Source organism: Medicago sativa, chromosome 6 (genome assembly GCF_051527215.1).
Source record: "Medicago sativa cultivar Bolivia chromosome 6, Bolivia_mono, whole genome shotgun sequence".
NCBI lineage: Eukaryota > Viridiplantae > Streptophyta > Magnoliopsida > Fabales > Fabaceae > Medicago > Medicago sativa.
The window spans coordinates 60,361,410-60,433,498 of NC_140754.1; the positions used below are offsets into that span (position 1 = coordinate 60,361,410).

The window sequence follows — 72,089 nt, forward strand, 5'->3', positions numbered from 1 at the left end:
CTTTTACTATAAATAAAAACCTTGTATCAGATGAAAAAGTGTGTAGAAAAACAGGTTTTAGAAGCCAACATAAAAACTATGGTTTAAAGAGAATTCTCATGGCAACAAACACTAGGCGTTCACGTACGATCACAGAGAAGAAGTTTGAGAAGAGAAGAAGAGAAATCGAAGAGAAAATTGAATCGGTAAAAAAGAAGAAGAAGATCAAGAACCGATTTATTTTCGGTTTCGAAGCTTACCAGAAGAATCAAAAGCTCTCTTGAGGATCTTTGTTCGAATCTCCGTTCAAATCCAGGTATAACTCAAAGAACCTTCTCGTTTTTCATTCTAATCTTCATCGAAGGTTCACAATCGAAAATAAACGGTGAAACAAAGTAGATCAACAAGTCCTAAGACTTGTTCGTTCGAAAAGTTTGAGAAAGATTGAAAAAGTTTGAAGACCGAAACCCTAAGATGTAGATCTACAAGGATTCACCGTTTATTTTGCAAAACTAAGTGCAAATTCGTAATCAGCATGAAAATTAGGGTGGATTAGGGTTTGTTGCATTTGGATCGGTGGAAGTTTTAATCTCGTCGGAATCTGGAAGTGACGGTGGTATGGATGAAGATTCCGGCCAATCTTCATCTTCTCCGACCAGTTTCTTTCAGAAACCGGTGAGAGGAAGAGAGGATTTAGAGAGAGAAGGGGAGAGTTAGAGAGAGAATGAGAAGAGAGGAATGAGCTTTAAACCAGTCCTCATGGTTTTAAAGGGGCGTGGACCAGACCGGTTCGCCTGAACCAGTCTGGTTCACTCCTGGACCTTGTTTGCCACCGTCTGATCTAGGGTTTAGGAAGCTGGATCAATCCAACGCCCCTGATGCGTTTGGATGATCCAGGATCCATGCAGGTTTGGGCTGGGCTTGCTTTCTTCGTTTGTTTTGAATTTCTTGCTATTTTACACACTGTTTTGCTGAGTCTTACCCCTGCATGTTTAAAAACTTTGTTAAAAATTCTAGAAAAATTCCTATAATTTTTCTTATATTTTTTGATCAATCTTGATATATTGCATGGCAAGTTTGATCAAGAAATATTGGAAAATTATTTTGCCTTGGTTTATTCCCTTTCTTTTTAAATTTTGTTGAAAACTTTGATCAAAAAACTTGTAAAAATTTGGTGAGTTTTATTGCAATAATATTGATTGATTTAGGATTGTTTCTTGTGAATTTTGAATGCTGAAAATTGATAGAAAAATACATGGAGAATTTGCTAGGATTTTTGTGTTGTTTTGTCCAATTTTATGAAACTTTTTGCATATTCTAATTCCAATCTTTTGGCTCATAATAATTGGTGATTGTTGAGTAATTTGGGAGACCTTGTTTGTTGTTTGAATTGGAATATTTGATGCTGTTTGTGATATATGATAGTTGGTTTCTTATATGGCAAGTTACTTGAATTTTAATATATGAATTAGTGCAAAATAGGCTTAAGAATATACCATAACTCTTTGGCTTGTGATTTTCTTATAACTCTCATATTAAGGCTGAACCTAAAACTCTTTTGAAAGATGTTATAATGTGGGGTTTATGAGTCTTTTGCTTGCTTGGGATCTTGGTATTTTGTTAAGTGTGTTTTGACACCTTTTCTTGCCATCTTACCATGTTGTTATGCCTTTCTCCTTGCCTATTTTTCTATCATTCTATGCTTACTATTACTAACCACTTTGTTCATTGTTTCATAAGCATCCCTCATCATCTTCATCTCATTTTCCATTTCTTTGTTATTGCACTTTACTTTTGGCTTTAATTCATTTTATGTGAGATTAAGTCCTCACAAGGAAAGTAGTTTGTATTTAGGCCAATGATGTAAAGGACAATGGACTCTAATAATGTACACCGACACAAGCACCAACACATGCACACACATCACATAGATGCTTTAGATGTATGTTTAGGGTATGCATGCCTTAGATGTATGTTTAGGGAATGTATGTTTAGATGTATGTCTAGGAACTTTAAAACTTAGCCAAAAATCTTTTTTTCCAAGGAAATATGAACAATATCACCCAGATCATTTTCTAAATAAACCTTGGGATCAAATCCCATTGAATTTTCCTTTTCTTTTCTTAAATAAAATCTTAATGAATTTTAATCATACTTAGACCTTTTTGCAAAACTAACTAATTCAACCTCACAATTTCACAATCTCATGCCCTTGAGGCCTCTCTCTCTCATTCTTCAAAATTCCAATTTTCAAACTAAAATCAACCCACAAAAACAAAAACATTTTTTTGGAAGAGAACTACGGTGGATTTGATCCCTTAAAAGGGTACGTAGGCAAGGAAACAATATTCCTTCAATTCAATTAAAACAAAAATTCAAACATCTTCTTCTCCCTCCAATTCTTCACTTAGTAAACTCTTAGGTGTAAATATCATTTTTCAAATAGCATTTAAAAATAAAGCGTGCGCGTAGAAAGTAAAGACGGTTCCTATAGGATACTATAGTCGTTATGGGTGCCTAACACCTTCCCGTAGCGAAAACAACTCCCGGACCTCGATTCTCAAGGGTTTTGCTTATTTTTCCCTTCCCAAGAAAAAATGAGATATCAAAGGTTAAAAAGGTTCAAACGTAATCAATGTTTGACACCCGAAAACCAAGATAAAACAGTCAAGGGTGTGTGAAGATACATTGTGATAGCCAAAGTGCCATTCATTTGGCAAATCATCAGGTATATCATGAAAGAACAAAACACATTGACATTCGTTTGCACTTTGATAGAGACATGATTGAGACAAAGGAGATCATGGTGGAGAAAGTGGCATCAGAAGAAAATCCAGCAGACATGTTCACCAAATCATTACCAAGATCAAGATTCAAGCATTGCTTGGACTTGATTAACTTCATTGAAGAGTGGATGAAGGTTGGAGAGAGCAGCAAGGTGATTGATGGTTAAATTGGCATCATCACTGATTTGAAGTCAAGGTGGAGAATTGTGAGAGTTAACTTAAAATCTGGTTCAGAAGCTATGTTCCACAATTCAGAAGCAACGTGCCACGATTGGAAGCAACGTGCCACGATTGGTTGAAAGCAAATCCTGAGTAAAGCACTGGAAAAATCGTGCCACGATGGAATCGTAATGTGGCACGATGGGACGCTGAAGGAAATAAAAGAAACGTATTTTCAGTGCAGATTTGTTCCATATTTTAAGGGTTACTTTTACTATAAATAAAAACCTTGTATCAGATGAAAAAGTGTGTAGAAAAACAGGGTTTAGAAGCCAACATAAAAACTAGGGTTTATAGAGAATTCTCTTGGCAACAAACACTAGGGTTGGGATTGTTTTGATTCACCTTGAACAAAGCACTATTAGGATTGAGTCTCTTGGTCACGGGAAGAGGCTGGGACTTTGGGTAGAATTAGGTTTGAAGACTGATTCTTGTAACCCTCTGATATCTCTTTGTATGCTCATATCATTAAAGTGGAACGGAGAGCTGCTCTCTCCCCCAGAGCAGGTCATCATTAGACCGAACTGGGTAAACAGATTCTTGTGTTCTCCTTCTTCCTTTATCTCTTGCTGTTTATTTTGTTTGAATTATTTTTTTGTCACCCGCTTGATTTGATTACTTGGTATTAATTTGCTCCACGCATCTAGTTTATTACCGGTGTGGTTTTGCATAACGAATTCACAACACTAAGGAAAAGTAATGAATATCAATGAAGGTTATGTGGAGCCTCTAATTGCTTAAAAATATATCATCATCACGTTAGGGTAGCAATAGCTCTTTGGATTACAACTTAGTACAACCTACTAGTGCAAGATTCATAATTTTGATTACAATACAATATGGTAGTACAAGACTAAGACTCTTTTGATTACAATTTGGATTTTCTTTTGCTTCCTCTCATAATCAATATTGTCCTTTTGTCATTGACCTGTACTTTGAAAGTTTGAATCCACTTGCTAAAATGTTTCTAGGTTATTGTTCCACTTGTAATTATAAAGTCTCTTGTTTGTTGACTTGTGGGTTTAATAACCACACAAGTCAAATGTATTTTGTTTAGCAAAACACAACAAGAAGCTTCAATCTCCATTTATGTCTATCTAAACAATAAATCAATAATATGGTAAAAATTGATGGAAATTAAAGCTTCTTGTGTCTTTCTCTCTTTACGTGAATAAGTTTGGACTTTACCTCCACTTTGTTGGAAATAGTTTTCTTGAAAAATAAAAACTAAATACAATAGTTATACAGAAGAGAAAACCGAAGAAGAAAAAATGGTTTGCAATTACCGCTACACGAGAGAGATAAAAAGCGTGTTTCTATATTTCTACCTTTTTTATTTTATTTTTTTAACATAAATAAATAAATGAGGTGTCAAATTTGTTAGCGGTTGTTCGTAAAAGGTTTATGTGTTACACTGCGTTTGCATACTCTCGGCTGGTAAACTGATTTCGGAAAATCCAAGTCAGTTAGTTGGAGCAAAATCGAAATTCAGTTCCGCTTATTTCGCCATACTTTGTTTACTCTCTTCCTATTTAAAGACTTTTCATCCTTCTCTCCATGCCAAGTTCCAAAAACACCTTCATTCATTTGTTAAACCCAAACTCAAATTCGTTCATAACATTTAATTACGAAAGGCTCTTTCGTGTCTAACTGGTCTACCCAAACTGCATACTCTTTCAACCTTAAATTTCTACACCTAAGTAAGCCTATTCTGGAGGTGGAGTTTGTTAGGTCTTGGGTGGAATTTAAGGTTTGTAGGAGTATGCAATTTGGCTAGATCGCCCCAAACTTTGTGAGATTGGGAGAGTTTTTGATAATGATAATGGCTTGGTGCCTCACATATAAGGTTTTCACAATTTCACTTTTCACTTTTTCACTGACAAATTTATCTCCTCTGATATCTTAACGATCAAGGTTTGTGTTTTCCTGCAGATTTTATTAATGCAAGACGTTTGTAAATCATCTTAGTACTTGTTGCCTTCTGATCTAGAGGATCAAGGTTTGTTTTCATTTTTTTTTTTCCTTCAACTTTTTGCATCTATAGCCGATGGCGGAGCCACACAAGGACTAGGGTATGCCATGGCCTACCCATTTATTTCGTAAAAAGACTATAATACCCCTGTGGTAATTTTATTATCACTATCATGCCACTCACTAACTATCCCAATCTCATTACTTATTTTCCTCAGCTCGCAGGTGAAAAACAATTACAAGAGTTGAATAGTAGATTTAGTGAGCAAGCAATGAATTTGTTGACTTTAAGTTGTTCTTTCTCTCCTGAGGATGGATATAAGGCTTTTGATGTTGACACTATATGTACTCTTGTTCAAAAATATTATCCCATGGATTTTAGTGATCATGAGAAGATTAAATTGCCATTTGATCTTCGACAATTCCTTTTTGATGCTCGTCAATCATCAACTTCAAGAATTTATCAACTATTCAAGAGTTGTGCTCATGTTTGGCTGTCACCGGACAAAACAAAAAATATTTCTTGATTGATAAGTTGTTGCGCCTTATTATGACTCTTCCAATTTCTACAGCCACAACTGAAAGATCTTTTTCAACAATGAAAATTATCAAGTCTAAGTTGAGAAACAAGATGGGACCTGAGTTTTTAGCAGATAGTATGTCAGTTTATATTGAAAGGGAAATTAGTGCATCTATTAGTTCCGAGTCAATTTTTTATGATTTCAAGTCACTCTGGGAATTAGGAGGATGGATCTCCTAATTCTCTCTCTCCCTGACTATGTCACCGGAAACCGTTTCTTTCCGACAACCTAACAATCTCCGGCCTAACTCCGGCGATCCCTCTTTTTACATCTTCACTACTTCTCTTCACCTCCTCACGGCGGTTAGCTCCTCTTTTCTCCTCCTTCCTTCGTACCTTAGCTACTTGAAGCAGTTCTCCATCCCGAGGATCTTTTCCGGCAAAGCTTCCCATGGCTTGTCCGTGGACGTTCATGGCGGCGTTTGACTCACCGATGCTTAAACAATCCGACGCAACGGTGAATCCACCGGTTTCCAACAAGTCATTTGCTCAAGCCCTCTCCAGCGGGGTTTCTGACATAGCCAACGGTGGAACTCTCCGATTACCTCCGAAGGTGGTTATGGGAAACTCGGTTCATGTTCGTATCTCTAAGGCTGCGTACGAATCTGGCCTAGCTTCTTGCAGAACTCACCTCCATGGAAGATTAACTCTTCACAAAGGGGATTCACCTATGACTACACAGACTCTGAAGACGAAGCTCACCAAGCTTTGGCCGCAGTTGCAAAATTGGAATCTGACTCCATTAGGAAAGGGGTTCTTTGAATTCAATTTCAGTTCAATTGAAGAAATGCAAAGTATCTGGGCTCTTGGAACGATCAATCTCAAGCCAGGCTTCATGCGCTTTTACAGGTGGACGAAGGATTTTGCTCCAAATGCTCAAGCCCAAACTCATGTACAAATTTGGGTAAGATTTCTGAACCTCCCTCAAGAGTATTGGGGAAAACAAACTCTATATGAAATTGCATCTGGGTTAGGTAATCCAATTACAATCGATGAAGCTACGCAGCAAAGGCGTTTTGGAGTCTTTGCTAGGGTTCTAGTTGATGTCGATTTAGCTGATAAAATGTTTGAGTCAGTGGTTTTAGAAAGAGAAGATAGTGCTCTATCAATTTCAATCCAATATGAAAAGCATCCCATGTTCTGCTCTCATTGTAAAATGATTGGGCATATCATCCAAAACTGCTCTAAGCTGAATACCAGTTCCAAAAAGGATGGCCCTGACATGAGGAAGACCCAAAATACCACAAACAAATCCACCCCAACAACTGGTTTTCAAAACACAGATTCACAATAAACTGAGTTCAATGGGCAGCACTCTATTCCTGCAAGTAATAGTATGTTGGAGGGTCATACCGGTACTATTAGCACTGGTCATAAATCAACTGCTCAGGTGCCTTTACAGGTTTCTGAACCGGTCAAGGCCCCAGCCACGGGCCTTACATCTGTCACCACCCATGAAACCATGCCTGATAACACTGTTTTCCAGGATGACACTTTTGACTCAGCCGATGATTTTGAAGAGGGTGAGTGTTCTGATTTGAATGAAACTGTGTTTGTTCAACACAGACCACTTGGAGACAATCTTCAGCTTCGTAACTCTTTTGGGTTGCTAGAATCTGGATCTGAGCAGATGGAGCAGGTTATAGGGCAAGTTAACGCAGGTGAAAAGGAATTGAACTCTGCTGTATTGGATAGGCAAATTGATAAAAATCCAGATGTGGAGGATAATTCCTTGGAGATGGTTGTTTTGACTCATAACACAAACATAGAGCACCCTAGTAAATTGGTAAAGGGGATCTCTCAACCTGTTGTTATGAACTCAAACAACTCTCTTGAGCAGGTTAGTACAATTGGGAGGAGTGCAGTTCCCAAAGCTACTGCTGTTTCACCTGGCTTAGCTAGGGGCCCTCTTTTTGATGGTACTTCTGTATTGCAGCCCATCCTTTCTCCCATTACTTCTCAGGAGGAACTTTTGAGGCAAGATAAAAGTACGATGCAAGGTATTGCTGGCACTAGCAATGTTTCTGCTGTATGCTTAAGAGATGGTCAGATTATGAGCAAGTTTTGGGGGGATGTAGACACTGTTGTGTCATTTGGTACTACTAGAGACCCTACTGTTGATGATTCTATAACAATGCAACCGATCACTTCTCCTATTACTACATATGATGAAATCTTAGGGCAAGACAAGAGAAAGTTACAATTCACCACTGGCCCTAAAAATACCAATGCTGCTTGTTTGATAGATGGGAAGGTGTTGAAAAAGCTTTGGGGTGATGTAGATACTGACAGCACACTAGAACCTGAAGACATGGAGGTTTTTCCTCCTGATGCAGATATGTTTTTAGCCACTCCTTTAGAGATGGGCAAGTTTATAAAACCTGGCAGGAAGTCTAGAAAACATAAGAGTCCTAATGGAAAAGGTTCTGGTGGCATTACAAGTAGTGAGCACATCCAAACTCGATCCAAAAAGGGTGTAATTAAAAGCAATCCCAAATATGTTTGAGTCTTGGGATGTTTCATTTTACCATTTGCCTTTTGATTAGATTGCATTTGTCTTGATTGTTTCCCCTCCCTCCTGGTTGGTTTGGGAGGGTTCTGTTTGTTTTGTGTTTTGGATTTTTGTATAGGTTCAGGCATCACCTGACTTTTATATTGAATTTTTAGCTTTATCAAAAAAAAAAAAAAGAAAGCGTAAAGTGCGTCTTTAGGTATGTAGTAATCGACTTTATATATTATGTAGTTTAAATTTTGAATGATCGGTTTTTGGTTTATTACGACTTAAATGTGTTGTATGCAATTTATATATTATATTTTAGTTTATTTTGATGGCGGGATGGCGGCCACCCCAAACTTTTTTGTCCAGCTCCACCACTGTCTATAGCGCGACAAAGATCTTGTTAGTTTTATATATTAGCCTTCTGTTACTTAAATCTTCATAAAATAGATCAAGCTTCTTAGCTTTTGTTATCTTAACTTGTCAGATTTAATTTTTTTGTCACATGAATGAAGTGAATCAGCGACGTCAAAGAAAACAATGAGTGCTAACTCATCAAATCATTAAAAAATCTAATTGTTTTTATTGTTGTTATTATAGATTCTGCACTGTTACAGTCTGTTTTGTCGTTTCTGCATTTTTGTTTCTTGCATTATTCTGTTACTACTGATTTATTTGTTCTCTGGTTTACTTCATTATTCTCATTACTAATTTATGTGTCATATAGTTTTAAATCAAATCTGGTTTTTTATGCATCTATGGTCTGGGTTGTTATATTGTTGGCTCTTTTGGGTTGATTTGTGCAGGGGAAATTTTTTAGGGTTGCTACACAGAGCCTTAAGATGCAGCAAGAAGCTATTGAAGCAGGAGATATCATCACAAGCTTTGTCAATTCAAATGATCAGTTGAACAAAATCTCTCTGAGGTAGTAGAATAAGTTATATATGTTCCAAGCTTGGCGCATTTGACTTACATGCTCGGCCACTTGAGGGGAAGTGTTGATATTTAAATAAATAGTATATAATTATATTTACTTTGTGAATATATTCTAGCTTATTCTCTAGGTTACGTAGCCTATAATATTATGTACAATATTCCTTTTATAAATAAGCTTATAATCTCCTATATATTAGACCTTGCATAGTGCTACTCAGTTATACAGTTTCATCATTTGCTCTCTTTTCTCTCCTATTCAACAGTACTTGCATGTTTTGCAATTTTCATCTAAACAAACTACGGGGTGCAATGATCGGCTCTGCATTTTTCTGCAGAGTTGTGTTGATGAACTAGCGAAACTTTTAGGAGTACTAACTGTAGATGCCGTCCAATAGATCATGATGCAACACAATTAATTTTTAGTGGCATGTTTTGTTTGTCACTTGATGCGATAATATGTATTTTAAGAGGAATGACTAACAACATGCTTGTAAGTAATATGTACGTATTTTAAGAAAAAGAAAGGACGCGACATCATTTTTTTTTGATTGAAAATTTGTAAACGGAATCACAAGTTAACAAGAGTGTGTATTGTTTAACTATTGTTGAATTTAGGGAAATTCAAATAACTCTAGCAAGCAAGATTTGAACGATTCAAGCTATGAATATGACTTATTGTAAATTTTTCTATTTCTAATGAAGGTCTAATATATAGACACAAGCAATGAATAAAATACTAATGACATGTCGATATCGCAGGATCGAAAAAATTGGAATATCAATGAAGGTTTTGTAGAGCTTCTAATTGCTTAAAAATATATCATGTAAACATCATGTTAGGATAAGAATAGCTCTTTGGATTACAACTTAGTACAACCTAGTAGTGCAAGATTCTTTTGATTACAACTTAGTAAAAGACCAATCAATACAATATGGTAGTATAAGACTAAGACTCTTTTGATTACAGTTTGGAATTTCTTCTATTAATTTAGTACAATTTACTAAAATGCTTCCTCTTCATAATCAATGTTGTCCTTTTGTCATTGACCTGCACAGGGCATAATATCAGTGCCTTCTCTGTATTTTGAATCCACTTGCTAATAATGTTTCTAAGTTGTTGTTCCACATGTAATTATAATGTCCCTAGTTTGTTGACATGTAGAAAAAGTTTAAAATTTATTTGCTTCCTAATTACACATAACCATTACTTATGATGCAGCCTATTTTATGGACCACTTTTCTCATAGTACTAATTAATATCCACATGGTATCTTTATTTGTGGTCTCAATTTGACCAACACAAGTTTCACAACATGAATCACTCATAACATCAAGGGTTTAAATAACCACACAAGTCAAATGAATTTTGTTTAGAGAAAGACAACAACAAGCTTCAATCTCCGTTTATGTCTACCTAAACAATAAATGAATAATATGGTAAACTAGAAATTGGGGACCGAGTGTAAATTATGGGCTGCTATCGATAGTGGACTCATGTTCTGAAATTTCAACGGCTATCGATAGTCAACGTTTGTAATCAATGGCTTTAAACTACGCGTGGTGCCATGTTACGACATTAGAGAAGGCATTATTAGGAGCGACGACGAAAGAGTATACCGTTTCGTGAATCAGTTTGGAGTTTACCTCCACTTTGTTGGTTGCAGTTGCAGATTAGGGAATGGGAATCGGTTCGTGTGAAGCTAACGCAGAGACGAGAAGCTGGGTTTGGGTTGATGCTATGAAGTAGGAAGAAATTTATGGTAATAGTTTTCTTGAAAAAGAAAAACAAAATACAATAGTTAATAGTAAAAAGCGTGCTTCTGTATTTCAACCTTTTTTTATTATTTTTTTAACATAAACTAGCGTCCAGTCGGGCACTCTCGTGCCCGTCTGTCCGCTTTTTCTACTGCGCGAACGTATATATTTTTTACTGTGTTTTTTTGTATAAAATAAATTAATATATAGTTTATCATTCGACCCACTTCATTGTTATGAGATTCTCTTAGAGATGCCGAATCTAAAAGCCGGTAAGTAAGTTGTAATAGATAGTATGAAGGTTGATTGATTAAAATTAATTAATTCATTGTAAATTCATATACGAAAATGTATTTTGAAGAAAATTAAGAAGCACTAATGTTAACGCACTAACCATATGTGATGTGACTGATACGTCAACTACTTGGTATAGCCTCGTTGTCATGTGTTCCTTGAACACGTGACAACGCATAATTTAAATTTGTCAAATCTTGAAATGGCATCATGGGCTCTTTGTTTGTGGCTCTTGTTTCCTGCACTTGTTTCCCTTTGTCTTTCGGTTGTCTGTAATTTGATCGCCTTCTAGACAATTCTTGCTGTCTCTGCTTGGTGCTCATATTTTGCCTCTGAACACTACTAAAAAAACAAAAATTAGAGAGAGAAATTTAGAGAGGGAAAACGTGAAACCCCTTTCTAATTTCATCACTAAATTTTGCGACCAAGGAATTCTTGCATTTCTTTCCCCTTGCTGTTCCCTTGATCGTTGACCTCAATTAATTACCATATTGTTATGTTGTTTGTCTTGTCAAATTGTGTAACTGAAAGAAGCATTTAAAAACGGAATCAATATATTTAAAGAGAGGAGGCATATTCTTTCAAGCTGCACAACAGCGCAGACACAAATACCTACGCTGATGGAATCAATATAGTGAATGTATATAATTGACTATATCCCATTATAAAACCCACACCATCAATTTGATGACTAATATGACATTTTAGCATAAAATTGGATAAATACATGTACTTCTCTAACATTAAGTTACTTAATATCTATTTGTCTTCCCCTTTACTCTCTGAAAAACAAAGAAAAGAAAGAAATAAGAGATTGAAGGCAATATAAATTACATACATTTTTTCACACTTAAAAAAAAGGAAAAAAGAATGGAAGTCGGATGTATCTCACCATAATTTATGGATGATCATTGTTAGAAATCATTTTCACCATCTTCCAATCGCTCACTTCCATTGACAAAATAAAAATGATCAGCGTCGTTATGCCAAGGGTTAGCCACCAGCCCACCACGGTCTCTCTCTCTCTTCAATGGTGTTGTCGTTGAAAACCCGAAGCTGTTCCCTATTCACAATGAAGTTGACTATGAATAGTAATCAATGTTCATAAGGTTCAATATATACGCGGAAATGATTAAATGAACAACCCTTGCAAAGCAAGAAATAAATGAGAAGGCAATATGAACATGAAGTGGGGTAAAATGTAGCTAATTGATAAAAGAAAGTTTTATTTCTGAAAGCAATAATAAATTAAATCAACGTGGCTTTTTACAACAAAAAATAAATGTGATTAAGAGATGTAATGATCATTGCACTTCAGAAAGGCCATATGGCCCCTATAATTAGTTGACTAATTTAAATGTATATTTGCGCACACCATGTTACTCAATGAAATATGGTTAGGAATGACTACTAAATGTATTAGCATGTATAAAGCATCAACATATACACAGAGGTACAGTAACATGTGAACGCCGATAATTATTTGAGAAATAACACAATTAAATGTAATCATATGTATCTATATCATGTCGGTGTCAAATATGGGGACGTTTCGGACACCAAACACACCTATGATTATAAGTGTTGATGCTACATAAATTAGCATTGCAATTCACCAAATGACAATTACATTCACTTCAATTGACATGAAGGACGACCCAATAAATTTTCAATGCCCCATGTGATCCCAGTACCTTGACCTCTTCAATAATGGTATGTGTCTGCTACCATAGACTAAGGTTGTGTTTGGTATCACAAATAAGCCAGCTTATAACTTACTATACTAGTTTATAAACTTGTTTTAATAGGATGAGACATGTTTGGTAAAAAACTTTTTATATAAAAGAAATTAACACACCCTAATAAAATAAATATGAACATAAAAAAAATGTAACCCAAACAAAATTATTTACATATTGAAAGAAGAGCTGTATATACCTTAACTGAAATAGAGAAGAAAGAACAAGAAACTTTTCTCGTCTCTATGTTAGCATAGCACGTCCACCGCCTTTTCCCGGTTAAAAACTTGCCCCCCACTGTGCCGACTACTTTGTGACTTCTTCACTGCTACCGAAATGTCTCAATTTCCCTATCAAAAAAGTGGAGGATAAAAAACGTGGCCTTGATGCCCCACTCCTTTCCTATTTCTGCATCTTTTCTCTGTCTCTACAAAACCAAGTGTAATAAAGATCACTTGGTAAGGATGAAAATGGAATGATAAAAATCCAGATCAAAGGTCCACATCCTTTGTTATAGTGTATAGATAAAGCCATATATTACGATGACTAAATATGAAAAACTAATTCTTTCAAAAACATAAACTATGAAAAACATACTTGAAGGGAACCATAAATATCCATCGTAAATTAGAAAATATAAATTTGTCAAATCTAAAAAAGGTAATATCATGAAGAATAAAAACTGCTAATTTTCTACATTGAATTATAACTGGTCATATTGTTAGGAAACATGGCATCCATGGATGAAGGAGAGAAAAGCTTATAAAATTGTTCTATTGATAGTAAAATGTGATATTACAAAATGAGGAAGTTATCCCACTAATGGGGTTGTTACAAGTATATATACTACTACAAACTAGTATCTCTAATAGTCCCCCTCAAGTTGGAAGGTGTTCAAAACACTTCCAACTTGAAATGAGAAAAGACAAGGAAAGATGCCGGGAACACATCGGCTAAGAATATAGTCACCAAACAAGTGCTTATCCAACAAGAAGCAACCACAACTCAAGGTTGAACAAATTGAAGGAAGAAGCATCAAATCAACGCTTAACCACCATCCGGTAGAAGCAATCATCAACAAAGCCAATTAAGGCACAACGCTTAACCATCAAGAGTTCTCAATAACTCAAGAAAGAAGCACAAGAAGAAGAAAACGACGCTTAACCATCCTTGGACAGAAGCACAACAACGCTTAACCATTCATGACAGAAGCTTATCAACATAGCTTAACCATCATGAACAGAAGCATTAGCAAGAAAAACAAGGATATCCAAAATCAATGATGATATCCAAAATAAAAATAAGTGCAAGGAAGGGCCGAAATCTTCAATGGAAGGGGGTCATATGTTGAACAAACTTCACACCAAAGGTACAATGAAGCAACAAGACCAAGGTTCCAAGAGATATAAAAAAGAGATGCCCTCCAATGCCGAGCCGAGACAATAACCAAATGCAACCTGTAAAAGGACTGCCCAAATAACCATTCCAACACAAGTGAACCAAAAATGGTTAACAATATATGGAACCTGGCCAAAAAACTTCACACACGATCCAGGAATAAAGACAGAAGACAATCAATCAAAGAAGAATGCAACCAAAACTGAAAAATATGCCACTTGAAGAAGATCTCTCAATCAACAAACAACCTGATATATAATTGCTGGACAAATAAGCCACATGCCACCGTATATGATATGCATGCACTTGCACCAATTCTTCCAACAGTAGGCAAGAAAAAAATTCGTAGGTTGTAACCAGGATATGCAACAAAATTGTGACTAACATAGAGAGACTCCCATCCTTTTAAAACAACCATCAATATGTAGTTGTAGTAGTGGCATGCCGTGGAACTAAAAAAAAAAAACTGCACAAGTTGGCTTAGTCTTGGACTCATCTTCAATGCACTCATAAAATCCCAAGAACTCCAATCAACTTGTAATAAAACTAGATGAGTAGGCAATTCATTATAGGCTTCCAACTAAGAGACCAACTTTGTCTTCACAATATCCACAATTGTATACAAACAAGAAAAGGAACAAAGTGCAGCACTAAAACATGGAACTTGACACCAAACATCAGTAACCAATTTTTCACAAAAAACCATATGTTATAATTCCACAAAAAATCACCATCATGTGCTTTCTATGTATGATTTCAGAAGATGTAGCATGCATCAAACACTATTACACCACTAATCAAGACTAGAGTAAGCAATATCTCACACTTGAAGAGCCAATTCTGATCAATCTCTCAACAATTTAGGAGTAAGAAGTTGATCAAGAATTGAACTCTAAGTGATCAGTAACATAGCCATGAATGAAGCCTCCATTAAGTGCATTATGAGCAGTGCAAAACCAATTCAAGAGGCAACAAGAATACCATACCAGAATGTTAGAATACACTAGAAAAATAAATCACATGAGATGGATTGCAAGAAATTCCATAGTTGAAGTCTAGGTGTACAAGGATGTCAAGAAATTCATAAACTCGTTGCAGTTACACATATCCAACGCAAAGTTGAACCAAAATAGAGGAATGTTCACATAACAACTCTTCAGGAACTTCACCAATTTTATCACCAATCTATTTTTTAGTGAAGACTTTTAACAAACACCTTATGATCACAATAGTCAAAGACCGAAAAAATCAAAGCACAACCTAACATCTAAAGGCACATAAAGAACAAGTCAAAACTGAATTTAGGATCCCAGTGGTAGGTTCTGAAACATAATTCGAAACACCGGATGAAGATCAAATTAAACTAAAATCAAACAGAAATTAGGAGAAAAGGAAATTGGAATTCTTAAACCCTAGAATTTGGGATTAAGAAGACAATAAGAACAAAATCACCATGAAAACGGAATCGCAAATTAGAATTGATTCAACAGACAAATACGATCAAATTGGAATTGCAAAACCTGAAATTGGATCCCAATCAAGAAATGGAAGCATAATTGAACAAGGATTACGAAATGGAGTAACACAAGAGAATCAAAACAAAAGCAAACGGTGATTTCAGAACTGTGAAACCCTAGAAATTGGGGAAAATTGAGGACGAGATCGAACCGAATTACGAACAGAATCATGAGATGGAAATGATCGAAATAAAAAGAAAAGATTGAAAAACAAGAACAAACGTGAAAGAAATCGAATTGAATAGAAGAACAAAAGAATCGATGTTTTCTCGAGAATTAGACAAAGGAAATTGAAGAAAATGAAGTGAAAAAAGGGAAAAATCAGAACGAGGAAGAAAAGGAAAACAACACGAGAAAAACAAACTTTCTCGAGGAAATGCAGCGGAAAAATTGTTGAAGGTTGATACCATTCATGCTCTGATACCATGTTAGGAAACATGGCATCCATGGATGAAGGAGAGAAAAGCTTATAAAATTGTTCTATTGATAGTAAAATGTGATATTACAAAATGAGGAAGTTATCCCACTAATGGGGTTGTTACAAGTATATATACTACTACAAACTAGTATCTCTAATACATATTATAACTCAATGACGAGTATAGTCTTCTAAACTCGTGATATATGATTGTTATGATAGTCTCTATTGCATGAAAGAAGCATATAATCACAAAGAAGGTTTTTTGGGACAATTATCTTTCTCAAACTATAAGTAGTTTTTGCAAATACCCTTATGATCCACATATTATGCAAAAGACAATATAAAATGAAGTGATTTAATTGAATGTCATTATATTGATTTTAAAACACACGGGGAATAAAGTTGCTATGCAAGTACAGGATACATGACATTCAGTTTTATAAATTCAACTGATCATAATTTCATAAATCCTATTAGCATATGGAAAAGAATAGAAGTAAAAGAAGATATGTGAGAAGTTAGTTATTATTTTTGTTAACGTAAGAGGAAGAGAAGAGTTCAAAAAGGTGAATTGAATTCAAAATCTGATTACCGATGGTCTCTCAACCTGCACCCCATCCTCCTAATCTCTATTCCAAGAATCCAAGTTCCCAATTTCCCATATACTAATAAGCAAACTTGATTACCACTATGAAACAAACATATCAATTTAATTCAATGCAAGTTAGAGTTAGAAAATAATAATTTGTTCTTTCAAAAAAGTTATAACACTCACTCTTCTTCATTGCATTACATGCAACAATTTCGGTGCTTGCACACTATTCATCCGCAAAAACATAGCACGTCTACGTCTGCAACAACTTTGAAACTTCAATAAAACTATATATGGTGGACAGATAAATCCAGGGCCAGCCCAACATGCCAAGAGGCTTAAAGCAAATTTTTTAATGAGGCCTCTTGGAATTAAAAAAAAAAAAGTAACACAATGCTTATTAAAAGTATAATAGATCAAGCTTTGTTCATTCTAAGAGATTTGAACTTAGGACCAGAAGGAAATTTGAGGCCTTAAAATTGACCAATTAAACTAGATAAATATTGATTATTAATATGTCATATTATATATTTATAGCTAAATTAACTAATTTTGAGGCCTTTTTTTAACCCAAAATCTTGAGCCTAAAGCCCTTGCTTGGGTGGCTTGACCATAGTCACAGAATTCGCTCTCCACCCATGAGAACCGCGAACCAATTCGTCCGTACCGGTTCACGGTACCGGTTCGTACAAATTCGTGGTTTAGTTTTTGTAAAAGGTGAACCAGTCGCGGTGGTAAAGCTTCAAGCCACAGAGAAAATAGTGAAGATGAAGCGGTTCTCTCTATTCCATATAACAGGTATAGAAGAGTCGTATCAAGTACTAGATGAGAGAAAAGAATTAAAGACAAATGCTTTGGTAAAGAAAAAATCAACTCTCCAATGTCCAGTCCACGTGACCTATATTGGAAAAGTAAAATAAAATTGAAAAGTATATACTGTAGCCCTTTCTTTTCAATATTATGCTTTAGTTTGTAATTCAATGTAAAATTAAAGATAAATTGTTTTATTACAAAATTATTAGAGAAAAATTTGTTGATAGTATAATTATTAGTATATCATATGTATATTATACGAACCCGAGCCTACCGACTCTGTGTATCCCCTAACGTACCAGATTCTTGATAGATGGCGAACCGCGTACCGCGTATTCGTACCGCGTACCGAGCGAATCGCGAACCTGGTGACTATGGGCTTGACCCTTGGGCCGGCCCTGGATATATCTAACGTGGGGAGTTTTAATTGAAGGAGCAGTTGCATTTTGATTTTTGAAATATGGTAACTGACTTCCACTTCCAGCATTTATGTTTTTTGGAATATTTGCAAAATATGAGGGGTAAAACGGGTAAGAAATAGGCTACACCAAAACCAAGTATTGCCTATGTTAATAGTTAAGTTATAGATAAATTAATAAATGAGGTGTCAAATTTGTAGAGGTTATTCGTAAAACCTTACGTGTTATATTGTTACGTGTGTTTGCATACAAGAGTTTCTCCTTGAATAGTTCTCTCGGTTGTTAAACTGATTTCAGAAAATTCGGCGTTCTCTTAGAATCTGAGTACTTCAGGGTTCCAAATTCCAAGTCAGTTCCGCTTACTCTGCCATACTTTTTTCACTCTCTTCCTATTTAAAAACCTCCCATCCTTCTCTCTATTCCAACCAACAACACCTTCATTCATTTGTTACAACCCAAACTCAAATTCTCAAATAAGTTCATAACAACATTTAATTACGAAAGGCTCTTTCGTGTCTAACTGGTCTACCCAAACTGCATACTCTTCCCACTTTAAATTTCTACACCTAGCTAAGCCTACTCTGGAGGTGGAGTCTGTTAGGTCTTAGGTGGAATTTAAAGTAGGGAGGGGTATGCAATTTGGCTAGATCTCGCCAAACTTTGACTGCGATGTATTTAGAATTTGACTGCGATGTAACTTAGGGTTTTGCCTCCACCAATCATGATTGCTGCTCTTCGTATAGGACATGCACTAACCGCTGCAATCAAGGTATCTTATATTTTGCATTTTCACAGTTGACTTTTAGTGTTCAAAACAGTTATCACTGATGCAATACATTGTTTGCAGAGTACATGATTCATTTGCGAAGAATATCAGGATACAATAATTTTTGGGTTCCTAGGGTGGATCATGGTGGAATCGCTATACAGATTCTATTTCCAGGTTGAGAAGATTATATTCTTTGGTAGTTCCTTTATAAATTATCATCTATTATGCATTTTATCGTGGCAACTATTGTCACTTTAAATACAACTATAACTGAGCTGCTAGCACCAATTTAGAAGAAGCAAAAGTTCCTACATTTGTCAAACATTAGTGTTTTCTTCTTTTTCCTACATTTATAAGTACCCTGATATGTTGTTGTTTGATCATTTTTAGAAATTTTTTATTCCTTGTTCTGAACATTTTTTTCTTTGAAATTCATTGCTACTTTGACTGTTTTAGCTATGATTCTAGGCTATTGTTTTCTGTCTGCAAACTAGCCTTTTAGCATTGGCCTTTCTCTTTTCTTCCTCGAAGAGTAGTGTTTTCTGCTTCTTTATTATCTTTTGTAACGAAGGACTTATTAGTTTTATATGATTTTTGGTTATAAGTTCTGGTCTTTTGCAGGAGTAATTAAGTTCATGAATTTTTGTTATTTGTATTTAACTTTATGAATAAATGAATTTTAGTTATTTTTACATATGATTTTAACAACAATTGAAAGACATGACTATCTTAGTACAAGGTTGTTTTATATATGTGGTTATCAGTTCTATGTGGTTTATGATATGGAATATTTACTCTTTGTGCTGCTCTGCCATTGATGGCTAAGGACAATATGGGTGGTAATGACTACATTATGAGGCACATGACAATGTAGAAAAAATAGGCTAATAAAATTTTCATGAGCGTTTCTTTTTTAAATTTCCACTGTGGGTATTATTGTGAGGATAAAATTGCTCCAAATATAACAAATGCCACTTTTCATTATCCAACACATGGCACCTTGTTTCCAACATATTTAGTTAAACCCAAGTTGTATGTAAAGGTGAAAATCCAAGTCACAAAAAGTAATATAGGCCAAAAGACATCCTCGCTGAGTAATTCGAGGTGTCCTCTCAGGGACTCGGAGGCAGCATATATATCTGAAAAAAAGAACATAGTTAAGTGTCCTTTAAAAACATAAATTCCATTGTTCTCTTCTGCTGAAGGAGGGAACGACGCTATCAGCATTTGAAGCACCGTCACTGTGCTTCCTAACTAGATGGTCAATTCCTTTTTGTTAAGAAACAAGGTTATAGTGCTTCAATACTGCTAGCGTGGTTCCCTCCATCGACAGAAGAGAAGGATGCAATTGATGTTTGTAAAGGACACTTAAATTTGTTCCTTTTTTTCAGTTATGCTCCCTCCAAGTACCTGAGAGAACACCTCACAACGAAGATGTATTTTGTCCAACATTAATTTTCTTGACTTGGTTCATCACCTTCACATATAACCTGGGCTTATTTTTGCGACTTGGTTCACCATAGTCGGTTTAGGCTTCAAAATACATTGAGCTGATCTTGGGTTTAGGAACTACAATACTTAATAAAAATGATCAATAAAAACAAAGGGATGGAATAGAATGGAAAGGCTATGTGATCCCGAATGATTTAATCACAAAAGAAATAATACTTGTGCTCTGTTTTTTTTTAGTATAATATGATGCTAATTTTAAGTAGAAATGGAAAGGATGGAATGGTAAAGAGGTTTATGAGGTTCATGTTTTGTAAATATGAATACTAATTTTAAATGGAAAATCATGTAAATAAAAGATCTTAACTTCATGTTTTTGTTTATAAATTTACTTTTGATTGTTTTACCACTTCTGATTAGTATAATTGATTCTTTTCCCTCAAGCACCTCTGATGATTTTGATTTGTCAGGCGATGAAACATTGGTGTTCTTTATAAAAACTTGAAATGTTTAAACATGCAATCAATTTCCCCATTCATTTATATATCCAATGGTAAGAAAAATGTCTACAATCACTTGATTGTTACTTCCATTTCTTCTGACATCATATTTTCCCATTTCAAAAAGTATGCTTGAAATCCTTATAGTTGATCTATGATCCATTTAGTTTTCGTAGCGTTTGTTTCGTTGAGCAACCTCCATCTGCGTAGCGATTTATGCTGGAATCTTCTCTTGATTCTTTTCCACCTGTGTGAGTTTGATGTTTTGATGTTGGAGCAGATTCACCAAATTTGTCAAGATTTCCTTCGTCTCTGGTGGCGGAGGAAGCAAAATGTCATCCGCGCGCGGTGGAGGTAGAGGAACATCCTCTGTGCGCGAAGGAGGTGGAGGAAGGAGTGTTACGTTCATCGCTGCAGAAGGACGAGCATCGATCGTACCATCGATATTGGCGTTGTTGTCATTTCCTTATTGATTCATCGGTTTGAGAATTGGAATCGTTTGATCTTGGAGGATTTGAATCGTAGGACCTGATTCTTGTGCGTTGGTGGAGCCACTTGTGGTGGCTCTTCTACGAGTTTCGGCCATTACTTCAGTGGATTGAGTATTATTGTCAATCGTTGTGGTCGAGGAACGTGTAACTGAAAACAGTTATGGCGGAGGAGTGCGTAACAGAAAACAGTTACGGTGGAGATCGTTAGACTATGGCGGTTAGCGAGTGATCACCTCCTTATACCGCCAAATTATCTGTCCGATGAGGGTGGATAAGAGGTAACGGTGGTAGAAAATGCTCCGGTATGGTGGCGATGAGTGTTCGCGGTGGGACGAAAGGTGCCTGCAAGCACGTTAGCACTCCAACGTTCAAGTCAATAGTCGAACCGAGAAAGAGTGTGTAGAAAGTATTGTGAAAAGCAAATCATAACTTGAGGGTGAAGCTAAGTCATCCTTATTTAGGGGCGCGTGAATATAACTGTCTCCGGATTTTGCGAAGTATGATTAAGGAGCGGTTAGAGGACACATGTATTATGATCCTCGTGCGGAGGCATGCTTGGAGGTCCTAGACTAATCTAGCCTTGGCCATCTAATTGCAATAAGGAGAGTTTGTGGGTCCCACAAGGTTCGAGGATAAATCTCCTTAGTTGCACGTGAGGAATGCTTTTTCTCCAATTAATATTGGTATCCATCCAATGAATTAACAAACTCTCCTATATTCAATTGGTAAACTGATTGCGCCACATTTAGAAGCTAAATTAAAGAAAACTCAAAGACCAATTATATCAATAAATCCTCTCATGGAGGAACTAAACTGAATTGAATTATGGTCATTCACTCCTAATCACCACTCACTCACTCCTCTCATTCACAATCGTTGCTTGCTTTTATTCAAACCTAATTAACAACAATGTGGTCATCATCGTTGTTATGGTCATTTTTCTTTAATTGGTGATAAATATTGAGGAAAACCGAATTATATTTTTCTTTAATTGGTGATAAATAGTGTTATTATTGCTACCTGTCAATTTTTTTGTAACAATATCAAACTGAATAGTGATTAGTGTTTTTTTTTTTACATTTTATTCCTGTTTAGTTGATATTATGGTGTATACTTAATCTTGATGTAGTATTCTACATGCAAAATGGTATCTCTGTATTGTATGTTTGTATTGTATTATTCTGTAAATTTCAATAGTCAAAATATTTAGCTAAGCCAATGGCAAAAACATGTTCTAGTCAAAAGCTAAGGATGAAGACAATAATAAACGGAGGGTGACCCGAAATAGACAGAAAGCAAAAATCAATGCACATCCCAATGTACCGGATACAACTGGTATTAGAAAGTCGGCAAGATCTTCCAGAACTCAGAAGCCCGAGCAATTAAGAAGGAAACAATGATACCTGCTGTTTTTTTTTTCTCACTGTTTCGGGTCACCCTCCCATAGATAAGAACTAGTAGGTAGCATTCTGTCATTAGTTATCATGATGAAGAGGCATAGTAAGCAAAGGTTTTGATTAATCAAACGGATATTCACCCTTATCTCAAAGTTGTAGTTTAATAGTATGTGCTTTGATGCTGTTACTATTTGATTTCGACATGTTATTATAGATGGAGTACAATAGAAATAAATGCCAAATTTCATGGTTTTCATTTATATTATTCTTTTTTCTTTTTTGATGCTTTCTAAATTCAGGTATAATGTGGTTTTTTATATCTGTTTGTGTGTGATCGCAATCAAGATACTTGGTGTATGTGGCTTTCTCCAACACAATTATCGGCAATTTTCGGTACTTGTAATGGACCATCAGTGTAACAAAGTTTTCCATCTCTTTCTCCCTTTATATATTAATGTTGAAATTTTATCTATATTTTTAATCTTAAATATTGAATATAATCTCCCCTTTGCCCCTTGTTTTACCTCTTAATAACTTCTGTCAATTTACTTTGTCTTATCCCTTTGTCTCGCACTCCCGTGTGTTAGTTATGCTAATTAGAGAGAAATGAGATGTTGCACAGGGATGTACAACATGTTGTGGTTAAATTGGTATATATCTAAAGGGTTTTTGAAGTATGCTAGAAACTTCTCTTTGTAGTATGTGATATGTTTACATAATTTCGATTGCTACATACATGTCATATTCTGTATCAGTTTCTTCTTCACTATCCTTGTTGTGAAAGCCTTGTCCTCACTAGAGCAGTTACTTATTCAATCACCCTTTCTTGAACACATTTAAAGTTTGAAGCATGTATGTAATTTAAATCCTGTCTTTTGCAGCTTACTACTACAACTGAATTTTGAAGTATTGGATACATTTTCGGAAAAATGCTCAGTGGCAAGCCATTGTTTCCTGTGAAAAATATGGTGCACTAGTTTGCATTGTATTTCTCTGAATCTATTTTTAATCTAATTGAGAGGTGGCTGTGTCTTCTCTTTTGTTAAGATAAAGTTTCAATTGTATGGTGTAATGCATTGGTTTGAGTGAACTTGATATAGAGCTCTTTTGTGTGCTTCACTTCTTTTTACACGCGTCTCTTTAATTTGCTTGATTTCAAGCAGTTTTCCAAAGTAACGTCTGACTGAGGAATTTCTCTATTCTCTTGCAGGAATATTTGAGATTTCAGGATGGATTGAACTTGATGATCCTTGGCACGATTTAAGAGCTGAAATATGGAACAGTGGGTGAATTTTAGCAGCAAGGGGCAGCAAGACAATATGTATATTGCCATTTGTCCATTTGTGCAATAATACTCGTCATTATTGTATTTCAATTTTATATTACCAATTTCTCCACTCTTTGGTTAATCTAAAGTTTGTAAATTAGGGTATTATGTGTTATGAAGCTATTTTGTGTGCTTCACATATTTTTACATACACCTCTTTAATTGGTGTTTTTGAAATCCATTCTCAAGCTTGGTGCTTGACATGATAGGGTGCATATTAACATTCTATGAATTAGTCCTCTAGAATGTCATGGTTGAGCAAAGGAAACTGTATGTTTAAAACAATTGTGCCTAATTTTAGTACAACAACAAAATGTTTCCCTCAATAATACCCCGTCGCTTTCTCTCTCAATAATTTCATAATTATTACTCAATAAAAGTCTTCAACATTTGGTTCCATCTTTAAAATTTTCACATTGATTGATTGTTGATGTTTATTTTTTCTTTTCTCGAAATTCAAACTACTTCATTCAATTAACAGTAGAGTTACAACGGACAGAAGTTCATCTACGGGAAAGGCATAACCCATCCAAGACTTACACCCAACTTGAATAACATGACCAAAAAGTCTATGAACAATGACATTCAAATATATACTTATAAAATTAATAGACACTACAAAAAGCATTCAAGCCTCTAATGCATTCAATCACCACAAGGGCATCTGATTGGATAGTAGCTTCCTTCAGATTTTGATCTGCTGCTAGTTACAAGCACCAACGGATAGCTTAGACTTTGGCTAGAGTGGGATCTGTAGTCAACCTCTGTTTTCTGCAAGCTGAGAAATAAATGTTTCCTGACGAGTATTTAAACACACAGCCAAAGGTAGTAAAACCATCCGAAAAACAACCTGCATCAACCTAAATAGTCAGAGCACGGTGAACAACAACAGGGTCGGGTGCAGCATGATCCGGCCTTTGCTTTTTCTGGCAAGGACCGGTACGATTAAATTCTATAACAAAATTCAGTGCAGCTATATCAGAAGGAGAGCGGGGTGAGTTGCTTGGACACATTTTGGTTCCAATAAAACCACAATTTCCACAAAATAGAGCAAAACAATTGAGTCCCTAAAGTATCTTTCCTCTTGAGCCAGCACAATAACCAATTGTTCAAAGAAGAGTTTTGAGGAAAATGGAGCCCAAGGCTAAATGAAAACCTAGTTAGCTTTGCAACATTACACTCCATAAATAAGTGTTCGGATGTTTCTACCTCAGGGAAGCAAAAAGGGCAAACAAATTCAAGTTTCTCTCCTTTTTTACATAGGTTACCTCGAGTGGGGATGATATTTACGCCAACCTCCAAACGAAGTTTTTAACTCTTTTTGGGAGATTAATTTGCCAGAACTCCTAATTGATGATAAGCTGAGCGAACTGAATACGTACCATCCTTCTCACCAGTCCACAAAAAAGAATCCCCTGGAAGCTTAAAGGAGAGAGGGATACTAACAATTATTTGTGTTTCAAACTGACTAAAGACAGAGAAAATCAAGTATCTGTTTCATTGTTTAGTGTCCGGATCAATAAGAATACTCACAAAATCAAATTTCTATTCTATTGTTCCATTGTTTAGTACTACTAAGTTTTAGTAGTACATGCTCATTTTCTGTCTACTATGCATTGTAGAGGCATGACTAACAACATGCTTGGTAATGTGTTTTTTAAGTAAAAGAAATGACGTGGCATAATTTGTTTGATTGAAACTTCATAAGTAGATGCATAAGTGAACTACAATTTCTTTTTTGACTTGAAGAAGTTAACTATTTGTAGCAATTCAGTAGGATATATGAATGACTCAACTATGGATATGATTTAGGAAAAGAAAGGGAAAGAGAGGCCTTTGAGGCCTGATATCAGAATTAGGTTTTCCGTTGATAAGGATAGAAAATTTGACCGTCGACACACATCTCATAATAGTATGGACCAGAGCTAAACAACCTTCTTGCTTGCTTCACATTCTAACAAAAATATGCATTTCCAAGTGTCTGATGCATCAATAATACCCGCATATTTAAGATTGTTGAACTTGAAGATTTCAAGAGAAAGATCATCTTCAATAAACAAAATGCATTTCCCTCTTCAAGTGTCTGATTGCAACTAAAAAAAAGTTAGCAATCCCACACACACACATAAGCCAAGCCATAACAAGTAACTCCTTTTTTATAATAATGTAGAGAATAAAATATATTATATTTACCAATTTAAAGTTTTAAGATAGGAAAAGTTCAATAGGCCAGACCATAACAAGTAATTTCTATCTCCAAAATATCCCTTGAGGGGTCCTCTCAAGGCCAGACCATAATAGATAGTGTTCAATAACAAGTGCTGGAAATTCAGTGAAAGAGAGCAGGAAAATAAGGTCAGAGAATATCCGAGAAGAAAGGAATTATGCAGTGAATTTGACGGTGATAAAAGGAATATTGCAACAGCTTATAGGCCAAACCAGCAACCATAGCAGAATGCACGTGTGTTCACTACAATTGTGAACATAACAAGGCATGTGCTAAAATTTAAATCATAATGGTCCAGGTATGTTGCAATATGCAAATATTGTGGACACAATGGTGATAAAATATAAGCATCAGGAGCATAGAAAACGGTGTGGCATGTCTAGAATATGTACAGTTAGATCCTTAGCGTATATACAAAAAACACAATCAGGCTATCCGCCAAAACAATAAACAAAAGTTACATTTCATAAACATTTTGTGATAAAAGAAAGGACCAATGTATATGTATAATGGAATTCACATATAAATAGTTACTCATCTAGTATTAAAGTGGTAACTTTTTAGGCGTTGTATGCATGGAGTTTGATTCATGATAGCATTGAAATAGCTAATTTGATTTCAGATCGTTTAATAACAACCTTGAGCACAAAGGAACAAGCTACTGTAAGGTTCATTGTTTTGTTCAAGATTTTAGAGAAAGTTGGATATGTAGCTTATTGTTGGCGCTTCTACGGGATTTCTCAAGAGTCCATCCGTTATAACGATCACCTGATAACTGTAATAGATAAGAAAGTGAAATGTGTATGCACAATGGATATTAGGACAAAAGTAAAGTCATATTGTAACCTAGTTTGAAGATTAAAAATAAAAAAGACATCCTTATGCTAAAAACAAAGAGTTTAATTTATATATACACGTTATTTCAAAAAAAATAATTATATATACATGTAAGAAAGTAAGCCTTACACATGCATCAAATGATATATTGTCACATTAGTAAATGATGTGTGATAAGTCATGTGTTTTTAACCCATTAAATAATGTGACAACGCATTATTGTATGCATGTCTAAAACTTTTTTGCACATATATTTAAATGAAACTCAAGAAAAAAAATATTTAAACCTAGTGTGACATGTAATAAATATTTTTTGCACTACCAAAAAAAAAATATTTTGCGAAGAAACTTTTCATTAATTGACCAAATCCTTGATAAAAAATAATTGACGGAATCATATTAATTTAGTTCCGCTTTTAGCTCCACCAAAATTGGATCGAACAAACTAAAACCCACACGTAGAACTACAACATTCCGTTTTATAAACATACCTTATTTTGGGTATTCAACTCATTCACTCCAATTCCAACCCACATCACCACAACGTTGATGTTCTATTCTTATTCAATAACAAACATATTTCAATTTTGGCAAGATTTGAGATTCAATTTTGGCAAGATTTGAGATTCTCTTGTGAAGGCCAAACAATATTCTACAGTTGTTTCCCTTTCTCAACAAATGAAACTAAGGACAGTTTTTCCAGACGCTGCAACTTATGGATGTTAAGGCATGGAACTTCGTCAAATGATTGTGAGAGGCCTACTATAATATGGTAAAAAGTTATGATGCTTCTCTTGGTACAGATTGCTGTTTTGTATTTATATTTTGACTTCAAGACATTGTTTTTATTTTACCTTTGCCTCGCCTAATGAAAAATAAACTTGTGTTTCATCTTGAGTATAATTGTTACAGATTGCTAATGGGATAATAAGGTATGATGCTTCTCTTGTTACAGATTGCTATTTTGTGTTTATATTTCGACTCTGACATTATTTGGTTTTTGCCACACTTAATGAGTGGAAGTTGTAGAATATAATAATTATTGTTGTATTGGGATTTTACCAATTGCATGACACTTTTTTTTTTTGTACGGCAAGATATATTAAAAACCAAGACGAAAAGAGATCAATCAAAGACAACAAATATCTTATTCTCAATGGTTAATAAATATCTTTTACTCTAGTGTACAAAAAAAGAACTTAAATAGAAAAGGAAAATATGCTTGAAATCTGATTGGATAATGGACACAACCACGAGTGAATAGATAGAAATATCCCAATTTGATATAGAGAAAACTTAGAAAGAAGTTATTTATATTATTGACTGAGAAATGTTATTAGTTTCAGAGATCCTAAATTCAAGCTTACATCTTCAGAAGTTGGCTTAAGACGATTTTGTGCCAAACAAGTAAAAAGTAAAGAAGTGATTGTTATTATTTTTAAGAAATACTAAAAATGTCATTGACAAAATGGAAAATTGTAGGCATTGCCCAACTGGTGGGATCTTGGAACTGGAGAGGAAGATTGTGAGAGAATCTCTTATGTCTGATTATGACAAAAACATTGGCTGAGAGCTGAGGTTTGCAGAATGGAGGTGAACAACTGCAACATCAACACAAAAGATGCATTCACAAGTAAGTGTCCATGTTCTATCTTTAATGGATCAAAATGTATTGCTCTTCAGTACAAAAAAAATTACAAACACCGTCAATAAATTCCTCCATTTGTTTTCCTTATTGTCATTTTTGTTAATTTTTTTTCTATTGTACCATTTATCTTATGGGAGTTCTTCACCAAAACTACAAACTAACTGCAACACATTTGAGAGCACTAGTACAAAAAACACTTATTAGCTCAAGGATTTTAAGTGGGTAGCTATCCACCTGACTTAAAAACATAGTAAGAGGGAAGAATTTTAACTTCAATATATATTAAATTGTTTAACCCCATTTAAAATCTATTTTATTTTGAAATTAAAATAAAACAAACATATATCAAAGTTAGAAACCTCATCAAATCAAGAGATCCAAAATACGCTCTCACCAATCTCCACCCCCTCGTGAAACCCTTTCCCCCAAATTCTCACCATCAACCCTTTTTCATCGCCATCAACCCAGCTCATGATACCCAAATCATTGTCAACCTTCTCTGCGGAACCCTGGTGAAACCCTTTCTCACCGTGAAACATTCATCATCAACCCTCACCCTTGTGAAACCCTCAATGAAACCCTTCAATCTCTGCGAATCCCGAATCCTTCACGCTCACCGTTCGTTCTTTGCTAAACTGGCCATCGAAACTCTTCTCTTTCGCTGTTGAAAGGTGTGTTTGTTTCAAGTTTACCAAATTTATTCCTAGGAATAACATTCCTTGGAACATAAAGATGGGAATTTTATTCCAAGGTATATAGAAAAAAGATGTTTGTTTAACATTATAATATTCCCGGGAACCATAAAAATAGGGATTATAATAGGTAATTACATATGACATTATTCCCATCTTCATGGGAACTTTATTCCCACCCTTTTCTTTGGGAAAATTTTTCTATTCCCAGGAACGTTTTATACACAGGAATAAAATTTAGTAAACTTGTAACAAACATAGACATGCATATTTATATCTTTTTATTCCCGGGAATCTACAAATATAACTTGAAACAAACGCACCCTCAGGTTCACACTTTCTCCTCCCTTTTACATCTTTTTATGCATATTTTTTTCGATTTTATATGCCTGTGTGCTTTTCGATTTTTTTTTCACCTTTCAATTTTGCACCTTTTCTTAATTGGGTGTTCCTATTTTTGTTTAAAATAATTGTTAATGCTGAAATTGGGTAAAAAAATGTTGAAAATAATGTTTATTGGGTTATGTTAGTCATCAAATAATGTTGGTTTTTTTGTTCATGTCAGTCATCAAATTAAGGAACAAGCTGAAATTGTTGAAAAATAATGTCGATTTTGATCTTGTTTTATCTTGATTTTGTACAATTTTATCAGCTGCTCTAGCTTCCAGTTTTTAAGATTGAATAGTTTTGTAGTTCTGTTTATGATATGTTAATTTGGAGCTTTTTATAGTTTGGTAAAAACTGGAAAAATCATTCTCATACATTTTAAAACAACATGAAAACGTTGTTCCAAAACATGTTAGTGATACAAGAGATTTTTGTCGGAGGATTTGCTTGGGGAACCAAAAGAGTCGCACAAGTGGCATTTTTATCTACTTGGCTGTATCAGAGGCTGTTGTTTTCACTCACAGCCACTGGAAAATAAAATGGACACGCCTTTGTAATTTGTCTTAGTCTTTTCTTGTAATTTGTCCTTAGTCTTTTATCTTGTTAGTTAGTAGTATTATACTTTATTCTCTTGCTTACTATTTGGTTATATCGGGTTTGACATGTGCTATTTTAAACACGTATAAATTCAATGGTTGCCGACAGCAGAAGAGAACCAACAGTTCGTAATACGACAACATCAGCCGATGGCACGCTGAGAGAATTTCTCTTATTGGTGGATGTACGTTGACATTTTGGATGGCTGGCCTAACAAAGCCACCCTTAGAAGTGTCTAGGGAATTTCATGTGGATTTGACGGAAGCTGCCTAAGGGGTATTCATTCAAATTTTCCTATATTTTGATTTTCTTTTCTCTTTTCACTCCTCTTTATTCATATAACAATTATAAGGAAGAGGATAAGAATCATATATTAAGGTTTTCAAAATACTCAATCTTAATTTTAGCTGTTAATTCATTCAAGTTGCAGTAGCATCTATATCTAAACTATGTTTTCTTGGTTACTTATTTTCATGTTAGATTGCTTTCTCTTCATAACAATGAGCATGCTCATTCATTTAATCTGTATCATATGAAAAAGGTGATGTTTAATGACAACATGTTTAGTAGTCATGCCCCATTCTTTCATACAATGCTGATTTATAAAATGAAAATAGAAGTAGAATCTAAAACATGTTCTCTTTTTGTACAGGTTCAAGTAATGTTTTGGGCAATAGTGAGGCTATTAGCAAGGAGGAAAAATTGAAGGTCAGGACTTAGCAAATTATAGGTTCTAAAGCTAGAGAATTGATTTCTTCTAGTAAGCTTGTCCATGTTATGTGAACTAGCTTATTTTGTTATTTGAACAATATTTTTCTTATTTTTGGTTTGTTTTACATGATGAGAGATTCTGGTCTAGAATTAATTTGTAATTTGACATGTAGTGGTAGGCACACATAAGTGTTAGTAAATTAATTTGAAACAATGTTTAGCTTTTGTTTAATTTTATGATATTGTAACTTTGAATTTGTTTGATACAGGTCTGTAATGAAATTTTATCATATGATATTTCATATTTGCTGCTAAGTGTATGAAATTTTTGGTTATTATATTAAATTCTGCACCATAATTGTGGTAAAAAAAAAATAGAGAGAGATTTTAAATGGGTTGAACAGATTTAAATTATGTTTATTAAATCGGATCAAAGAACAGACTTAAAATCTAGAATTTTTTATGCCCTTAGTCCACCCTTTTTAAGTGGTTTCATCCGATTTAAATTAAAAGATTTTAGATGGGTTCAACCGATTTAAATTAAACGATTTTAAATCGGGTAAAGGGGGCTGACTTAAAATCAAATCCACATTTTAAATCGGCCACCTATAAATCGGATTTTCACCCGATTTAAAAAGTCATATTCACCCGATTTAAAAAGTGTTTTCTGCACTAGTGGAGATAAGAGAGAGATACACATTGATACAAAACGTAACGAATCAGGTGACATTTCTAACCCTCGGTTTTTTTTTATCTCTTTTGTTGTCTTTATCACATATTCTGTGGTTCTATGTAAATTCAACCATTTGTTTTCCTTATTGTTATTTTTGTTAATTTTTTTTCTAATGTACCATTTCTCTTATGGCAGCATGTTTTGGGAGTTCTGTATATTCTTGAACACAATAAAATAGGCCTTCTTCACAAAAACTACAAACTAATTAACCGCCGCACATATCAGAGAAGATAGAAGTGAGAAGGGAGAGATACACATGGATACTAAACGCGATGAGTTGGGAAGCAGACATGCTGGCAGCAAGAAGGCAAACCATGCTCATGGACAATGGTGGCGGTGACATTTCTAACCCTAAATATTTTATCTCTTTTGTTGTCTTTATCATGCAATCTTTGGCTCTAAGTTCTGACTTTTTCTATTTGACAAATTTGACAAATTCCTTTTTTTTTTTTTTTATTATTGTTGCCTTCGCTATTGTATTGTTTTTTTAGTCATATTAGTAGAAAAGATGTAGTAGAAGAAAGAAATATAGATGCAAAAAAGATATGCTTATAGTAAAGACAGAGAAATAAAAATGAAAGCAAACACTCAAAAATAATAAAACGAAAGCCCAAACCATTTGTCATATATACGAGGATGTTGTACAGTTGCATAATTTTTTGGAAGGAGATGTTGTGTAGTTGCTTCAATTTGTAATATTTTCCATAATAAATTTACTAATTAAAAATATATATATTATATGTTATTTTGATTACAAAATAACAAAAGACATAGCAGTTTAGAAAGGGTGAAAAATATTAATGTACCATGAGCTAAGTTTTTCTGTCAGTAGCTTTTAAATCTTCTTTATATCAAAAAAATCTTCAACTATAGTACTTGCAAATACGCATTGGCCAAAAAAATACTTCAAACCTTTCACACAAAAAAAACAAATACTAATAATAATCATAATTATAATAATAGTATAATTTAACAAATGGTAATTAGGGAATTAAGTTATATTAGAGATATACTTGAATTTTTATGACAAAAGCGTTATTTTTTAGAAGGAAAAAAATAATAATGCTTTTGGTAGGTAACTCTTAGAGAATTATTTACTCAATAGATATAATTGAATTTTATGACAAAGTTAAAATTAAGATTCACAATACAACATTATAAGATTAGAGTAGAATAATCTTATAATCCAAAACAATGTAAGGAAATACAAAAAACTTGTGAGAATGAAAGGCAACAATGTTATAATCTAAAATTTCTTATTGGATTGTGAAATTGCTTATTTTTTAAACACTTTTTTCGGACTTAATGTTAGAAAGACTTGGTAACTAAAGAAATAAATAAATTTTACTAAGTTGTAAAATGAAAGTTCAAACTCTATCATGCTTGATAAGTTGTTGGGTAATTAGTAAGAAACATGAAGCACAAGTCTAAGCTTCTTTGATGCATGTTTGACATGACCTAATAAAATCAAAGCTAACTTACAAAAGAAATTGAAAATTGGGTTAAATACATCTTATATCATCATCATCAAATGATAGAATTGACGTAAGTACCATATTCATTAAGAGGACTATTCAGAGTTTGGAAGATTTGACCATATCACTACTCGCAAGATCTGTTGGACAGTGAAGTGTACTCAACAACCAAATTTGGAAAGTCATATCCTAATTCCCTTACAATTTTAATCCCAATTACCCATCCAGCAATCCCAAAGAAAAACCAGATGTTTGAAAAACCATATATTTGTAAGAAAGAAGAGATATGAAACAAATTTAGAGAATTGATTGAATAAAGATTCATATATCTTGGTATTATGATTCCAATCGGAGACAATACACCCAAACGGAATAGATTGATTATTCCATGGTTTTGTTACATTAAACAAAATCATACATCAAAACTGATACATACAAAATAAAAAAATAAAAAAAACATAAATTTTTTATTTATTTTAAATAAGAGAATAGAAACCTAAAAACATATGATTTTCACTGATGTAGAGGTAGAACTACAACAAAAACCCGTTCCAACTAAGGGAAGATTAGCTTAGTTGAAACGGGTTCTTGTCGTAGTTCTATGTCTACCTAGGTGAAAATCGTAAGTTTCTAGATTTATATTCTCTTATTATTTAAAATAAATAAACAATTGGTGTTATTTTTATTTTTTTGTTTTTTATGTACCTGTTTTGATGTATAATTTTGTTTAATGTTACATAATCTTGAAATAATTAATCGAGTCGGTTTGGGAATTTTGTTTCCGATTGGAATCGTTTATGCCAAGATATATGAATATTTATTCATTCGATTCTGTAACTTGGTTTCATATCTATACTAATATCTGGTTTTTTTATTTGGGGATTATTGGATGGGTAATTGGGATCAAAGCTGTAGGGGAAGTAGGAGGGACTCTTTTCACTGGTCATGGCATTATTGGTAGCGTGATCATTTGTTTTTCTGCCATACAGGTAATAAAGTTGTTTATTGCCCTTGTGTTTGCTCTTTTCTCTTTTGGTATTGCACTAACATATGTATCTGGTTTGAATTTGTTAAACATTATTTTCACTCATCTCTATGTATCTGGTTTGAATTTGTTAAACATTATTTTCACTCATCTCATATGGAAAACAAACTAAACATTATGTGTGTCCATATAACAACTTTATCGAGAAATAGAAAACGGGTAAACTATGTACGTCAACGACATGCCTATAATTTAAGGCAGTGTTGGAATTTAAGGAATGGTAACATAATCAAGATATGAAATTATTTTTAATTTTCAATTCAAAACTGGAATAGAATAGAAATTTACCATGAAATAATGACCAAATATGAAAAACTCATGTCACTTGATTAAAAAATTGATTTCTGGAGAACACTTATATTCAAAGGAGCCAATAATGCCTAATAAAAATATTCTTAAGAATTGACTAAAAAATTGCTTAACAATTAAGTAAAACTGCATAATAGCAAACATTTATCGTCTATAAATAAATAGAAAGATGACAAAATTGAGGTATATATGAATTAAAATTAAAAAAACATGTAAATCGTGCAAGTTATCAATGTTTTCCAAGTCTTCAAACACTTTAATCAGCGCCATCACCTTCAGGCAAAAAGAAAATCATGCCATGTGAAATAAGATTGAGTATGCAAACTGATTTTTCTTTTTGACACGAAAATAGAGATGATTTTATCAAATAATGATACTTTGACACACTATTTTCCTAACACTGATTCAATGCTTCATTTTTCTCTTTATCTCTCTTTCTCTGCATAATTTTTAAGTTCCCTTTGATAAGTAGATAATCGCTTAATCACTTCCACTGATACTCACTTCCACTTTCACCTTTGTGATCGTCACCGAAAACGCTTTCACCTTTGCAATCCTTCACCAAAAACAATGATATCTATCAGCTATCATTGTTTTGGTTGTTTAAGAGTTTGTTAAACATGCTAATTTGATTATATTTTGTAGTAGAATGATATTAATTATGATAATCCTAAGTTTAGCCTATTGTTATTTTTTTTCTATTTTAATTAAGTGTTGTGGAATGTTTGAATTTGAATTTAAGACATGTTTTGATGTGCTCTATATGTTTTTTAAAATTCAGGGTTGTGGAATGTTTGAATTTGAATTTAAGACCTGTTTTGATTTGCCCTCTATTTTTTTTTTTTCTGAAATATTATAGTAATTATGTAGTGTGATCCACATGCAAAAAACACGATTAGTAGCAAACTAAGCTTGGACGGTGTAAAAATACTTTCAAGTATTATGGTTTGTAAGTGTGCTAATCTGACTTTTAAGCTTGGATAATGTACTAAGATAGAAAGGAATGATTCTGAATATTCTTAGAGGGAATGATTTAGTAAAACTCTTTAGTTAGTGTTAAATAACCCTTACTGCATTGTTAGTACAGTTTGTAACTGAACCGGTAATTCGATCAAGGTTCCATAACCTTAACAGTGGAAGTGTTTGCAGGAATAAAGGACTGGCATAAAGCATGTTTGCAGGAATTCAATCACAGGTTCCATAACCTCAAGCACATTTGTCCTTTTTTGTTCGCTGTAATTTGATGTAGCTTTGAACAGTATCTACCTTCGTTCTGCATTATGATCATCATTCTAAATTTATTGAAGTTACAAAGGTGCATTTGTGTTTTGCTTCCTACCATTTTATATATGTATCATTTGGTTTAGATTACTTTTAAGCAAACTAAAAACTAATTTGTATATTACATGTGTAGTAAGTACCATGGGGAAGCGGAGAAAGTTTAATACTATTCGGAATAATGGCCAATCACAAGATAAAGGGCACTGAATGACTGCAGAGGGAAGTTCAAGTAAAGGTAAACACAATTTTGGTGTTTTGAATACTAGTAGTACTTAGAGATAATTTTGCCTATTCATTTTTATTAAAGATATAAACCTGTAATGTCTGAACTAGCCCTTGTTGTATAAACAAAACCGCAATTTATAAACCTATAATGTATGGAGAAGTTCTCATTATCTGCGATTACAGTGTGTTTTTTTTTTTTTTTTTTTAAAATAAAACAGAGACTAATTTATAAACCTGTTGTATATCTCAGTAGCCTTCATTTTATCTGGTATCACATATAGGTGAAAAGAGAACAAGGGGTTATGAACACATGCTAGATGTGTGGGACTTGCCTCCTCGAGAGTTTATATTGGTTGATGTAGATCCGTTGGGAAATCCTATTGGTTGGGAAGGCAAAACACTACTAAGTGCAATAGGAAGTTTGGTAAGGAGACACCAATGTGCTCCAATCAAACATTATAGTTAAAAATGAAGATTCTTAAAACTGGAGGAATGATATTTTCTCAAAAGTTAAAGGGCATGAAAAAAGAGGACGTGTGCGTTGTCTTGGCAAGGTTTCTCGACATCCAAGCTCTAGCTCCAATGCAAACGCTAGAGTTAAAAAGTTAAGAGAGTTTGCTTGGAAATCTTGTTTCTATTCTTCAAGTCCGATTTTCTGAGGATCCACAAATTAACTGAGGTGTTGCAAGCTGTATCTGAAGAGGTTTGATTTTTTTAGTGTGTCTTATCATGTAATATTAATATCTATAGTGAGGTTTGAACTTGTAGTGAGATCTGATTTTTTTTGTCATCAATTGAGTATGTGAACATGTTAATGAGATGCTAGAGTATAATAGAGAATACTATTTTGTTGTCCTGAGTTTGAGGTATATAACTTTTCTCAATTATGTTATCTTGTTGAATTGACTTAAGACTAGTTACACAATGACTAGATTAAAAAGACTGGTTACATGTTAATTTGATATTGCTTTCTATGAAGTTATTCATAAGTAAAACTTCTTAAACTGAATTGTATATTTTCAAAGAGTGGCTTCTATAAAAATTTGGTAAAACTGTCATATTATTTTGAAGGGTGTGAATATCATATCATTTAAGGATGCTATACTCCATCATCTATAAGCTATAAAAAATAAGGGTATAATTGGTGTTTTTGCCGGTAGTTAGATCCATTGAATTCTTAATCTGAAATCGATAGTTAATATGTGTATAAATATAGTTATGTTATGTGGCCTCTTGAATTCAATATCTCCATTGGCAGAATTCTTAGGTAGCCATCAAATGCCAGCCCTATTTGTGTTTTTTCATTTGGCCCTATTGTGTCCGTTTGGAATTCAAAGAAGCAAGAAGGAATCCCCCAATCATCAGCTAAAGCTCAGTGTGTTTCCGCTGCAACAAATAAAACAAATTGGCCTATGAAGTTTTATCAGATGAAAGGTTGAAGAGATGAGGTCAATGCTCGGAGTATTTTCAAGAAAATTATCTAGGAGCAGTGTTGGAGATTGATATTTTTCTGTTTTAATAATTACTTATGTTGCTGTCACTTTCTGTCATTAGATTATTGCTTGTTTAAGTTAGTGTTATAATTAGATTGTTGCTTATTTAATAACAAAAGAAGTCCCTAGGTAATGATGCCCAGTGTTCTTAGGTAATGATGGCCTAAACTCCTACATCTACGACCACACACTCCACCGTCTTGTACGTTCTTTTAGCGGCCCCACCAACACCGAAAGATTCGGTTTGGTGCAGAATAAATTCAATCGGGAGGACAAAAATAATTATTGCGTTTACAGAATAACTTGCATTTAAAGAACACCGTTGTGGCGATTAACACATTGTACCTTCCATCTCACATTAAAAAATAACTAGTGTAAGATGCAAGGTACAATGTTTTCATAACCATACATTATTTTTCAAATGTGATTTATTTTCCAATCGCTACAATTATTTGTGTATTCGCAATTGGGTATATTCCCCATGAAATCTAACCAATTAGGGTTGGTGGGACCGGTGCAAAGACCATCGAGGGCCCGAGTGGAGTTTGTTGGGTCATAAATTTTCATAATTTGTTTTTGACTCAAACCAATCTCAATCTAAATTGACCATCTGCTTCCAATGCAGATACTTTTTTAAAGAAAAGTTGATTAAAAAATGCCTCATAAAAAAGTTCAAAGGTACAGCCGGCCCTAGTTTTCGAGTGAGAGAAACTCCGACTTCTCTCTAAACTTTCTTTCTCCTTCGTTCATCGAGGAGGGGTGGTTTTAGGTCATTTTTTGACCTAGTATCACCCCTCTATATTTTTTTCTTCCTTTTCTTTCAATCTAAATCAGTGGTTTTCACATATATCAAGTTTTTTCTTGTGTTTTTTTGTGTGATTTCGTCGTCTAAGTGCGGCGTTGTGTTGTTCGTCGTCTTGTGCGGCTTTTGATTTCGCGTCTTGTCTCGTTGTTCGTTTAGTTCCTATTGAAAGATCAGCATCAGTCAATTACAAATTCAATCAATGATTTAAGCGTCAACATTGCAGATCCAGAAGCATGTGAATTTCTGTGACTTAGATTTTATTATATTTGTAGGCATTTTGCCGTTTTATGCTATTAATTTGGGTGTTGTGAGTTTGTTCGCAGATTCATCCTTTACGTTTTTAGCGATGTTTGTATCTGATGTACTCTATCGATTCGAATGAATGAATATCGTTTTGTTTTTGTCAAAAAAAAGAAAGTTCAAAGGTATTTAGTGAAAATAAACTTGTAATCAAATTTATTAAACTAAATTAACTATGACGTTTTATGATAACAATCAAATCATAAATTAGATGAAATTAATTGTAATGAATTAACTCACCCATGTCAATGATTCCTCGAGGCCTACAACTTTCGTTACTGCACTTGAGGGAAAGCCATAAAATAACAATGAAGCCTAGCATTGATGGTAAATTTGTAGTATGTATAATGTTATTCAGCACATGCATAGATGGTAAATTTGTAATCATATGATAACAGATGAGCTGCTTGAGTTTGAGCCAAAAAGAATAAAAATAGAAGGATGATATCTCAAGATCTCAATTATTCAGCAGCCAGTGTAACATTGCCATTCATTCTAAGGCTGCGCGAAATCGGATGAACCAGAAGCTACGCACATACAACTAATCGCTACTGGTGATGGTCCTCGTGAGCTTAACTCAATTGGTATGGACAATGCATAAAATATGCAAGGTCCGGGGTTCAAACCCCGGCCACCACCAAAAAAAATCGCTACTGGTGATGATAAAGATAATGTGAGAGTGATGAAGATGTGAACAGACAGATTGGCTTATATATATATATATATATATATATATATGAGAATAGGTTGCTTGAACCATTCAATTCAACGTCAAAAGAGGGAGAGAATAAAACTGATTGTTTGTTTTTAGGAGAATGTGTAAATTCCTTAAAAAAAATATGAATAGTATCATTATTATCATTATTACAATTATTATTATTACTACTACGACGACGACTTATTGCTTTTTATAAGATATCAATGACTAAATACAAGGTGGTACATTATTTTATTTTATTTTTGACTCAAACAAAATTTAACACATTTCACTCATGATAATATTCCAAATACAACGAGGAATGCATGTAAAAATTTTGCGAATGGCGTAACTGATAGATGCTTGTGCTAGAGCATGAGCACTACCATTTGCTTGTCGCCTAGTAAACACAACTTTGTAGTTGTTTTTGAAAGACAAAAGAGTCCTATATTGAGAAATAATTGAACCATACTCGGATCGATCCAACATTAAATTATGAAGGTCATCCACTACCCATTTACAATCTATCTCTATAACAACATAGCCATTTGATGGAGGAACACAACTGTATAATTGTCCCGGGTCTTTCGGGCTGGTACACTCTAACTATTACGAGCAAACAACCATGAATTCAACATTTCACTTGCTTTTGCCATTACTTGCGTAAAGTCTCTAACTTCCCTTCTCAAAGTTTTGTATTTCTCCGCTTCCAAAGACTCCACAAAAGCATGCTAAAATTGATTAAGATGTCCCTATCAGTAACTTGACATACCTTGAAAAAAGAGTTCTGTAAAACTGTCTACAATGGCCATGACAGTATGCAAAATCTCATATATGCCAATTCTTCTCCAACATGCTACACTACATGGACATTCTAAAAAGAGAAGCCAATTATTCTCCATTTCATTATCACATGATACGCACCTTGTAGAGCAATAAACACCTTTATGCTGTAGTTGGATCCAATTAGGTAAGCAAATTCGAACCAAACGCCAAAGAAAAGATCAAACCTTAGGGGGGACCTTTATTGACCAAATACAATTCCAAATCCCTGGAATTTTCAAGCGAGCTCTATCAATAATTCTCTCCATGTAAACTCGGTACGCACTTCGCACCATGTATAAATCTTGGTTGTCAAATCGCTAAATAACACTTTCTCGCTCTGTTACATTTAGCAGAGGTATTCCTAAGATTTCAGCAGCATCCCTCGGTTAAAAAATATTCCTGATTAAATTCTCATTCCAGCTACTGTGATAGTGACTCAAAATTGGAGAAATTAAAGTTTGCTGAATCAAAATCGGTGCCCGAATGGTTATGTCCGGAGCCCGAATTTTGCTTGTTTTTGAAGACATTTAATTCGACATTTTTCGGGACCCAAATCGTCAAAATCGGCGCCCGAATTATCCTAACAACATAAAAAAAATATTTATGGGCCAGATTTGTTCCAATTTTATGAGGGATACTTTTACTATAAATATAGACCTCGTATCAGATGTAAACCTTGAGATAGAGGGGGCTGAAACAAGGATTTAGAAATCAAACTAGGGTTTGTATAGAGTTTTCTCTTGGCAACAAACACTAGGGTTGGGTTGATTCACCTTGGGAAACACTTTTAGGATTGAGTCTCTTGGTCACGGGAAGAGATTGGGGCATTGGGTAGAATTAGGCGGGAGACTTATTCTTGTAACCCATTGATATCTCTTTTGCAAAGTTACTCATCATTATAGTGAAACTGAGGGCTGCTCTCTCCGCCAGATTAGGCAGTAGACTTATTCTACTTTTGCATGTGATTATAACTGTTGCAAACTTGTATTGGTTGCTTGATTATGACTTGCTCCACACATCAAGTATTTTATTGGAGTGATTTTCATCGAATTAACAACAATTGGCGCCCACCGTGGGGCAAGGATCAAATGATAATCAAGTATCATGGGTTCGAAGTGGGAAATTGAGAAATTTACCGGAGATAACGATTTCGGGTTATGGATGGTAAATATGGAAGCGGTGTTAATACAACAAAAGTTTGAGAAAGCTTTGAAGGGTGAAGTTGTGTTACTGGTCACCATGTCACGAGCGGAGAAGACTGAGATGGTTGATAAGGCCAAGAGTGCCATTATCTTGTGCCTCAGGGATAAAGTTTTGAGAGAAGTAGCAAAGGAACCAACCGCAGCATCAATGTAGTCATAGTTGGAGTCTTTGTATATAACAAAGTCTTTGGCTCATAGGCAATTCCTAAAGCAACAACTCTACTCATTCAAGATGGTGGAGTCAAAGTCCATCACAGAGCAACTAACGGAGTTTAACAAAATCCTTGACGACTTGGAGAATATTGAGGTGCATCTTGAGGACGAAGATCAAGCTATACTGTTGTTGTGTGCTCTACCGAGATCTTTTGAATCTTTCAAAGATACCATGCTCTATGGAAAAGAAGGCATTGTTAGCTTGGAAGAAGTTCAAGCGACTTTGAGAACCAAGGAGTTAACCAAGTCCAAGAACTTGAGAACTGATGAAAATGGTGAAGGCCTAAGTGTTTCAAGAGGGAATGGTGGAGGTAGAGTTAACCGGAGAAAGAGTGGTAACAAGTCAAAGTTTAAATGCTTTAACTGTAACAAGATGGGTCACTTCATGAAGGATTGTCCGGAGATTAATTGTAATTCCGCACCAATTGTCTCTGAGGGTTATGAGGATGCAGGTGCTTTGGTGGTGTGTGACGAAGGTGATGTTTCTCACCTTGGGAGTGATGCCTGGTAGAGCGGTGGTCGTCTGGAGAGATGTTAAACACTTAACATCAGCCTGGAGAGGCGGTGGTAAAGATACTCATGATCTATCTGTTGAGGTGGAGTTTCAAGGTGGAAGACATAGTGGGATGTACGCATTTTCTAGTTGAGAGGTTGAAAGCTCAGCTTTAGGTGGAGTTAAACACACCGAAAATGGTACAACTATGGAGGACCTTGGGTGTTATGCTCTAGTGGTGAGCAAGGGATTTCTCCATGAAGACGGAAGGAATGTATAGAACGGCTTACTAGATTACCTAAAAAGCCAAGGGTGATTGAATGCAAGATGATCTTCAAGGATGCGGGAGATGTTCTGTGTTGAAGATGTTATGGTGGATACTTGTGGAACTACCTAAAATTCTTAGCGTAGTTGGACTGCAAGGACCTTCGAGATGGAGGAAGACATTATGATGGCTGAAGGGGTTAAGGTGTGTACTTGTGGATTACCCTAAAAATCCAAGGGTGATTCGATGCAAGTAGATCTTCAAGGAAGCGGGAGATGTCTCGTATTGAAGAGGTTATGGTGGATACTTGTGGAACTACCTAAAATTCCTAGTGTATTTGGACTGCAAGGACCTTCGAGAAGGCGGAAGACATTCTGATGGTTGAAGGGGTTAAGGTGTAAACTTGTGGAGCTACATGGTGTAGTGGGAAGCAAGGGAAAGAGCAGCATGGCGGTTGATGTTAATTTGGCATATTCACTAATTTAGAGTCAAGGTGGAGATTGTTGTGAAAGTGACTCAAAATTGGAGTGTTTGAAGTTTGTTGAATCTGTCAAAATCAGGGCCCGAATGGTTCTATCTGGGGCCCGAATTTTGCCTGCTTTTGAAGACAATTGATTCGACATTTTTCGGGTTTGTGCTAACAGCATAAAAATAAAACGTATTTTTGTGGGCCAGATTTGTTCCAATTTTACGAGGGATATCAGATGTAAACCTTGAGATAGAGGGGGCTGAAACAAGGGTTTAGAAATCAAACTAGGGTTTTTTTAGAGTTTGCATTTGGCAACAAGCACTAGGGTTGGGTTGATTCACCTTGGGAACCACTATTAGGATTGAGTCTCTTGGTCACGGAAAGAGATTGGGGCTTTGGGTAGAATTAGGCGAGAGACTTATTCTTGTAACCCATTGATATCTCTTTTGTAAAGTTACTCATCATTATAGTGAAACGGAGTGCTGCTCTTTCCCCTAGACTAGGTGAATTTGGACCTAACTAGGTAAACAAATTCTCTCGTGTTCTCTCTTTCTTTTCTCTCGTTGTTTTCTACTTATGCTTGTGATTATAACTGTTACCCATTTGTATTGGTTGCTTGATTATTACTTGCTCCACATATCAAGTATTTTATTGGTGTGATTTTCATTGAATTCACAACACTAGCTACCACCTATATAATTAATAATTTGACTTACAAGCATATATTGAGACTGTGTTGGTGCTGCTGTTTGGACCTGTGGATTCTCTATACATCAAAGCCAACGATCATTCCATATACTAACGAGGTGGCAATTTCCATTCTTCCATCGATGACCTTCAGCTAACAACATTCGAGAAGAAAGATGCTACGCTAGACATAAATGGGATTGTGCCCTAACTGCCCCGACAAAATCCCCTTTTGGGAAATATTTAGCTTTGAAAATTCTTGTAACCATAGCATCCGGGTTGGTCATTAACTCTTAACCTTGTTTCCCCAACATTGCAAGATTAAAGCCATGTAAACCTCGTAAACCTAAACCTCCGTACTCCTTTCGCATAATAAGTTTCTCCCACGGCATCCATTCAATGCCTTTGCTGCCATTTTTCGATACCCACCAAAATGAATTCGTCATTTTTTCAATCTCATCTACAAGTGTCTCAGTCATAAGAAATGTACTCATACAATACGAATATATAGCTTTAGCCACAGACTTAATCAATACTTCACGACTTGCTTGTGACAACATCCTACTGCTCCAACTAGATATTCTCTTCCAAACTGTGTCTTTTATGTGATAGAAGATAGACCTCTTGCATCTACCAATCATGGAAGGAAGACCGAGATACTTACCTGTCCCAATACTTTATGAAGCTTCAAAGATCTGAGTAACGTTACTTTTTCTTTCCCTATCTACATTTCTACTAAAGAAAATCTCAGATTTCTGAAGATTTATTCATTGATCCGAAAAACCAGCATACACAGTCAGTAGATGTCGAAGATGTTGAGCCTCTCCCTCATTTGCATCAAAGAAAAGAAAACTATCGTCCGCAAACAAGAGATGACTAATTATGGGAGATCCTCGACATACTTTGACTCCGTGGATATTACCTTGAAGTTTAGCTGTATGTAATAAACTTTCCTTGGATATAGATCGTCAACGTTAATCATCAATGCGAGAATGATAGAGATTTGTGAGGTTCAAGTTTTTGTAAATATGAATACTAATTTTAATGGAATATCAGGCATATAAAAGATGCTAACTTCATTTTTTTGTTTATAAATTTAGTTTTGATTAGTTTACCTGCTTCCGATCAGAATAAATGATTTTTTTCCTTCAAGCACCTTTGATGATATTGATTTGTCTGGTCATGAAACATTATTGCTCTTTATAAAAACTTGAAATGTTTAAACATGCAATCAATTCCCTATTCATTTATATATCCAAAGGTAAGAACAATGTCTACAATCTCTTGATTGTCACTTCCATTTCTTTTGACTGCATGCATATTTTCCTGTTTCCGAAACTATGCTTGAAATCCTTATAGCTGACCTACGATCCTTTTAGGATCAATTTTCACTTTTTGTCTTTGGAGATCTTCACGAGGGGTAAGAGATTCTGATCATTAGGATCAATTTTCACTTTTTGTTCTAACCAAACAAAGGCACACATATGATTTGCTTTCCACCAAAGTTTGATGAACACTTTTCACATTTTGAATAGTTGTGCTGACGCACTGCCTATTCCAAATACCATGAGAATTGTTGGATGATTCCTCAAAGGGGCTTTGTGGTTGGATATTTGTGTGTCTACGAATGATGTTTTTTCTTCAATGATCTGGGTGTTTGAAATTCCTCTTCGTGGTTTAGAGAGAAATGGGGTTGTGTGAAATTTGGTAAAGTTTGATAGAACATTACTGTGTTGTGTGATTTATGTAGCCGGACTCCTTTAGTGGGATAAGACTTTTGTTTTTGTGGCTTGGTTGTTTGACGTCTTTAGAGGAAACAACCCACGCATATCCGGAATTTCACTATTCTACCTTGTTTCTTTCATAGGCTTATAGGTATGCATTTTCAGCTTCATTTACAATCATAGGCTTGGTTGTTGTGGCTTGATATTTTGTTAGTTATATGCTCTTTCTTGTTCTAAATGTGTACCATGTTAGTTAAATAGAAATTGAATAGTGGAGCATGTATCACGTCCTAGAGAATAATTTTCAACGCCAAAGCAAACAGGTTCAAGCTTTGCGAGGAAATGCAGAATGCATAAACCAGGGATATTGCCACTCACCTACTCCTCTGCTACTCTTTGATCATCATAGAAATATATCATCCTCCTTTTTTATAGTCTTAACATATTTTAGTAAGAAACCTCTCGTGTTTGAAAAAAATATTGAAAATTATTTCTTACAAAGAACATATATTGAAAAATGATAAACTCACCAATTAAATTTAAAGAGAATTAGTTCCTACTCTTTTTTCGTTTTTCAATTAAATATCAATTCATGAGGGTTATATACCTCATTAAAACTCATATTTTCAATTTATAAAGTAATAGAACAAAAGTCAAAGGTAAACCATGGAAAAGAATAATTAGAACAAAAGCCAAAAATACAGGATACACCATATACAAAGCTTGTCTATATTCTTGAATCCCATAAGAGAAATCTGTGTAATATTGGCAAAACAATATTTAGTATTATTGAAATGTAACTTGGCTATATATAGCCATTATTTACAAAGCCTTGTAACACAAGTAATACTAGAAACACAAGCCTACTTATTAACCCTCACAAACACTCCCCTAATCTGAAATTTCACAACACAGATTAAAGGAAACAAAGAAAACAAATACAACTGCATGGATATTTCTACTTAACATTCTAAACTGTCAAAGTGGCAAACTCCAAGTCTTGCTCTCAGTTTGCTAAAGCTGTCCAACTTCAGAGGCTTAGTAAAGATGTCCGCAATTTGTTCTTCAGTATTACAGTGCACCAATTCAACTACACCTTCTTTTGTAAGATCTCTTAGGAAGTGATATCTCACATCAATGTGTTTGCATCTCCCATGCATGATAGGATTTTTAGAGAGCTTAATAGAAGAACTATTATCACAGTGTAGCTTAGTGCATTCCTCCTGAGTCTGACCAAGATGTTGAAGAATCCTTCTCAGCCATATGGCTTGACAGGCACATGAAGAAGCAGCAACAAATTCAGCTTCTGTGGTTGACAGTGTAACAATAGGTTGCTTCTTTGATGACCAAGACAAAGCTCTAGTTCCCAGCTTGAACACATAACCTGAGGTAGTCTTTCTGTCATTTATGTCTCCAGCATAATCTGAATCAGTCCATCCTTCAAGTCTATAGTTCATCTTTTCTTTCTTATATAGAATTCCAAGATTGATAGTCCCTTTAAGGTACCTGAGAATGCGTTTTACAACAGCTTGATGCATCTCAGTTGTTCTTTCCATGTATCTAGCTATTAAGCAGACTGAATATGCCAAATCAGGTCTTGTTGCAAGAAGATACATTAAGCTCCCTATAATTTGTTTGAACTTTGTTGCATCAACACATTTCCCTGCTTCATCCTTTGTGAGTTTGCTTCCTGGAACCATTGGATTACATACAAAATTGCAGTCTTCCATACCAAACTTAGACAGTATTTCTTTGGCATACTTTTGTTGATGGATGAATATACTTTTTTCATGTTGAGTTACTTCTACACCAAGAAAGTACCTCATCTTTCCTAAGTCTGACATAGCAAAATTCTTTTTCATGGAGCATTTGAAATCTTCAAATAACTCTTCACAATTTCCAGTGAAAATCAAGTCATCTACATACAGACTGACAATCAATATTTTGCTTTCAACATGTTTCACAAATAGTGTATGCTCATGTGGACACTTTTCAAACTTTTGTTGATAGAAATAAGCTTCAATTTTACTATACCATGCTCTTGGAGCTTGCTTTAAACCATATAAAGCCTTTTTCAACTTGTAAACTTTGTCATCTCCTTCCCTTTGATAGCCTGCAGGTTGCTCTACATACACATCCTCAACCAATTCTCCATGTAAAAAGGCACTTTTTACATCCAGTTGATACACATTCCAGCCTTTGCATGCAACAACTGACAAAATTGTTCTTATAGTGTCCCACCTTGCCACTGGTGCAAATACCTCACCATAGTCTATTCCATACTGCTGAGAATATCCTTTGGCCACTAGCCTGGCTTTATACTTTTCTACTTCCCCTTTTTCATTCAATTTGGTTTTATAAACCCATTTGACACCAATTTTCTTAGCTCCTGAAGGTATTGTTCTTCTCAATGGAATCAATTTCTTGATCCATTGCTTTTCTCCATTTCTCATGCTTAATAGCTTCTTCATAGGTAGTAGGGTCATTATTGGTACTGAAGACAGCCAGATTATGTTGCTCTATCTGCTCATCTATCTCTTCACCTGTAATATAATCATGCAAATATTCAGGTTTCTTTCTTGCTCTTCTGTTACTTTGCTTAATGTAGTTTTCACCTTCAGAGACTTCCTCATCAGTGCTATCATTATTGGTAGATTCACCACTATTATTGTTGGATGATTCACTGCTGCCATGCTCTTCAATTACATCACCAACTTCTTCATTGTTATCTTCCATCTTAATCATTCCAGTCTGTGTTTTTTCATCCCAATTCCAACCTTTTGATTCGTCAAACACAACATCTCTACTCACAATAATCTTCTTTGCAACTAGATCATAGAGTTTATAGGCTTTGGATTCTTCACTGACACCCAGTAAAACACATCTAGTGCTCCTATTATCCAGCTTCTTTCTATTCACATTAGGGACATGAACAAATGCTAAGCAACCAAAGACCCTGAAGTGTTTCCCTGTGGGTTTTACATCACTCCATGCTTCTTCAGGAGTGATATTCTTGACTGATAGAGTTGGGCTTCTGTTCAACACATAAGCTGCCCATTTAACTGCCTCAGGCCAGAACATTTTTGGTACATTTCTTCCATTGAGCAAGCATCTCACCATATTCATTAGTGTTCTATTCTTTCTCTCTGACACACCATTTTGTTGTGGTGTGTAAGTAGTTGTTAACTGTCTTTTGATGCCTTGATTGCTGCAAAAGTTAGAGAACTCATTAGAAGTGAACTCTCCTCCTCTATCAGTTCTTAGACATTGAATTCTGCAACAGATTCTCCTTCAACAGCTACTTTGAACTTCTTAAAAATATCAAAGACACTGGATTTATCATGCAGAAAGTAAACCCAAGTTTTTTCACTAAAATCATCTGTGAAGGTGATAAAGTACCCATTCCCTCCATTAGATTGAGGATTAATTGGTCCACACACATCACTGTGGATCAATTCCAGCTTCATTGTGGCTCTCCACTTTGCTTTCTTGGGAATTGACTCCTTATAATGCTTTCCCATCATACTTCAGATTCTTCCTTCAATGCTGGTAAATCTCTTACCATTTCATTCTTGACCAAAGTGTTCAAACCTTTATAGCTCAAATGACCATATCTGTCATGCCACAACTTAGTTTCATTCATGCTTGATGTCTTCAAACACATAGGAACAATAACTGGAGCATAGATGATATTTATTCTGTTTGAAGACATTTGTGTTGACATTATCATGCCCTTTTCTTCATGAAACACTTTACAGAAATCTTTCTGAAACACAATAGTAAGATTCTTTTGTTGAAGCTGACCTATACTTAGAAGATTATTGCTTAATCCTGGCAAATAATGCACATCTGTAATAACCTGAACAATTCCTCCAATGAGCAATTTCAGGTTCCGTTTTCCCATAACATGCATCTTTGAATCATTTCCCAATTTTACTGATGATCTAAAACTATCATCAAAATCAAACAGCCATTCCTTAGAGCCTACCATATGATTGCTACATCCAGAGTCCAGAAACCATACCTTATATTTGGCTTGAACTGGATCTAGATGTTGTGCCATGAGAAGCATTTCTTCACTATCATCAAATGCAGCATAATTTGCATCTCCCCAACTAGGACATTCACTCTGATAATGGCCCAATTTATGACATTTGAAGCATTCAACAAATTCTTTACCTTGCCTTCCTCTTCCACGACCTCTAGATCCAGATCTTGCACCTCTTCCACGCCCATTACCTCTACCAGAAACTTTAAGAGCTTGTTCTTCATCTTTTTCAACTTGAGATTGCATTCTTTGTTCATGAACAAGAAGGCTACTCTGTAGTTCATCAATGGAAAGCGCTGTGGCATCATTAGATTCTTCAATTGAACACACTACGTAGTTGAATCTTGGTGTCATGGATCTCAAAACTTTCTCTACAATCACAGTTTGTTCTAATCTTTCACCATGTGCAGTCATGCGATTAGCAATTGCAAGAGTTCTTGAGATGTATTCATTCACGGTTTCACCTTCTTTCATACCAAGAATCTCAAATTCTCTATGTAAAGTTTGCAATTGAGCTCGTTTTACCTTTGTTGAACCTTGATACTTTCTGCGTATGGAGTCCCATATGTCTTTAGCAGTGTCACGAACAAGTATATAGTCTCCATGATAGATCTATCTATGGATTGGAAGAGGTAATTTTTCGCTTTCAGATCATGAACCTTGCTCTCATCTGCAAGCCTTCGTTGTTCTGGTGTTGCGTTTGGAGGTGCAACCGTAACTCCATGTTCAATCAGGTTCCAGTATTCTTTGGAACGAAGAAGGTTTTCCATCAGCATGGACCAATGATCATAGAAACCATTGAATTTCGGTATTGCAGGTTGAAGAAATGTTGAGGATTCTGTCATAGTTGCAAGGTAGAAGATGAATGAGGGTTGAAACCACCGTAGCTGATATGAACAACCACCGTAACTAACTTTTAGCCACCGTAACTAACTCTTCTCTCTTTCTCTCTCTTCAAACAAAACTGCGTTTTTCTTTTGATTTGGGAGAAAAATCAGGGCCCTTCAAAGCTCCTGATACCACTTGTAATATTGGCAAAACAATATTCTGTATTATTGAAATGTAACTTGGCTATATATAGCCATTATTTACAAAGCCTTGTAACACAAGTAAAACACAAGCCTACTTATTAACCCTCACAATCTGTTAGCCCAAAAATTCGATAATGCAAGGGATATAAGTTTTTTTTTACAAGTAAAACACAACTCTCAAATTTATTACACCGAAGCTATTAAACTAGAGAAAAAGAAAGAGATAGATGAAATTAATTGGAACACCATATGAAGATGGTTTCAGAATTTGGACATCTCAGTTTTCTGACTTTTTAGGTTGAAAGTGATTGAAACGAGGATATGAAAAACTGGTAAAAAAACACGAACCCTCACAATTTTCACATCAGGTGCATATATATACTGGCACAACACCTCCAAAATATGTACAATTAGAATCAAGTATACACAAAAACACAATGCAGGGTATCTACCAGACCAATAAACAAAAATAAAGATTTACATAGAGAAATTATAAATGAATAAATATGGTCTACCTTCCCAATATCTTTCACACATGGTCAATGGTCAAAGAGAAATTGGAATCCATAGCGTTTAATCCCGTCACATACTTGAAATTTTTCGAATAATTACTACTTATCAATTCTTATTGAAGAAGTGTAAGATGACATACCGACAATCTATGTCTCCTATTACAGTGAGAACAAGGTTTATGAGTTTTTGAAATTCTAGCGTACTTGTTTTATTAGGTTCTGTAAGATGTTTAAACGTTTGTGATGTTCCGATTAATGTTTCAACATTATGCGATAAACAGAAAATAAAACAAGAAAATAAAGTGCAGAAAAATAAAGAACACAAGAAGTTTGTTGACCCAGTTTAGCACAACACGCTTACATCTGGGGGCTACCAAGCCAGGAAGGAAATCCACTAGTGTAGTCCTTATTCAATAGCTCTCAGCAAACTCCTCGTTTACACTATATGACCTAGGACCTACCTGTCTAGACTTCAACCTAGGAACTCCTAGATCTGAGATCCCATCTCACTATCCTAATGGTCAGTCACTGCCCCAGTGACCTATCAGACCTCAAACACAAAAAATAGAAGTTACCTTCCAACACAAACAACCAAACCTTGTTTCACAACTTCGGTTTGATGCACAAGAGTATCAATACTCACAAAACTAGTCCTAAACAAGTATCTAAACACGACACTAGCAAGAACACAGTAAAGATCCTAAACCTGCATCACAATCGATACAAGAGTAGAATATATGAAGACTCAAACCCTAAAAATCTAAACTTTTTAGCGTGACAGCTTGAATGAGCAATTAGGTCTTCAAGTCTTCCTTTTATACTAAAGCAGCTTGGGCTAAATAATCATTGGGCTTCAGTAAACTTGCAGATCGGTTCAGCAAACCTGCAAAACAGAATCAGATACAAATCTGGAGAGTCCTAATATGTCGGAACCTATATTAAAACATTCCAAATCGTAACAAATATTTCCTAAAATAAAATGTCTATTTTAGTAATATTCCACAGCTGATTCTAATAAGATATGCGCGTTACTTGGTCAGTAAGTAAAAGGAAATACGATTTCCTTAATGGATAAACTACGCGCGTACAGATAAGGCAGAACCCAGGCACACTGAACCATGCCAGGATGTTGGAACATTGTATCCAACATCTCACAGAGCTGCCTAACCACATGCTGGAACATTGGTTCCAACTTACAGAATAAGGATATTTGTTTTAGCAATAATACAGCCAATACAAATACCCAACAATCTCCCCCTTTGGCAAATTTTTGGCTAAAACAAATTAAGCCCAATTCTTATGAAACTGAGGGATACATAAAAATACCATTCCTCCAAAAGCATGAGCACACACCTATGAAGAAACAGCTAGCACACAAAATCCAAAGAGACACCATAGATACACTTCCTCAAGTCATCACGAACACATATTCAAGAACAAGAAGTAACAGGTAGTATCACTCTAGAGAAAGCAAAAGTGTGCATACATAGAATACCTCACAGATCTTCAATCACAGCTTAAGCTGGCAGAGGTATTACACTGGATCAGAGACATGCAGCAGCGGATCAGATCAGTAGCATAGTCTCGAGAGCTAAGGAAAAAATAAATTCCTGAGCTACACCTAGGGAACCTAAGTTCGTGTACAGATGATGAAGAGAGAACCAATTTCTCTCAAGAGCAGAGGAAAAATAAATTCCAAAGCTAGAGTCAAGGAAGATAACCTCCAACACAGAAGTGGAGAGAAGCAAGATCTCTCAAGAGCAGAGGAAAAACAAGTTCCAATGCTACAGACATAGGATGTTCCAACATCCTTTAGCACATCAGACAGGAGAACCTGCCACACATAGAGGCAAGGGAAAAAATAAATTTCCCATACCTACAGAGTACTATCACCCACCAACCATAGAAGCACAGAAACCTAAATTCTTATACTTACATGTGACAGACTAGGATGTCTTCAGATACCTATCACCAACTGCAACAGAAGTCAGGAAACACATTTCCCAAACTTACAAGTGATAGATGCAGATGCTTAAACCTTTGACTCAACATCCTTCACCCAACTTGGTCTAAGCACAAGCACACATAGAAGTATCACTCCCCCTGAATATGAGATCTTATGAGTGAATACTTACAGGAATATTCCAATACTCCCCCTGAATACATGCATATAGAAAAACTAAACATAGAAAAGCACCTAATGCATAGACAGATAAGATTCAGGATCTGGGCATAGACAATCTAGGAATATTCACAAGCTAGCAAGCTTATCAGCAGATACATGCTAGTAGACCTATCAAAGGTCACACACATCAACTTTGACTTTAAGAAGTCATTCAGACAGATTCCATAATATAAGACAGTAGTAGGGAACCTGTACACTAAGAATCCTAAGAAAAATAAATTCTCAGGATTACACCAAGATGTTGCAGCTTGAGTGCCAACATCTCCACAGAGTCTCAAAGACATGTTCCAACCTAGGATAGAGCATTTGCAGGGAACATGTACAACATCTGAGAAAGTCAGAGTTCTCAGAAGCATAGAGATGTTTTAGCACAAGTGCTAACATCTACATCAGTCTTCATAGACATGTTCCAACATATCAGAGAATGTCAGCAAGGAACATGTACAAACAAAAATGACTGAGAACAGATTCTCAGAATATCATGAAGACCTACCAAACCATCAAGATGTTGCAACTTGAGGGTCAACATCTACACACAAGCCTGAAATAGTTGCAAAAAGCAACAACATAGAACATGGAGATAACATCCAGGCATACACAAAAACAGACATATAGGCACAGATATATGCAGAGAGCACATATACATAGGGGAGTATAAGCAAGGAAACATCAATTTTCTCCCCCTTTTTAGCCATAAAATATGCAAAAAAAACAGGATAAAGCCGGAGACCAGAAGAAGATTAGGGTATTACACATCAAAATAGGCACACACACAGGTGCACAAAAGTTCAGGGCATAGCCCACAAAATAAAAACATCATTCAGCAGTTCCAGAACTGCTATCAGAACCCCCTTGTTGTCCTCATTATCATTTTCTGTTTTATCTACTCCTTCTCCTTCCAAGGAGTGAATCATCAGTTCAAACTGAGCTTTTCTTTTATCCATCAAGACACAAGTGTCTTTAAGTGCCGCTATAATCTCTTGCTTTGTCATAGTAGGTGTACTTCCAGATGTTCCAACAAGGTCTGAAACATGATCAGTACCGACACATTTGAGGTGCAAGGTAAGAGGTTGTTCCCTCTTTTCTGGAACATCAGCAGCAGTTATAAGTCCTGGATGTTGTTTTAACATAACGCCACACAACAAAGTAGGAAAAGCAATGGGACACCTTACAACATCAGTTTTAGCATGCTTGACAGTTTGTTCAAAGATGTACTGTCCAAAGTTCATTTTAGTCTTAGTGCCTACACAGAAGATAAATTTTCCCAAACTTATAGCAATATCAGAGGTATGATTTGTTGGAACCCAGTTGGATGCAGCTATTTGATTGAGAATAGCATATTTAACTGACAGCTTTCCAGAGGAAATTTTTCCCTTTTTAGGCCAAATTCTTATACGATCAGCAGTGATTTCTCTACAGATTTGGTTATTAGTTACTTTCAGCTTAGCATCATTAACCTCTTCTATCCCCATAAATTTGTTGATGATATCAGGAGAGAAGTTGACACATTCACCCCTAACATACACCTTCTGATACTCCTGACTCAGAAAATTATCACAGTCTCTAGGCATATTTACCAAGAATTCTCTTACTAGTTTTTCATAGCAATTACCAATATTGCACACAGTTTTCAGGAGCCCTGCTTCTTTGGTCATACTAATTACTTGTTCCATTTCCATAGCTTCCTTGCCTAGTTCTCTCTCCACAGCCAACCTTCTGTGAAATATGTACTTCCATCTTAGTGCATTTTCAGGAAAGTGAAATGATACCTTATCAATAGGTACATTTGAAACAGTCTTCACAACTTTCCTCTCAGCAACCATATTTGAAGTAGATACGTTAATGTTTGACACATCTTCTTCAACATAGGAGTCAGACTCATCTGAAGAACCCACCTTCTTCCTCCTTGTTCTTCTGTCAGTAGATTTCACTTTTACCTTGCTCCAACTTTTCTTGGGACCGATACCAACAGTCTTGTTCTTTGATTTTGGAGTTTCACCCTCGTGGTAGACTACCTTCCTTTTGTTACTCCTAAGTCTTTTGCCTATACATTCAACTTCTCTCTCTGGAGTTGAAATGTCACCAGATACTTTGTCATGAATGCTCACCAGGTCCTTTTTGACCTTATTTGCACAGATATCTTTCTCTGGACCAACTTCAATCCTGATATGTTCCTTTTTCTCAGGAGAAGTTTTGTTAGCAGGAAGTTCAGAAGGAATTATCTTGTCTGAGTTAGTCTCCTGATTTGACTCATTATTATCAAGGCCTCCATTAGTCTTACACCCAGATTCTACATTTCCTTTAGAGTGGACAATAACAATAACCCTATCAGAATTCTCTTTCTCTGCTGAAGTGGTCTCAGAACCAGAATTCTTATTTTCAATAGTGATAGCAGTAGACTCATGGTTATCAAATTTACTCAAGGATGTTTCATCATTTCTGTCAACATTCATGTCTCCATGTTCTTGTGCAGGAACATTGAATTTTGTCACCTTACCATCATTAGAAGGATCCATGTCTATGAACACAGTTCTATTTAAAGCACACAAGTTCTCCAAAACTGACTTTTCACTAGATACAGATATATCAGAAATCAGAGAGGCATTAGAATTACCTTCATCATTCTCAGAAGAGGAAGTAGTTTTGAGGAATCCTTTAGCATCAATACTGCTAGCATCCTTCACACAAGTCTCAACATTGGGTTTGACAGCAGTAGTAACACATGGAGTTGCTTGGTCAACCATACACAAGGTGGTCACAGGTGTTCCCACATCAGATTTATCACGTTTCTTCTTCTTTGGACTGGAGTTAGTGGGTGATTTCCTTTTAACCTTTCTGGGCAGAACAGTAGTGATTGGTTCGACCATCAAAGGAACTGAAGTGTTGTTTTCTTGGTGTTCAGTGGCCATGGCTTGTTTGAGAACAGGGTCTGAGTTTTTGCTGGTCTGAAACTGTTGGTTCTGATTGGTGAGAATGTAAGGATGAGCTGTTTGAAAAGGGTAAGGTATAAAAGGTTGTATGTATTTGAACTTGGGAGGATTGAGAGAAAAGGTAGAAATAGGGAAGGAGTTTTTGTGTGTTGTTGGCGTGTTTATGCGGGTTTGAGGCTGAAGAACCGGATTAGTGTGTCCTAATGAATGTGGAACCATGTGCACAAAGTTGTTCAACTCCTTAAGTGAACAGATTTCAGGTTTATCATTCAAATCAACAGGTAGCATGTCTTTCAAGTTTTTAACTACAATACTACTTGATTGTTCCTTATGAGTGCAGAAGAACTGATTAACCTTCTTATCATACATTTCATCAGGATGTGACCTATTATATTTATTGAAGGTGATTAGATGTTCCAACATCATGTTTGACATACCAGTTAAGTTACCTGTCAGACCTATTTCTTGTGGTGCCCTCAAACAGTTATTTCCTTTAGAGTTTACACCCCTTGGTGCTACACCTTTTTCAATATGAGGCAACACACATTCACCAACAGTTGGAGTTATTTTACCAGTTTCCCTTTTTACCTGATTCATAGCTTGACTAAGATGTGAGTTCAACAGAGTTACCTTGATTCAACAGAGTTCAACAGAGTTGAACTCCTTTGTAGTGAGAGTTTACTCCTCCATCAGGTCTTGCCACCTTCTCTTTGCTAGACTGATCGTCAATGTTGGGGCGGATGTTCTGATCATTCGGCCTGGACCTTCTATCAATTCTTCTTAAAATCTTCTTGAACTGTTTCCCAAGAAGTGCTAGTGAATCTGCCATGTCTTCATCATCTTATTGCTTTGCTTGTGACTCATCAGATTCTACACAAGAAGCAAAAGCGATCCCCTTACCTTTCTTATCAGTTTTGTTGTTGACAGTCATTTCAAAATTCTGCAAGGACCCTATCAGTTCATCAACCTTCAAGCTTGAAATGTCCTGAGCTTCTTCAATAGCTATAACTTTCATGTCAAACCTCTTAGGTAGAGATCTGTGGATTTTTCTTGTCAACACCATTGAACAGAGCATTCAATGCCTTTGAGTTTCCAAGAGCCAATTCATCTTCAACATCAGTCCATTCTTCTTCTGGTTTTAACATATCAGTCCTGTTACCATCAGCTTCTAGTTGAACAGGATGTTCCCAACCTCTCAGAACTGCCTTCCATGTTTTGCTGTCAATAGATTTGAGAAAGGCACTCATGCGTGATTTCCAGTAATCATAGTTGGACCCATCTAACAGAGGGGCCCTGTTTACAAATCCACCTTCCTTGTCCATAGTGCTAGAATAAGACTCCCTGGAGCTCACCCTAAAACAGGCAGGGTGCCTGCTCTGATGCCAATTAAAATTCTAGCGTACTTGTTTTATTAGGTTCTGTCAGATGTTTAAACGTTTGCGATGTTCCGATTAATGTTTCAACATCATGCGATAAACAGAAAATAAAACAAGAAAATAAAGTGCAGAAAAATAAAGAACACATGAAGTTTGTTGACCCAGTTCAGCACAACACGCTTACATCTGGGGGCTACCAAGCCACGAAGGAAATCCACTAGTGTAGTCCTTATTCAATAGCTCTCAGCAAACTCCTCGTTTACACTATATGACCTAGGACCTACCCGTCTAGACTTCAACCTAGGAACTCCTAGATCTGAGATCCCATCTCACTATCCTAATGGTCAGTCACTGCCCCAGTGACCTATCAGACCTCAAACACAAAAAATAGAAGTTACCTTCCAACACAAACAAGCAAACCTTGTTTCACAACTTCGGTTTGATGCACAAGAGTATCAATACTCACAAAACTAGTCCTAAACAAGTATCTAAACACGACACTAGCACGAACACAGTAAAGATCCTAAACCTGCATCACAATCGATACAAGAGTAGAATACATGAAGACTCAAACCCTAAAAATCTAAACTTTTTAGCGTGACGGCTTGAATGAGCAATTAGGTCTTCAAGTCTTCCTTTTATACTAAAGCAGCTTGGGCTAAATAATCATTGGGTTTCAGTAAACTTGCAGATCGGTTCAGCAAACATGCAAAACAAAATCAGATACAAATCTGGAAAGTCCTAGTATGTCGGAACCTATATTAAAACATTCCAAATCGTAACAAATATTTCCTAAAATAAAATGTCTATTTTAGTAATATTCCACAGCTGATTCTAATAAGATATGCGCGTTACTTGGTCAGTAAGTAAAAGGAAATACGATTTCATTAATGGATAAACTACGCGCGTACAGATAAGGCAGAACCCAGGCACACTGAACCATGCTAGGATGTTGGAACATTGTATCCAACATCTCACAGAGCTGCCTAACCACATGCTGGAACATTGGTTCCAACTTACAGAACAAGGATATTTGTTTTAGCAATAATGCAGCCAATACAAATACCCAACAGTTTTTTAAACTCAATCAACGTTGTTATGATATTTTTCAAACTCAAACATGCTTTCAAAACCCTCTCCCCTCCAAAGTCTCTAAAGTCTTAAAACGTCAAAATGCGTGTGTTCCTCCTAGTTGATATAACTCACTTTGTTTAGTTTATTTATTGGGTGTTGCTAACCGGTGCCCCCGGGCACTGGTTAAGGAGCAATAAATGAACATATCTTACTTCAATTACAGTGATAAATAAGTTAACTAATTAAAATAAAAAAAGTTGTATTTAATAATCCGTCAAATTTCCTTTTCCATTTTTTTCTCCGTCAAAGTTGTAACTAATTAAAATAATTTCTTAACATTTTTTTTTCTCCAATTTTTTGTGAATCGTTTTTTCTTTCAAACCAATTCATGGAAAACCTATGCATAATTGGCAACATATTCAATTAAAAAAATCTAAAATAAATTAACAATTTCAAAGATAAAACCAATTAAAATATCAAATACAACATCTCAAAAAAAAATATCAAATACAAAATGTGTAAAAATTACAAAATCTTCTTCAAAACAAAAAAGGCTTTCATGCTTGTATCACAAAATAGGAAATTTGATAGAGTATTGAAAGCACATTTTTCTTATTTTAATTAGTTGACTTATTCATCACTTTAATTAAGATAAAACAAGGGAGATCTATTCATTTATTGCTCCTTAACGAGTGCCCCAGGGGCATTGGATAGCATTACCCTTATTTAAATTATTGTTTCGAAGAATTGTTAGTTGATTTTAAATTTTGAGTTTACTTCTCTATCTTTAATATTTTGAAAGTTTGATATCTTACTTATGAAACTTTCATATATACTTTGAAATATAAATAAAAACTAAAAAGTACAAAAACTCATTATTAATTCATTTTCTAAAAAAGAAAATAAAAGCCATTATTTTTGTATCCATGGAATGAATGAATCAACTCTTGACTATTTCTAAATGATTCCACCGTAAACTCTTCCATTATTTTAGAAGTTAGGTTGAAGGAAGACCAAATATGGATATCTATATAAATCGTTCCTTGCTGCTTTACCTATCCCAAACTTGTAACTTCCTCACACAACAATCTTTTTATATATTTAGATTAACAAGATAATATCTCTCTCTCTCTCTCTCTCCAATGCCTTCATCAATTTTGACTTATGTTGCCTTCCTTCATTCCCAATGTTGACGATGACGTTTCCTTATTTAATCGTATCCTCGATATTAACAACCCTACCCAACCCATCTTTGTTAATATCAACTACGAAATCGGAAAACAACACATCTCAAACTATTTCATTGTTTGTTAGTTGCCTTTGTAATTGATTAAGGTATATTGTTGTTTTTTTTCATCATTTTTAGGAATTTTTTAATGCTTGTTCTGAAAATTTTTTCTTTGAATTCTATTGCTACTTTGACTCTTTTAGCTAAAATTGTAGGCTATCGATTTCAGTTTGCACACTAGCCTTTTATGGTTGGCTTTTCTCTTTTCTTCCACAAAGATTAGTGTTTTCTGCTTCTTTATTATCTTTTGTAATGAAGAATTTACTGGTTTTATATTAAATTTTGTTATAAATTATGGTTTTTTGCAGGAGTGATGAAGTTTATAAATTCTGGTTATTTGTAATTAACTTTATGAATTAATGATTTCTTGTTATTTTTTCATATTATTTTTGACAACAACTGAAAGACATATGACTATCTTGGTACAAGGCTGTTTTATATATGTGGTTATTAGTTCTATGTGGTTTATGATATGGACAATATGGGTGGTAATGACTACCTTATGAGGCACATGACAATGTAGAAAATAGTCTAATAATTTTTGCATGAGCATTTTTTTTAAATTTTTTGTTGTGCCTATTATTGTGAGGATAAAATTGCTCCCATTATAACAAATGCTCAACCTTTTATAATCGAACACATGGCACATTGTTTCCAACATATTTTTTCATTCCAGGTTGTATGCGAAGGTGACAAACTATGTCACAAAAAGTAATATTGGCCAAAAAACATCCTCGCTGAGTGATTCGAGGTTGTTCTCTCAGGTATTTGAAGGCAGCATAACTGAAAAAGAAGAACACAGTTAAGAGTCCTTTTAATACGTCAATTGTATTTTTCTCTTCTATCGAAGGAGGGAAAGATGTAATTGATGTTTTTAAAGGACACTTAACTGTGTTCTTTTTTGTCTAGTTATGCTGCCTCCAAGTACCTGAGAAAACACCTTGAATAACACAGCGAGGATGTCTTTTGGCCAACATCACTATTCGTGACTTGGTTCGTCGCCTTCACATAGAGATTGGGCTTACTTTTCGTAACTTGGTTCTCCATAGTCGGCATAGGCTTGAAAGTACTTTGAGTCGGTCCTGGGTTTAGGAACTACAATACTAAAGAAAAATGAACAATAAAAATAAAGAAGATTTTTATTATATATAATATGATGCTAATTTTAAGTGGAAATGGAAAGGATGGAATGGTACTTTGAGTCGGTCTTGGTTCATGTTTTTGTTTATAAATTTACTTTTGATTAGTTTACTGCGTCCGATCAAGCACCTTAATTTGATGATTTTGATCTGTCAGGTCATGAAACTTTAGTGTTCTTTATAAAAACTTAAAATGTTTAAACATGCAATAAATTGATTTGTGACGTTCGTTCATTTATATATATTCAAAGGTAAGAAATATGTACAGCCACTTGATTGTTACTTCCATTTCTTTTGACTGAATATTTTCCCCGTTTCCGAAACTCTGCTGGAAATCCTTACAGCTGATCTATGATCCTTTTAGTTTTTGTACCTGTAGTTTGACGTGCCATCGGAGATCTTCATAAGGGGTAAGAGATTCTCATCATTAGGATCAATTTTAACTTTTTGTTCTAACCAAAATAAGCCACACATATGATTTGATTTCCACCAAAGTTTGATGATCATTATCAACATTTTTAATAGTTTTGTTGATGCACCACCTCTTCCAAACATTATAATTTTCAAGAGTGAAGATGATGATATGGGTATTTGAAATTGCTCTTCATGGTTTAGAGAGATATGGGTTTGTGTGAGATTTGGTAAAGTTTGATAAGAGAAAATTATAATCTAAAGATTAATGAGTTTGATAGAAATATGGTATTCAATAGAACATTACGGTGTCGTTTCATTTATGTAGCCGACCTCACTTAGTGGGATAAGACTTACTTCTTATGGCGCTGTTTGATGCCTTTAGAGTAAAACAACGCAAGCATACCCAGAATGTTGTTGGCTGAACATTCACCTCATTTTTTTTTATGATTCTCGTGTTTATAAGACAAATGATTCACAAGCTGATGCGCCTACAAAAAGAATACATCAACAGAGAGTCAGATGATTTTATATTTAAATTTAACCATACTATCACAAAATAAGAATAGGAAACCTTATGCTTTCTGACATAATAATAATATGAACCTAAAGACATTACGGTAACATAAAGAGCTCTAGTTTTTATATTGTGATTTCCTTCAACACGATCTTCTTGATTTGGATTAAAGAGATTTAATTGGCTCAAAATTTAATAAGCATATATGCACTGTATCGAAGTAGAGCCAACCAACAATGATAATAACAATTCGCAATGGTGTTATACATTACAAATTATATCAAAGTTAAGAGTGATGCAGCATTTTATAAAGTACCAAAATTGTAAAATATCTCTAAGAGGATTTATGATTGCACACATCATTGCAGCAAAATATATATTGCTTCTTCAGGTCAGAGTACAAAGCGTAACTTCCAAGAAACGAACATGGAACACACACACTTTCCTTTATCAGGTGTGGAATCTTCCCTTTATTGTGTGTTTGAACGAAAGACAACGAGTAAACTTTGTAATATGTTTTGAGCATTTTGGGAAATAGCATTTAGTTCACTATTAAGTAAATCATTCTTTAACTACAATATAGCTGAATGCAAGTCATTATATCATTAGATCATTTTTAAATAATCAATATCACTGAGTAAAATAATTAAAATAAAGACGATGATAATATATAGAACTTAACTCATATTAATATTCCATATTAAGGTATCGGAAAACAAAACAAAACAAGACAATTTTTAGACTTAGAGCTTGAAAGGAAATAATTAAACACGGTTACATTTCTCATCTTGATATGCACCTATAAAGTTATTTAATATGACTAATTTGTCCATACCATGCAACATTAGAAATGTGAAATGGTTTCCTGAAATAGATTGTTTAGGACAACTGAAGGTAGGATATCACGAGCATTGTACATTTAGAAGAGTCCCTAATCATTTAGAAGATTCCATGAACTGACAGCCCTTCTTCTTGCTGACTATATGGATATGCTCGATAATTGGATATTGCCTATTCATTGTCTGAACAGCATGGTCTTTCAGTAAGGAATTGTTCCCAAAACACATCATTCACTCCGTGTTGAGCAGCTGCTTTGACTTGGACGTTACCTAAAGGCTCCTTAGTGAAAAGACAAAAGAAAGACGAGTTCAGATCAATACTAATGAGAGAGAGATGATGGAGAAGGGTGATTAAGTAGAGAAGATGATCACTAGCTGATTAGAACCATATAAAATGAAGATATGTGTTTAGAGATGAAAAAATTGAATTTATTAAAATAAATAAAATAATAGTAAAGATATGAGAAATACATATTCATATATCAATAAGAGTAAAATTTATTGTTCTAACATAAATGATCCATAATAAGGAAAAATTAAGATATGCGTATTGAATATTTGACAAAAAATGAACGTAAATCAACTTGAGGATTTGGTATTGATGATGTACCTTTGGTACTTCGTCGATTTGATTTTTAAGAGTTATGATTGTTTTCATAAGAGCATCGTCATCGCCATCTTCCGATTCACCTGATGTTATCAAACCTAGATTGGATCCTTTGGTTAGACCAATTGGATCATACATTGAGAACATATTCAAGCTATTTAAGTTGATCAACCTATTAGATCTGAAATTCCATTAAACAAGGGTTAACTTGATCAAATTGAATTCAGATGAATCACATAAGAGATCGTCAATGTATTCAAAGAGGAAGTGAAATTTTACAAATATTCTTTGTAAACAAAGATACACAGGACAATAGACAGGAAAAAATATATATTATGAAGATATAAAAAATAAATAAACAGATAACTCGATGAGAAACAAAGACGAAACACAATGGAGAAGTATAAGATGGAATGAAGAGGCGACGGCGTCCTTTATATAAAACAAGTAATGGAAGACGAGAAACGGATTTAGGGTTAAAACATGGGCTTGGGCCTAGGTAAGTTTCATGCCATAGGTAGACACATGCGAAAATTGCTCTTCAGGCTTCCTTTTTTCTCCCAGCAACCCCTAAAAGACAAAAATATCCCAAACGACAACTAGCTTTTATTTTGTACCCAACGATATCTTTATCTTTATCTTTATATATCTAAATGTTAAACAGTGTTGCAAGCAACCCTAATCCCGCCCTATTTGATTACCTTAAAAAAGCATTATGAGAAAAATTCTTTGGTGGGAGTTGAACCAAGTTACAGATGGTCATTCTTGATAGTTTTTGCCATTACACCGCACATGTTTTTGTTAAATTAATTTCACTTTCAAATTCTAAATCCGCCTCCCACTTCTTATCCCACTTTTTCCATTTCCCGTTAACTGTTATTTTCTCTCCCTTCTATCACGCGCATCATTTTTTGTTCTCAAATAGTTATTTTGGTGTTTTAATTGTTGTTAGAACTCTGGTTGCACCCCCCATTTTCTTATCCCACCTTTTGCACTTCTCACTAACCGCTTCTTATCCCACCTTTTCCACTTCTCATAAACTGTCATTTTCTTTCCCTTCAGTTACGCGTATCATTTTTTGTTCTTAAATATTTGTTCAAAATTGTTGTTAGAACTTTGATTGCACAGGTTGAATGACTTATATTGAACTTATATTGAACTATAGAATTTAAAGTGATCTGTAGATTCGTCATGATTTTTAAATTCTTTTCCTACTCTCTAAATTCTGTGAATTGATCTTTTTTTTTCTTTCTCTTTTTCTTTTACTGTTTCTTTCTATGCATGTAAAATTGTTCACAATAATAGTGATCATAGTTAAATATGTTACTGAATTTCAAATGCATATGAATTAACAAAAAACCCGTGCATCACACGGGTCAGAGTCTAGTTTAACTATTGTTCCTACAATAGCGGCTAAGTACCACCGACTTCGATGGTTGTTGACTTCTGTTGTGCTCTTATCATTCTTACAACATAAATGTTCTGGTTGCTGTTATCTTTAAAATTACAACAAAAATGTTCTGGTTGCTGTTATCTTTAAAATTTTTAAAATGTTAAGATTAAAGATGACAACGAAATTTTAAAATTGAACGCTGTCTGCTAAGGTTCCGATCAAGGTTTCCGTCCAAAACTCTCCGGCAACGGTACAGGCTCTGCTCAAAATCGCTGAATTCTCTTCCTTTTGAGATCACGCAACCGTGATGATGCCCTAGGGTATTGCAAAGGTTGGCTCACGTGTGTCTCATGTCTAGAGATATCATTGATTTTTACTACTGTACCATTTCTTTCATCTGGTTTGGCTGGAATTTGCTATCTGTGATTTAATTGCACTCGGTTTAATAAAGAATCTGACTGTGTTTCCATTACGGTATTTGCTGGAACTTGATTTTTACAATTGAGGTCGCGCAACCGCGTTAATGTTAATTTACATTACAAAGGTTGATTTACGTGTGCTTCAAAATTAGAATCGTTCTGGTGAACTTTTAACGGAAAACGGATGGCATACACGTGCCAATGGCCGTGTGTGTCAGCCATTGTGCATTCGGCAGAACCGGTGCACAATTCTTCTGTTGCAGCACCATCCCATTCATCCATGGTGCAAACTGCAGCACCAGTTATCATGAACTCAACAGCGAATAAGTCTTTTGCAGCAGCTCTCGTGGGTGTTTCAGCTGTAGATGACAGACCATACCCCTCTCCGTGCATTAAAGGAGATACTTTAAGTATTAAAATTGGTCAGGAGGAGTACGGGAAGGGAGATAAACCTTACTCGGCCCGTGATCTAAGTAACAAAATTAGTAAGCTTTGGAAGACTTCAGCTGGCTGGAAAATGGTGCCTCTTGGCAAGGGGTTTTATGATTTTCTTTTCGATTCAACGGAGGATTGTAGAAAAATTTGGGCAGTAGGTACGGTTAACCTTAAACCGGGTCTGTTACGTTTATCGCAGTGGACTAAAGACTTCAAATTTCAGTCACAAAAACAAACACATGTGACGCTTTGGATTCGGTTAGTGGAGCTGCCACAAGAATATTGGAGGGAGAGAACGTTGAAGGAAATTGCAAGTGCGGTTGGGACCCCAATTGATATAGATGGACATACTAGAAACCGTACTTTTGGGCACTATGCTAGAATTCTTGTCGACATTGACCTCTCAAAAAAATTGTATGATGAAATACTTGTCGAAAGGGAGGGCTTCACATTCAAAGTGGAAGTGCAATATGAGAGAATGCCTTTCTTTTGTCATCATTGTCACTCTATTGGGCACAACATTTCATCATGTCGTTGGTTGCATCCACAACCACCAAAGGACAAGAATGATCGTGGGAAACAGATTGTGGTTGCCGATTCAGGTCCTAAAATTCATATGCGGCAAAACAAAAACAGAAATGATGTGGGTACTTCAAAGGGTAATTCATGGGTGCCAATTCCGGTTGTTTCAACTGTTAAATCTACTCATAGAGCTCCGGATGCAGCAAATACTTCCCATATGCCTACATCATCGATCTCAGCTTCATTGGCCATGCCGGTCTCATTGACTTCCCCTTCTTTGAATCCTCTTTTGGGGCTGGTTGTTTCATCTATGATGGCGACAACACAAGTGGATAGGACTAATAACTTCAGCATTCCTTTACACAATGTGTTTGATTTAATTGCTCCTCACGAGTTGCCACATACTATGCCAGTGATTGAGATTGTTTCCCCTGAAGCGCACGTTGACATGCAACCTGTAGAAGTGACGAAGTCTCCTCAGAAATCGAGGGAGGAGTTGGAGAACCTCTCGGTTAATGACGTTACTGACTCGCTTCTGGATAGTGTGGAACATAATCATATGAGTCCGAGGGAATTGGAGGGTAGTCCCAAGGGTTCTAATGTGCATGGTACACACTCATCCCCTATTGGGCGTTGTTTTATCTTGGTTTTCGGGTGTCAAACATTGATTACGTTTGAACCTTTTAAACCGGTGATATCTTATTTTTTCTTGGGAAGGGAAAAAGTAAGCAAAACCCTTGAGAATCGAGGTCCGGGAGTTGTTTTCGCTACGGGAAGGTGTTAGGCACCCATAACGACTATAGTAACCTATAGGAACCGTCTTTAATTTCTACGCGCGCGCTTTATTTTTAAATGCTATTTGAAAATGTTATTTACACCTAAAATGTTCTAAGTGAAGAATTGGAGGGAGAAGAATGTTTTTGGATTTTTATTTTAGTTGAATTGAAGGAATTTTGTTCCTTGCCTACGTACCCGATTAAGGGATCAAATCCACCGTAGTTCTCTCTCAAAAATGTTTTTGTTTTTGTTGGTTGATTTTAAGTTTGAAAATGGAGTTTGAAGAATAGAAAGAGGCCTCAAGGGCATGAGATTTAGAAAAGGTGAGGTGGGATTAGTTATTTGCGAAATATGGTCAAAGTATGATTATTTTCATTTGGAATTTGATTAAGAAAATGGGAAGGGAAATCAATGGGGTTTTGACCCCAAGGTTTATTATGAAAATTATTTGAGTGAAGTTTGTTCATATTTTTTGGGAAAATGATTTTTCTAAGTATAAGGCCTAAACATTCATCTAAACATACAATCCTAAACATACATCTAAACATGCATATTCTAACTATATATCTAAAGTGAAGTGTGTGCATGTGTCGGTGCTTGTGTCGGTGTACATTATTAGAGTTCATTGTCCTTTACATCATACCCTAGATACATTCTATGGCCTCTTTGCCAAGAAATTGAAATGACATGAAGATAAAGTACAAAAGGTCCTAAGTATTTACATTCTAACTTTGCATGAAATTGAAACTTAAAGTGGAGAAAGGGATGTGATATGGGATGCTTATGGTGTATGAAACATGAAACAAAATGGTTAGTGGCATAAGGAATAATAAGAATTGAGATAGATGCAAGTAAAATAGCATAGGAAAGTAATGAATCTTGACAAAAAGTGACAAAATCTTAGCACACAAAAGTGGTGAAATATGCCTAAACTTTGTCATAAAATTCACATGAACATAAGGCCTATAATTTTCATGACATGACAATCTTCAAAGATTTTTATTTCAGCTATGACATGAAAATTATAAGACAATATTAAACCAAGAATTATGACACATTTTAAGCACTTTTCACACTTTATTTCCACAAACAATTATCTACATGGCTTGTAAAACAAGTAACTATCCACAACACATTAACATTCGGTAGAAACACATTAAATGCAGACATAAGCTCATCACGAATTCACGTATCGCAAGTCGAAGACATACACCAAGAATTAAGATCAAGATCATGCAATTTTCACAAAGTTTTAACACTAAACGTCACACATAAGCAAGAAAATCCATCTCATCATTTTTTTTCAATTTTACGTACAAAAATGTTACAAGGCTATCACAAAATTAACAAGAAGCATGTATGAATTATTTTGGATTTTTTTATAAGGTTTCAAGCGTAACAGGGGGGAGTGAAAAGTAACAAGCAACGTGTGAAAAGTAAGAAAATCCAAAAAAAACTGCAAGCAAAAAGGGCCCAAGCCCAGACTTAAGAGGAAAAACGGGTCAAAGCAAGTTGGACCGGTTCAGGAACGGGTCGGTTCAACCGAACCGGTCCAACAAGGATTAAGCCAAACTAACAACAACGCTGCTCCTTCTTTCTTTTCCCATCGTTCACCTTCTTTTTCTAAAAGGACCAAACCAAAGACTCTCCTTCTCTCAAGTTTATCTACATCTTTAAACAAACAAATCTGGTACACAAAACATGGATGAAGATGATTGAAAACTACACGAAAATACAAGGGTAAAGCTTCATCCATAGTTCAAAATAGAAACACCTCAAATGGGAAGAAACACGGCATCAATCTGGACTTGGGAAAACATTTCGAACGCATAGCTCACGTACAGAGGCAGGATGAACATGTAATAGGTAGATTCAAAGCAATTCGAAACAAAAGATTGTAGGAATCGAACCTTTGGATCAGATTGGGGAAGAAGGGAATCTGCACCGTAAAGCTTCAAGATGAAGTTCAATCTAGCGCGCAAAACGAATCTGCATCATCTTCTTGTGATTTCGGTCCTGTTCTTCTTCCCTTGAATCCAATCTGGTTCGTCTTTCCCTTTATGATTCAGATCGGTTTGTTCTTCCTCCTCCGTTTGTGCTCCTCGCCGTTTCGCCGTTACCGGAAGTTGTTGTTGTTCGTAGCTGATTGATGTCTCGCTATGGCTGTTCGTAGCGAGATTGAAGCTTGGATTTGATGAATTTGTGAGAACCGAAACAGCGTTGTTTGATGGATGATGATGATGATGAATACGTGAGGATGAAGGTGATGATTGAATGCAGATTTTGATGTTATTGGAGGTGGTTAGTGATGAATATTGGTGGAGTTGTGGTGGTTTGGGTTGGTTAGGGTGGTGGTTGAAGGTGAGAAGAGTTAGTTAGGGAGGAGGAGTGGTGGAGAAAGAGGTTGTTATGGTGGTGGAGTGGTGGTTGGAAAAGTTGGTTAGGGTGGAGAAAGAAAATGAACACGTGAGGGAAAAGAAAAGAGGGAAAAGAGAGAAAATTTTTTAGGACTTTTTTGTGAATTTTGGAAAAATGATTGGTGAATGAATGAATTGACCCTAGTTTGACTTATATAGGTGATGTGGGAATGCTTGGACCAATTGGAAAGAGACATGTGGCACTAGACTTGTAACAAACTCTTAAGGACCAATAGCATTTGGACACATGGCACTTGGACTCTAACAAACTTAAAAGGGATTAAAATGTAAATAACGAAAGTGCGCGGACTAAAATGAAAATTAACACTAAAATTGAATCGAAAAAGTAAATTGAAAATTATCGTAAAATGAGACGATTAAAAACAACAAAGCAGATTAAAACGAATCAGAAATATTATGTGAAATGACCAAAACCCCCCTAGGGACTAAAATGACTAAAAACGACTCAAATGCAATTTTAAAATGATTTTTTGACAAGGGATTAAAGCAAGAGCTTATTCAAACAAATTAAAAGACTCAGAGACAAATTTTAGAATTTAAACAGGGTTTTAACACATGAAAAGACTAAAATGCCCCTAGGGGCAAAACTGACTCGAAATGACTTCAAATGCAATTTTAAAATGGATTTTGACATAGAATTGAAATGAAGACTTATTCAACCTATTTGAAAGGACTCAAACAAATTTTCAAAGATTGAAAGAAATTTTAACATAGGAAATGACTAAAATGCCCCTAGGGGCTATACTGGCTAAAAAAATGACTTAACTGATATTTTTTGAAATGAATTTTGACATGAGATTGAAACAAGGGCTTATACAAACCAATTTAAAAGACTCAAACAATTTTCAAAGATTAAAATGAATTGAATGCAGGAAATGACTAAAATACCCTTTTATGTGAATTTTGCAAATAACATTGAAATAAAATGCAGAGAAAGATGCAATTGATCAGAGACATATCAAATGACTTATAATGCAAGAAAAGAAGAATTGATTAGTATTTTTAGGTCCAAAATTAGGGTATAACAGCTGCCCCTATTTAAGTTTCTTTGTCCAGAGGGTCAAGAGACGAAGTCTTTGAGTTGACGGGACGAAGATACTTAAATATTAACATTTGCACTGCTTTTGGACATAAAAATACACTTTCAGATTTTTCAAACAAACACGAATGCCATGCAACATTTCATTTATGAATGCAAGACAATCGAACCGGAATCTACGGGCTGTGTCACACCACCAAGGGATTTATAGACATCAAGGTAGAAAGAACGGGCAACAAATAGACAGGTACAAGCTGTTCTTCGGATCGAACTTGCCACTTGACCGGGAGATACAAACAAGAGATGGGTACAAGCTGTTCTTTGGATCGAACTTGCCACTTGACCGGAAACATAGACATATAGGCAGATACAAGCTGTTCTTTGGATCGAACTTGACACTTGATCGGAAACATAGACATATAGGCAGATACAAGCTGTTCTTTGGATCGAACTTGACACTTGATTGAAAATACAAACAGAGAGACAGACACAAACTGTTCTTCGGATCGAACTGGCCGTTTGGCTGGAGCTATAGACAAAAAGGGTTGATACAAGCTGTTCTTTGGATCGAACTTGCTTGTTGGATTATCACCACGTCATGTGGGAGAGTGCAGACTGTTCTCTTAGATCGAACTTGTCGTTTGACCGATAACAAAGCATAAGCTGGGTACAAACTGTTCTTCAGATTGAACTTGCCGTCTGACTGATAACAAAGCATAAGCTGGGTACAAACTGTTCTATCGAACTTGCCGTTTGTCCGGAAGCATAGGTATATAAGCAGGTACAAGTGGTTCTTTTTTGGATCGAACCTGGCGCTTGACCAGTAACAAGATACAAATTGAAAGTCTGGTTTAACAAGATACCAATTGAGGGTAAATTGTCATTGACTTAATTTGAAAGTAGACATGACCATTTTTGTTGGCCCAAGAGTAAATTGACATTGATTTGAATTGAGAATTGACATCGACATTGACATTGGCTTGGAAATTGAAATTGACATTGACATTGACATTGGCATTGACATTGACATTGGCATTGGATATTGGCATTGACATTGACATTGGCATTGACATTGACATTGACATTGGCATTGACATTGACATTGACATTGACATTGACATTGGCATTTGACATTAACATTGACATTGGCATTTGACATTAACATTGACATTGGCATTGACATTGGCATTTGACATTAACATTGACATTGACATTGACATTTGACATTAACATTGACATTGACATTGACATTGGCATTTGACATTAACATTGACATTGGCATTTGACATTAACATTGACATTTGACATTGACATTTGACATTTGCAATTGAAATTGAAATTGGCATTGAATTTGACAGTTGACAGTTGGATATGCAACATGTATGTATGGTATAACAAAATTTTTGGATGTATGAGCACATAAAATGCATGATTATGCATGTATGAATGCTTGAAATGCATGATTGGTTTGTAACTTGGCAGAGAAGTTTCACAAAGGCAGACAAGACATTGGAAGATTGGGCACGTAGTGGCTCGTGCTGCGACATATTCACAGGGGGAAAACCTCTTTGGAGAGACCGTCGTTGCGAGACGTATTAAAACCATGGCTGAGGGCAATAAAACTTGTAAAGGAGGACCCTTGGAAGGTTCTTGGATACAGGTCGCCGTTGCTAGGCGTGTCAGCGCTGGGTAATCTTTGGATGTTCGCATCTGTGGTCAATGCTTTTCAATTTTTCACTCCTTCATTTTTCATTTTCAAACCCCATTTTTGCTTGAACCGCCCTTTCGGGTTTTCGATTCACCGGGGAATAACATTCTTTTCATTGCCCCATTTTTGCTTGAATTGCCTTCATAGGTTGTCAATCAGCGGGGTGCTCATTTTTGCCTAAGCCGCCCTTTCGGGTTTTCAATTTAGCGAGC

The 72,089-nt window shown here is 35.3% G+C and overlaps 1 protein-coding gene and 2 long non-coding RNA genes across 3 annotated transcripts; all 3 read left to right on the top strand.

Annotated features, from left to right (window-relative positions):
* The first annotated feature begins 5,947 nt into the window (after positions 1 to 5,947).
* On the top strand, positions 5,948 to 6,829 carry LOC146916028 (uncharacterized). Its single transcript, XM_085721519.1, has one exon. It carries the CDS (start codon positions 5,948 to 5,950, stop codon positions 6,827 to 6,829), a length of 882 nt encoding a protein of 293 aa, XP_085577645.1.
* Positions 6,830 to 27,634: 20,805 nt separating this feature from the next.
* On the top strand, positions 27,635 to 28,648 carry LOC146916029 (uncharacterized). Its single transcript, XR_015013663.1, has 2 exons — positions 27,635 to 27,685; positions 28,396 to 28,648. It is a non-coding gene; the product is annotated as an uncharacterized LOC146916029 (long non-coding RNA).
* A 1,935-nt stretch (positions 28,649 to 30,583) lies between these two features.
* LOC146916030 (uncharacterized) lies at positions 30,584 to 31,293 on the top strand. The gene is made up of 2 exons (XR_015013664.1): positions 30,584 to 30,615; positions 30,890 to 31,293. It is a non-coding gene; the product is annotated as an uncharacterized LOC146916030 (long non-coding RNA).
* Positions 31,294 to 72,089: the final 40,796 nt, after the last annotated feature.

Bases quoted from the DNA above. Each gene is read 5' to 3' on its own strand.
- LOC146916028 (XM_085721519.1), top strand. From the start codon at position 5,948: ATGGCGGCGTTTGACTCACCGATGCTTAAACAATCCGACGCAACGGTG.